The sequence below is a fragment of the Dermacentor variabilis genome, chromosome 4 (assembly GCF_050947875.1).
Source record: "Dermacentor variabilis isolate Ectoservices chromosome 4, ASM5094787v1, whole genome shotgun sequence".
Taxonomy (NCBI): Eukaryota; Metazoa; Arthropoda; class Arachnida; order Ixodida; family Ixodidae; genus Dermacentor; species Dermacentor variabilis.
The window spans coordinates 169,910,965-169,983,053 of record NC_134571.1 but is presented as its reverse complement, the minus strand read 5'-3'; the positions used below and the strand labels follow the sequence as shown (position 1 = coordinate 169,983,053).

General features: G+C 47.2%; 2 protein-coding genes across 2 annotated transcripts; both read left to right on the top strand.

The window, feature by feature from the left end:
* Window positions 1-16,182: 16,182 nt before the first annotated feature.
* LOC142578417 (uncharacterized) lies at window positions 16,183-17,427 on the top strand. Its single transcript, XM_075687805.1, has one exon. It carries the CDS (start codon window positions 16,183-16,185, stop codon window positions 17,425-17,427), a length of 1,245 nt encoding a protein of 414 aa, XP_075543920.1.
* Window positions 17,428-31,049: 13,622 nt separating this feature from the next.
* Window positions 31,050-71,334, top strand: LOC142578416 (high-affinity choline transporter 1-like). Its single transcript, XM_075687804.1, has 9 exons — window positions 31,050-31,242; window positions 33,141-33,248; window positions 36,011-36,166; window positions 56,201-56,349; window positions 56,790-56,939; window positions 57,457-57,586; window positions 58,102-58,319; window positions 60,226-60,914; window positions 71,130-71,334. The coding sequence occupies exons 1-9, from the start codon at window positions 31,050-31,052 to the stop codon at window positions 71,332-71,334; spliced, it is 1,998 nt and encodes a 665-aa protein (XP_075543919.1).
* The last annotated feature ends 755 nt before the right edge of the window (window positions 71,335-72,089 follow it).

The window sequence follows — 72,089 nt, the reverse complement described above, 5'->3', positions numbered from 1 at the left end:
AGCCACAACAGAAGTAGAGTAGCAATGTTTTGTTGTCTTGCCTGTTTACTAATAGCAAGAAACTACGCTTTAGCACTGTAGCATAATCAAAGAATAATAGGTCGATTTTATTGAGCAAGCTTAATCAACCAGCTCTCCAGTAGTCTGGGCCCCACGTCAGAGGGTATCGTCGTATCGTGTCATGACTACAAAAGTGCATGAAGACTACTAGAGGCTGCAGTTTCAGTAGAAGGTAGGGGATAACCCCTAATTCAGGGTAAGCCTTTGCTTTTGACAATAATCGGCCAAATTTAATCACGATTTCCCACTTCTCCGCCGGTGCAGAAAGGCCATCGTCCTTTTAAGATTGACCACATTACAGAAACGTACGTACGTACAGTCCTATACACCGCGGCTGGTCGCGTCGCAATCCCGTGTTTCTCTAGTTTTAAGGCCCGTTCAATACGTATGTAGAACCCAACAATCGGTTTGACCTGGCGCAGTTAGAAGACGATCGTCGTCGTGCTCTTTGCGGACCACAAACGCGTAACACACATTGTGCACTCGATTACATGTAACACTCGATTGTGCAACACGCGCTGTTCCACCTTGCATCGCTTCGTTCGCGGTCGTGCTGTTTGCGCGAACAAACGCGTCACACACGCAACTCGATTGCTCTGCGCACACGAAACACCAAAACGCGATGTTCCACCTTTGTTCATGGTCGTGCTATTTGCGCATGCACATTCGTCACACACGCAACTCAGTTGCTCTTTGTACACACCAAGCGCATCACACACACACAGCTTTGTTTGCGTCGCTTCGTTCGTGGTCGTGCTGCTTGCGTGCACGCGCAATGAACCGCCCACCCTGTGGCTCCGACGAGTTGGCACAAACAATACTACCCGCGCGGGGGGACTACGGCGTTTCAGGAGCTAGGCGCGTTTTTTACACAACTAGGGACCTAGGCTCCCCTAGGGCGAGAAGTTACCTAGATATATAGTTCCCGTTGGTGCCGTGGCGGCGGCGCTGCAGTCGATCGGCTGCACAGGCAAGCGAATGTAAATGCGCGTACCGACGTGGCAGCGGCCCGCTGCTCTACTGCCTTGAGCGCTAGCGTACCTCAGGACCTAAATAAAGGTCTGCCTGTCTGTCTGTCCTCCGCCCATCCCTACGTCCGTCCATCCGTCAATCCGACCGTCCATGGCCCATTTTAACGCGATAGCGTTAAGGAGCTCGTGTCGCAGAAAAGCCGGTGTCGTCGGCGTCGGGTGTCGGCGTCGGCGTCCGCGGCGTTGGCCGTGAGCGATAAATCATGGCAGGCACTTCATAAATAAAAAGCAACTTCCAAGATGGGCTGGGTGGGAATCGAACCAGGGTCTCCGGAGTGTGAGACGGAGACGCTACCACTCAGCCACGAGTTCGATGCTTGAAATCGGTACAAACGCGCTTTTAGTGAACGCGGTGTTGCCTTAAAAACGTGCCGTAGAATGTTATACTGCAGTGTATATCGGTAATTATCAGCACGTAACTTACAGAAGTCGCATTTACACGAATAGCGAAGTACGTTTCCGCTACATTTCTTCTGCGCTTACCACACACGCAGAGCCATCTTGCGGCAAACACAGAAGACCCCTCCTCTCAATGTACGGCGCTGCCCCGACAGGTGGCGCGCCATGCGCGCATTGGGGCTGTGCTGTGCGCGGACCGGTGCCAGGCGCGTTGCGGCCCCGACTCCCTCTCCCCTGGCGACGCTTCGCCATGCTCCCACGCGGGTTGCTGAATCAAGCGCCGTTCCTTTCTTTAGATTACTATCTGTCTATCTCTCTGTCCGTGCCGATCACGACGTTTGGCTGGCGTAGATCGTTTCCCCCTCCGAGACACCGAGTTCTTTGGTTCGTTCCGTTTGCTCAGGCGCACGTTTCGTTGCTGCGCAGAACGCTGCGTTGCTCGACGCTTTCCGTGTGATAGGTGGACGCAAAGTCCGATGCGGGGCGCCTCGTAAGTGATCCCTGCGCCGTAGCGCTTTGTCTTACACCCCTTGGCGGGTCGATGGGAACGCTATCGCGTTCCACTCTTGAAGGCGAAGCTTAAGCGTCCTCCAATTTTTGTTTCCATTCTTCGCATCCAATTAATTGTCTCTGTGTGTCTCACTTTTTTCTGACGACTCCTCGTTGCCTACTTACAGCTTAAATTACCTTTTACATGGTTTCCAACTTTTTTCACGTCTTCCTCCATTCCGTGTCCATGCTTTTCAACAAAAGATAATTGTGCACTTTAGCTGCCAATTTATGTTCATCCATATTCCTGAGTCTTTCTTCAAAACTAACTTGGTCTGTGCTTCTCTGACTTCAAAAGAGGGCCAACCCATGCTACCCTGCGCTGCCTCATTTGTGGTATTACCGTAGGCTCTCAAATCCAACCGGCCTACCGATCTGTGGTTAACTTCTGAGACCGAAAAGATATCTGATTTTAATCACCGGAAGACATTTGAGAACGTTAGCGCTGTCACCATTACTCCTTTCCAGATTCCACGCACCACCTGACAAATGCAGTGGCGCCAAAGTGCTGTATGTTTCATTATTGCTGCATTCCGCTTTCCCTTGAATTTCAGATTATCTTGGCGTGTGCTTGAGTAAGTCTTTCCGACGTTTATGTATACGCCGAGGCATTTATATTGCTTGACGATGGGTATGGTTTGTTATTGAATAGACACAGCGTAATTACTCGTCTCGATCTTCAGTAAGGATCATAATTCCCTATGTGTCTGCGCTAAGCTTATGGCCTAGGTTTCTGGACTCGCTGCGTCATCTGCTAGTACTGCCGAGATGTCTGCACCGAGACGGGAAGCGTGGCAGGCTGGTGCTGGCGAACGGTGACAATTGCTCCCTCGCTAGCCGCACACACTGTGGCGCCTACTTAGAGACCCAAGTTGTCGAGAAGTTCATTGAAAAGCGGCACACGCCCAATGCAATCATGGTGCAGCTCGCTGTAGCAGTGGTGTGAAAGGCGTTCATTGAAAGCGGCACATACCTGATGCACTTTTGGCGTAGACTGCTGATTCGTCGAGTTGCTTTCCTTGACGAACTATTTTGGCGAGGAGTTGATTCCGCTCAGTACCGGATAAATATAAGGGATCTTTTTCGTCATTGTAGTGTGGCACATTCCCAGTAGCGCAATTAGTGCGTCAAACGCACTAGTTTAAGAGAAGCGCGCACCTACTCAAACATGCAGAGAGACCCAAGTTGGCATCAAAGAAGACTAGCACTGACCGAGAGGCACATACTCATTGCCTCTACTCGGCGTGAAAGAGGTTCGTGGAAGAGCGGTACGTATCTACGGCCTATTGCCATATACTCAGTGGCCCAATTTGGTCCGTTGGTTGGTGTGAACCCTGTTCCCTCGGAACAGCAACGTGATGCGCTACCCATTGAACTGGAAAAAAGTTGCAAAAAGGATGCTTCGTAAGCTAGAAATGGCGCAAATATCTGACCTCAGTGGCGAAATATCTGAAAGACACAAATACCTAACCTAGGTATTCCAGCACCAGTTTTTACTTTGTCATGGGTTCTTTCAGCATCTATGTGAGACTAGTTGACTGCTTATGGATAAGGATTACATTGTTTTGCAATGGAACCAAGAACTCAAACTAGCAAGTTTTGAAATGTCTTGTTTAATAACTGTCTACTGTAATGTCACACTGACATACAGATTTTGGCCTTTGGGTACAAGTTTTGAGGAGGGGAAGTTTGGCCCTAATTTTCTTCTCTGGTAATTAGCAGTCTTCTCCGAAATAAATTGTTAATACAATCTTCAAAGAATGCATTACCAGTCCAAACTGATGTAGCGACATTCTTTATTGGCTCTTTAAATCACTGAATCATTACTGAACTCCCAGGTGATCCTTTCAAATACGAGATGCAAGACACACAAGTGAGACAGGTACCGTCAGGCGTGGTGCCAAAGCTTGTTGTCTTTGTGCCTTTAACATCATTTTTTGCATGTTAAAGAAAGTTGTAATACGACTTTGATCTCTGCTGTCACCACAAAGTTCCAGTTTGCATTTACAAGTGTGCTTGTTTTTATCGTGGTAAGCGTGGTAGTGTTGTGTATAAGCTGAGCATTTCGGGCAGTCTGTGTACAGTCGCCGACTAATAATTCAGACCTTATAAATATCGCAAAACAGTACGAACCATCGAATGTCTGAAAAAACAAATTCGGCAAGAAAACATTTATTCACTTGCTAGAGCACTTCAGGCCAAAAAAAAAAACTCTACGATGCATTGTTGAACGGTATTCTGCTTACGTAGAACCAAATCTGCTTGAATTTGGGCAAGCGCCATGTCCTCACTGAAGCACAAAGAAAGCAGGTCCCCATTCGATGGCCCTGCAGCGCATGGTATGCTCTCCTCAGAGTCAGAGTCATCTCCCAAGTGCGCGAGAACTTCATTAACAAATATTTCAACATTACGATTGGCACAGGACACTTTGGGCATTCGCCACACAGCAAAGTTTCCGAAGTTCACTGTGGCTCGAATCGGCACACCGTTTCGCAGATCTTCAACCATCTCATCTCCGCTCATGTCTGGCATAGTTGCCAAGGCTCCTGCATGGCGTAAACAGCGGTGGATTGTGGCTGCCATCAGTTTCTTCCCAGTATTGACACGACAAATCCACACTGACTTTTGTCACTATTGATGCACAGCACCATGTGACGTAGCAGGTGTGATCAGTAAAACACTTTCAGGTTCTTGATAATGTCCTGATCATAAGCTGGGGGATACTCATGGTGTTCGGAGAAAAAATTTGATTTAAGTTGCCTTAAAATTATTCATTTGGCCATGGGAACTGCAGTTGTCAACAAAAAGCAGCTTCTCGCACTTTTGTGCCTTAAACATTTTATCCAGCCTGTGCACATAGCCTTTGAACAACTGTTGTGTAATCCGCGCTTTAGTGGTCGCTTCATACCACACGGGCACATTTCTAATGGCTTTCAAGCATCTTAAGTTTCAGGACTTTCCTATAACCAAAAGCGGTAGCTTTTTAGTTCCGGACATGTTCACACCTAACAGAACAGTGACCCTTTCCTTGATATTCTTCCCACCATGGCGGTGATCTATGGAAACAGCAAACGTATTCTCTGGCAGAAGCTTGTAAAACAGTCCGGTCTCATCACAGTTAAAGACATCATCCAGCAAGTAGCGGCCGAGCAAGGTCTGCAGCTTGTCAGTGCACTAATTTGCGACCAACGTGTTCTCCGCAGCACCACTTTCTCTGCACATTTTCTTGAAGACGAGGTCATATTGCTTCTTAAAGTTGCAGAGCCAGCCGTCACTGAACTTCAAGCTTATGACTCACAGTATACCTTTGCACCTGGGAGTGCCCACACCATCCGGGTTACTCCCCTATTCCTTCACCTTCACTTCCTCCAGGGAGACTGCGCTGACCAGCTCAGACCCGCAGGAGCAGCGATGGCTGGTCCGACGGGCACGTGGAGAGGCGCGAGTCGATGGGGGCCCTGAACTAAGTGCTCCACCCTACGAGGAAGTTACCCGATCTCATTACAAATGAATGTTTTCGCTCTCTCTTTCTCTCTCTTCTGGGCCGTAGGACATTTCTCAGTCGCTCGAAGGGTGTTGCTTGAGGTAGCCCAAGCTAGACTGCTTCGAAATGCCGAATTCCCGGGCTACCTGAACCTGTGATCGGCCGTTCTGTACAAGCTGTACAACAGCAGCTTTCTGTGCCATTGTCATCGTCTTGCACTTGCAGCACTTCATCACCGGTGCTAGCTACGAAAGAGGAGTTGGCACCATGCTCGGCTTCTTGTAGATAGATACAGACGATATTACCTAATGTCAAAGTTACATAAAAACAGCGTAACAATAACGGTGACGGAACGGGAAAACGATGATGATGGCGATTGCAATGACCTACTAACCTCACATAGTAGAGCATGTTTGCGCATCTCCGAGGCTCTAAATTCACAAGACAGTTTCGTGGCAGCCACAATAACAAGAAGTTTGGCATGGACGGAGTCCTAAACATTCAATGGCGAGCCCTAGGTGGTCCAAAATTTCTGTCGTTATGCATGGAATCTGTGGGGAGAACGGTCATGCCGAAAAAAGGTACAAATTACCAAGCATGTCCAAATTTTTGGTCGGCGACTGTAGTTGTGTCATCTTCGCTTGTTGCAGTTTTATTTGTTTGTTTGTTTGGAATGGTGATGAATTTGTCACTATTTCTTTTGTGTCAGATTTCTTGAGTCATTTTCCGTATTCCTTCAATGCATATTTATTTTGTTAAACATTTACACATTTTATTTTGACTGGTTTGCAGCAGTTGTAGTAGGGTGCTTTAGACACGTCTGTAAAGAGTTGCCTTTTCCCCCTACAAAGCAGGCAGTATAATTATATTGATCTACCTTGTGAGAAAACCTTCAGTCGCTCAATAATTTGTATGCTACCATGTATTGTCATCGTTAAAAATGATTTCTCGAGAATGCAAGCTTATTTTTTCTTCCGGTGAAATACTTCTAGTCAATGTCTTCTTGAAGTGATTGCGTCACGGCGCAGTACACCTTGTCTTGTGACAAACTGGTTACTTGTTTTGTCGGTGCTTTTTTCGGTTTGTAAGGATCCGGTGCAGTATTTTAATTAGTTGTGCAGTGTGTAATGGCCCACCACTTGTTTCAAATTTGGAATTTTTTAAGTAAAGGTGTGTGCCTATGAGATTGAAACGTATTTATGGTACGATTGACAGTGTCGCAAAAGGTCACAAATTTTGTGGCAGGAATTCATTAGGAACCTATTTAAGCAACTTTGCAACTTCTGACAATGATACTACATGCAGCAAAAATGTCTTCTATGGCACGTTTTGAGGATGTATATATCAAAGCTAGTGCTCCCGCAGTATTCTAAGCGAATTAGCACTGCATGGCTTAAATTCTGCAGAGGTCATAACTCGTTATTACCGTAAAGCTTAAACAGTTTAATATGGCCAGTGTTGCCAGTTGCTAGTACTTCGCACACAATCCTTAACTTATGGTACGGCCTACAATGTCACCCAATAAAATTGCCTTTGCTTTCTTTGCTGCCTTTTCGCAATATTACCACATTATTGCCTATACTACCAAGATAATTGTGGAGTGTATCCTGCAGTAACCCAGATAACCTTTCTGCAAATACAGGTTATCAGCAAGTATTTTTTTAAATCGGTTGACTGGTTCGTAATGTGCATAGTTTTGTTCTTGTTCGGTAGATCGCTTCTGTCTAGTTTAAGAGACTAAGAATGTTTTGTTGTTTGAAGGGGCCCTGAAACACTCTTTGAACTAAGTAAAACGATGTTGCCGATCTATAGAGAAGGCTCATGTGAACATGTGAGCCAAATATAATTGCTCTGCATGCAGCAAGGAATTTACACTCTCGTGTCAAAAACAGTGAATATTTGCTCAACTCGTGCCTCCGCAATGTCATCGTACAGCATCATCGCATGCAGCGATGCCCATCAGCAGCTGTTGGTTGGTTTCACTCATATTGAGAACATTCTCAGAAATGCTGTAATGGCAAAGCTTTAGTTACATAAATGAAATTCATATATGTCTGTGATGTTAAAAAGAGAAAAATCATTTCATGTTTGCACTGCTGGTCTACACATGACTGTTGCACGTAGCTGCACCTTAGCTCAACAAAATGTGGTCAAAATGAAACTATCAAGTTTACAACTCTTTAGCTCAGCAAAGAAAAATGATATAACAATTCTGAAAACTGCAGCTGGTAATACATCTAAAGAGGACAAAATTGATATATTATACACTCTTGCAATATGTATTTACCAATTTGTGAACAGGACTTTTGCAAAACTCTCGTAAACACTGTAAGAAATCACATTAGCTGTAAATTAATGCACCAAATTTATCTGCTTTGCGTGATCTAATGGATGCAGTTTGCAGATCTATGATCTGTTTTTGTCGATGCAGACCTGGGAACTTGTAAACATTGGCTTTTTTCCACGTTTATCTCTTAGCAAATTTTAGCAATATTCATAGAAGTATTCAGGTCCTGAATCAAAGTTTTGCCTTCTGCAGTCACTAGAATTTAGCTTTCTCTTTCAAATGCAAAACATTTCATTAAAATCGGTCCAAAGGTCATCTCAGAAAAGCATTTCTGCGTTTTACGTGTAATTGAATAGGTGGCATCATAGTTCAGAACCATAAAATCTAGTGAGCTGCAGAATGGATTAGTAATTTTGAATTCTTCTGTGACATTTGTCAATATACAGAATGTGGTCCCCATGCGAGAACTCCCCATAGGAATTTCAAATCTGTGAGCATCAATTTTAACATATTTGGAGAGCACCTGCTGATCGAGCAATTATAGAAAAATATAGCCGATGGAAAACCGTGTAACAGCAATTAAAAAAGTTGTCCCTAAATGACCACCTACAGACACTGAGAGTTAACACCCAAGCCGTCTACCTTCCAATTAGTGTTTTGTTTTACTAAAACCAAAGTTATTTATTAAAGGACTTTGCTAAAATACTTTCCACAAAATATTTAACACTTGCAGCACGGATACAAACAGGAGTTTCAACATGTCTACCACACGCTTTAATTATTGTTAGTTTTACATGTTTTATCTGCTTTTGTTAGACGTCTAGACGTATAATCGCATAACAACTAGCTGTTGATTTAATTGTTTATTTTTACAGCAAAGTCACCGATGCGTAGTTGATTTTTTGTTGAAATCAAGAGTTTGATGAAAACTCGTCTGTTCAGGATTGCTCATAGTCAAGGGTAAAACGGACGCCGACCAAATACATTCAAAGAAAAGAAACCAAGACGTTTTGGCTCTCATACGGGGGCCCTGTTCACAAATCATCTTGTGAATCTTGTCAACAAGGCCCCTGTATGGTAGCCGAAACGTCTTAGTTTCTTTTCTTTTCAGGCCGCCATTCGAATGTGAACCTGGCAACGTTTAACGTTAGAACGTTATCTAGTGAGGCGAGTCTAGCAGTGCTATTAGAGGAATTAGAGGGCAGTAAATGGAATATAATAGGGCTCAGTGAGGTTAGGAGGACAAAAGAAGCATATGCAGTGCTAAAATGTAGGCACGTCTTGTGCTACCGGGCTTTAGCGGAGAGACGAGAACTAGGAGTCGGATTACTGATCAATAAGAATATAAGTGCTAAGATACAGGACTTCTATAGCACTAACGAGAGGGTGGCAGGTCTTGTTGTGAAACTTAATAACAGGTACAAAATAAAGGTTGTACAGGTTTACGCCCCTACATTCAGTCATGATGACCAGGAAGTCGAAAGCTTCTTTGAAGACGTGGAATCAGCGATGGGTAGAGTGAAAACAAATACACTATACTGATGGGCGACTTAAATGCTAAGGTAGGCAAGAAACAGGCTGGAGACAAAGCAGTGGGGGGAATATGGCATGGACACTAGGAATAGCAGGGGAAAGTTATTACTAGAGTTTGTGGAACAGAATAATGTGCGGATAATGAATACCTTCTTCCGCAAGCGGGACAGCCGAAAGTGGACTTGCAGGAGCCCGAACTGCGAGATTGGAAATGAAATAGACTTCATACTCCGCGCTAACCCTGGCATCATACAAGATATGGACGTGCTCAGCAAGGTGCGCTGCAGTGACCATAGGATGGTAAGAACTCGAATTAGCCTAGACCTGAGGAGGGAACGGAAGAAACTGGTACATATAAAGCCGATCAATGCGTTAGCGGTAAGAGGGAAAATAGAGGAATTCCAGATCAAGCTACAGAACAGGTATTCGGCTTCCACTCAGGAAGAGAACCTTAGTGTTTAAGCAATGAAAGACAATGTTACCTGCATCATTAAGGAGTGTGCAATAGAAGTCGGTGGTAACTCCGTTAGACAGGATACCAGTAAGCTATCGCCCGAGACGAAAGATCTGATCAAGGAACGCCAATGTATGAAAGCCTCTAACCCTACAGTTAGAATAGAACTGGCAGAACTTTCCAAGTTAATCAACAAACGTAAGACACAAACATAAGGAAATATAATATGGCCAGAATTGAACATACTCTCAGCAACGGAAGAAGCCTAAAAGCAGTGAAGAGGAAACTAGGAATAGGCAATAATCAGATGTATTGGTTATGAGACAAAGCCGGCAATATCACTACTAATATGGATGAGATAGTTCAAGTGGCTTAGGAGTTCGCTAGAGATTTATACAGTACGAGTGGCACCCACGACGATAATGGAAGAGAGAATAGTCTAGAGGAATTCGAAATCCTGCAAGTAACGCCGGAAGTAGTAAAGAAGTCCTTGAGAGCTATGCGAAGGGGGAAGGCCGCTGGGGAGGATCAGGCAACAGCAGGTTTGTTCAAGGATGGTGGGCAGATTGTTCTACAGCAACTGGCCTCCCTGTATACGCATGCCTCATGACCTCGAGCGTACCGTAATCTTGGAAGAACGCTAACATTATCCTAATCCATAAGAAAGGGGACACCAAGGACTTGAAAATTATAGACCGATCTGCTTACCGTCAGTTGCCTACAAACTATTTTCTAAGGTAATCGCATATAGAATAAGGAACACCTTAGACTTCTGTCAAGCAAAGGACCAGGCAGGATTCCGTACAGGCTACTCAACAATAGACCATATTTACACAATCAATCAGGTGATAGAGAAATGTGCGGAATATAACCAACCCTTATATATAGCTTTCATTGATTACGAGAAAGCGTTTGATCCTGCCGAAACCTCAGCACTCATGGAGGCATTACGGAATCAGGGTGTAGACGAGCCGTATGTAAAAATACTGATAGATATCTAAAGCGGCTCCACAACCACCGTAGTCCTCCATAAAGAAAGCAACAAAATCCCAATAAAGGAAGGCGTCAGGCAGGGAGATACGATCTCTCCAATGCTATTCACAGCGGGTTTACAGGAGGTATTCACAGACCTGGATTGGGAAGAATTGGGGATAAGAGTTAATGGGCAATACCACAGTAACTTGCGATTCGCTGCTGATATTGCCTTGCTTAGTAACTCAGGGGACCAATTGCAATGCATGCTCACTGACCCGGAGAGGCAAAGTAGAAAAGTGGGACTCAAAATCAATCTGCAGAAAACTAAAGTAATGTTTAGCAGTCTCGGAAGAGAACAACAGTTTACGATAGGTAGCGAGGCACTGGAAGTGGTAAGGGAATACATCTACTTAAGGCAGGTAGTGACCGTGGATACCATTCATGAGTTGGAAGTAATGAGAAGAATAAAAATGGGCTGGGGTGCGTTTGGCAGACATTCTCAGTTCATGAACAGCAGGTTGCTATTATCTCTCACGAGAAAAGTGTATAACAGCTGTGTCTTACCGTGTGTCTTACTCACGTACGGGTTAGGAACCTGGAGGCTTACGAGAAGGGTTCTACTTAAGTTGAGGACGACGCAATGAGCTATGGAAAGAAGAATGATAGGTGTAACGTTAAGGCATAAGAAAACAGCAGATTGTGCGAGGGAATAAACTCGAGTTAATGACATCTTAGTTGGAATCAAGAAAGAGAAATGGGCATGAGCAGGACTTGTAATCAGGAGGGAAGATAACCGATGGTCAGTAAAGGTTACGGACTGGATTCCAAGGGATGGGAAGCGTAGCAGGGAGCGGCAGACGGTTAGGTGGGCGCATGAGATTAAGAAGTTTGCAGGGACAACATGGCCACAATTAGTACATGACCGGGGCAGTTGGAGAAGTATGGAAGAGTCCTTTGCCCTGAAGTGGGCATAACCAGGCTGATGATGATGAATTAAGTACGAGCGGTGCCTTTAACTGCACATGTATATGCTGGAAAGATACGGACAATTATGCCGCTTGTCTAGGGTTCCTCTTGCTCATCGAAATCGCTTAAATTAAGCTGTCTCTTCAGCCGCCACAACAATGTATATGTGACATCTGCTTGTATTGCTGCGCTCTGCTATAACTCGGAGAGCGGCATCGGAAGTGGCGAAGTTGTGAGACGTGTGGTGCACAGGAAAGCTGAGAACTGACGAAATGCTTTATCGAGGCATCGGACATCGTTAATAGTGATCAGAAATCTTCAGGTCCCTTTGCTCTGCCTATGCGAGAAACCCCTCTCACCACACTCGACCTGTGGTTCCCGAGCTCCTTCACTGTGTAGTGCAAGTTTTGGAACTCGCTCGCACCCATGGATTCTGCAGCAGCAACGCACAGCTAGCACCTCGATCGACATACAGTGGCTGACACCTCGGAATGAGTTTAAAATTGTAATGGAGGCTAGTTAGTTTACCGATTGAGTGACACGCCCCAATTTCAAGCAGCAAAAATAGTTAACTGAAGAAATAAAACAGACGGAAGACGCTGGTTCCCAAACGGCCTATGCGGTGAACAAAGCGAGTTGACTTTTCCCAGGGATTGGTAGTGACGAATAAAAGGACAGGATTATTTGGCAACGGTGCCGCCATTGTCTGTTAATCGGGCTTCACCTACAGCAATCGCACATTTGCTATATGCACTGGCATGTTGCACTTCCCCTCGCGGCGCTCAATCTGGCTCAATCTCGAGTTTCGCACTTGCCGTTTCGGTGCATGGCGAGAGTGCCACGTGGACCAAAGTTGTGAACACTGCGTTTAAGCGCTGCGTGCTGCTTCTACCGCAGCGCGGAGGGAAGAACTCCATTCATGCGTCACGCCAGGCACGGACGGTGCTATACTCGCCAGCAACTTTTCTTGGCTATGAAGGGAAGGCTACCGAAACTAAGCGCGCCTCTTTCTCCACTGCTAGAAGTAGTCCCACAATTTTGTTTTCTTTTTCTTACGTGGGAAATAGAAAACTATATTTTTTTTGTTTTTTACCGTACCTAACTTTAAACAATACGTAACATTCACCAGTCAGCTTTTGGTATTTTATTGTATTTTTAGTTTGCTCTCCCGAGTTTTCGCGCACCTGAGACCGTCTCATGTTTTGCACATTCATCAAATGCAAAATGCTGACCGTGTTTCCTGGTGAGTGTTCGTCGCTTAATTAAGCGACGAATACTCCCCTGACAGGCTGTTGACCAGCTTTAGCAACAAAAGAGTGTTGAAGCACACAGAAAACGTTTTTCCAGCGTCTGTGCTGGAAATCGCAGCCATCGGTATGTACAAATGAGTGACCGAGCTAACTGTACCGACGCCAGCATCGGTTGCACATTGAATTCCTAACCGACGCCATACAGCCCCTTCGGAGCTCCGACGCAGGCTGCAATGTTCGCTGTTCAGAACTTGGTACATATTAGATGTGAATAAACATTGATTCACGCTAATTTATTTGTATTTGCCTTCACTAAAGTGCTAGTGCAAGGTTACCGAAGCCAGTGCCGAGCGTGCTCGTACTACATTGTGTGCGAATACAGCCATGCGCAGAAGCTCCACCCCCGTAGCTTTCGCTTCATAGCCAAGACAAGTTGTCCACGAGTATAGCACAACTGGATCACTGTTCAGCTTCTTTGTTATATACACCCCTTCCGTGGTTATACAGAAGCCACTTGGATCACCCAAACCAAAGCTCTTTAGTGTAGCGTCAGCGACGCTGTGATGGTCAGAATCTGAATTCTGCTTGGGTCAAGTAACTCTGAACTCCTTCTGTGTCTTTAGCCCGCCCTGCCATTAACGTCGCCTAAGTTTGGGCAGCCAATTTTTTAAAGCTTCCTAAACATAAATGTCCGGGTATAAGTGCACACCTAGCCTTGTTTAATCAGCTCTTTCTTTCTCACGAGCATTCAATTGAAAATAACATTGGCTCACTGATGTAGTTAGGCCATAGCTGGTTGTACTTGAATAAGGGGGTACCAGCGAAACACTCAGGACGCGTGCACAAGTAAAATGCGTTAGACACGGACGGACGCTGAACTTTCAACTGTACTTTATTTTTTTATTTAAACTAGTTGTAAAACTAGTACTTTTTAGCCTAAGAATTCACTGATTCTAGTTCTTCACAGCGCACTGCTTGTGCAATCTCATATTTTAGGTTTTCAAGGGAATGCACGGCACCATCTCTCTGTATCGCTCTGATTCACCGAAGTCAATATCGTTATGCCAAGCATGCACGCAATGGAACATGGTCCAAGACATTGCTGGCACAGGCAGCTTTAGTGGACTGCGCCAAAGTGTTGATGATGGACCAGCTTTGTATGATGTACATGTTGTTTACATGCTCAGGCGTGCATCAAGAAGGTTGCGTGGGTCAGAGGTTCGCAGTTTACGTGGAAAGTTGAACTTACTTCTGTCTGACGCTTCTTTTTCAGAGAACAAGAAGATCATTCGTCATGCCGAGGTCGTCATACCGTCGTCTTGCTGCGGTATCCACACACATGACCGCACGTACACATATTAGTCACCTTGTACGAACACGTTAGTCCACCTTGTAACGTTTTTACAGAACCCCGAACAATGCTACATAACAAGCTACCTGGAAAATGCTTTGCATAACATGGATTTACACAATGTGTAATTTTCACCTCAAACATCTTTCAGTGCGCTCAGCATATAGGGTGTTGCACGTTTAATACTACATGTAATTAAAGCATGTCATGCTATCATCGCTTATCTATTCGCAACCGAACTACATGCCTGCCTTACATTGGTATTTTTGGGTAGAGGAAAGAAGCCATTGCTCGTTCATGCATGGGTCGCATGCACAGAAGGCACCGTTGTCGTGCCACTCATGATGCAATCGGAGATAAATTTACTTTCTCGCTCGGCATTCAGAGAGGCATAGCCCAGCAGTAAATTTGTCGATCCTAGTGGGAGTGCTCGTGTTCGACTGCTAGTACTCGCTCAACCATAGTATAGCATATATATGTCGTCTATCGAACTGAAACCTGTACTTATCAGGAATTGTGAGGCTTACAAGGGTGCAATATTTTGCCGAAATACGACTGTTCCTCGCCTATGGTGTCACCGCGTTCGACATGTAGGATCTAGAAATTACGTGATGAGACTCGGAAAAGCAAGACGGATGGATGCCAATTTGCTCCCACAACCTTTGACCATGGCGGGATCGCTAAGCATAGGGAGTGAGCACGATTGCAAGATTAGACCATAGGGCCCCAACTATCTGTATTGTAAGTTAAGCATGTAAGCTTTGTAATGAGTGAATAAATAATGCTTGCGCTTTTCCTTACGTCATTGTTCTACCCTAGTGTCGACGCACCCAAAGCACCATGCACAAGACGCTTCACGTCGTACTCCATGCGACTGCGTCCCCTGTACAGCCTACGATTATGTGCGCGTGTGTGCGTCAAGCATTCTTGTGCGACACGAGCTTATGCATCACAACAGGAGCAAGAAGGCGGCGATGACTTCATTATGTTGGAAATAACACGAGTGATCTTTCTCACTACGGCAAAGAAGCATTAGAACCTGTTTAATTACTAATAAGGCCTACACTCTAAGAAGCATTCCGGGGAAAACGGGAGTAACTGCGCAGTTAGTCCCAAAAAGGGCGCTTTCGTCCCTCAAGGGAGTAACTGCATGGATGTGCGTGCCGTGTGCACATTTCGGAGAGTAAGTGATTAGTCCCTGGTCGGAAAGAGACCAACGGGAGGACGAACGGCAACAGTTACTCCCCATGCGCTCCGCTGTTTTCGTCCGTGTCGTGCAGTGATGCGGCGAAAACTGTATTGTCTATAAATCGCGAATAGTTCGAAGTTCGTGCACTGTCTATTAAACTGCATGCAAAGCAGCACTTTGCCTCTTCGTGAGAAAATTGCGTGAAATTTAAAGTTGGAATGTGAAGAGCCATGGCCTTCGTGCGCGCACCATAAGTGAGCGATACACATTAAACGCGCAAGTAATTGATTAACTGCCAGATTTTGCTGGTCAGTAACGCCTAAGTTCTTTCCGTTCCTAGGAGATTACGAACTTAACTGAAGCGATGCGTAGCTCAAACGGGACACACTTAGCGACAGAGCAATTGTCCGTCTCTGTCGTCTTAGGTGCCCCGTTTGAGCTCGCTACACGTTTACATCGCGTAGTGCCTCAGCTTAAAGCACCCTAAGAATACTCACGCAGATTTCTTTTCACACTTGCTTATGGTTGCAAGTACACTACACGTTACATTCTCCCCGCACATCATACAAAATATGTCGAGTCGCTTTTACATTGCCGCACCTGCGTTCCGATGCTTAACCTGTGTCAATTTCTTACCCCGTCAACCAATCTTTCATGTTCTCCGCTCCAAAGGATTTATCGGCCCCTGGCCGAGGTGCTGCTCAACCTTCAGTCAGCAGCAATGACTACCGTGTTGTGATACCTCGTCTTCCTACCGGTAAGCTGGGTGTGGACCCCGTTTTCCTGCATGCTGACTTAAGTGGTCGACCGTGCAGAGCCCAAGACTTCAGAGACGCCCTTCGGAACATCATTGACCTGAAGGAAATAAGTTCCATCGGTCAATTTCAGATGTCGCACGTGTGGATGGTGACGTGCAAATCATCACTTACAAAATCAAAGCTAGTCGCGTGCGGAGAATTATCCGTAAAAAATAGACGCTGCTTCGTTATTGACCCCGAGCCCACGGAAGTAAAAATGAAGCTTTTATGGCTTCCTGAGCGTTTGGAAGACGATTACATTCGAGATGCGCTCCAGGCTTACGGGAAAGTGAAGTCCATATCAGCAGAAAGCTGGAGAGTATCAGAAATGGAGCAAATGCGTACCCTCAATCGTGATGTGGTGTTGACTCTTGCCGATGGAGTCGGCGTGGGCGACGTTCCACATCTGCTACACGTTTGTGGAGTGCAGAGCCTTGTATTGATTCCAGGACGGCCCCCGCTTTGTCTCCGCTGTAACAAGGTTGGGCACATTCGTCAAAACTGCAGAACCCCACGTTGTGAAGCCTGCCGACGCTTTGGCCACACAGATGAAGAATGTGTTGTGACATACGCCGACAAGTTACGACACAGGACAAGGCCTCCGGAAGAAAGCGGGCAGGAACACATAATGGATGTTACTGAGGTTCTCGATGCGACGGGAGACGTTCCCTCTTCCGCAGATACCAGCTGTGCCAGTAAGGCCCCTCTACATGTTAAAGAGAATGACATCGCAGAACTGCCCGTGGAAAAGACAAGTAGCGAAGAGAAAGAAGCGCTCGCTACCACGCAGCCAGTTGCCGCCCAACCAGCGAATGAGACAGCCACTGATGACTCATCTGGTACACCGAAGCATCTCAACACGTGCGCTATGCTGGCAGAGGACAAACGAAGTAGCGCGGATAAGTCAATTCCGAAGCGCCGTGAGACTAACAGATCAGAATCAAGCACGGACAGCGTGACGGCCAGTACCACAAGAAAAGCACGCCGCCGCAAAACATCGACACATTCACGAAAGTGCCGGCGATCACGGTCCAGGAGGCCTGGTGAGAGTTCGGAGGGAGCCTCACCGTTACCCTCTAGGACCGACCGCATAGAGAATTAAGTCTAAATAGTGAGTAGTCACCATGGCCCTGTCCCAGCGACTTCTCTTCGCAACTTTGAACGTGCGAGGCCTTAGGTCTTTGCAGAAACAGGCGCAGCTTCGCCGGCTTTTGTCTAGGAAGCGCCTCGACTTCGTCGCCGTGCAGGAGATTAAGATTGAGAGTGATGACGAGACAGAAAGGGCTTTGCGACCTTTTCTTTCTGAATGTAATGTCTGCGTTTCACACGCTCTTGGTTTATCCGCGGGCTGTTTCCTGTTTCTCAGAAAGAGCCTATTTTGTTCAGCACTTAGTTACCATGTAAACACTGAAGGTCGATATATATGTTGTGATTTTGTGTTGCAGGGTGTGCCATGGCGATTAGTCAACGTCTATGCATTCAATGACGCTGCAAAACGAATTGTCTTATTTGATACTGTGCGTAGTCTAATGGACTGTGATCGTTGCATTGTGTTAATGGGAGATTTCAATTGTGTATGTGATCCGTGCGATCGAAGTGGCATTAACACTCAGCGGGACAGGAGTGGTGAAGTTTTATCTAACCTAATAGAAAATGCAGGGCTCATTGATATAGGAGTGTCGGGACAGGGAGCTCGCTCTTATGCACGAATTCAAGGACGCTCTTACGCCCGCCTTGATCGGATTTATGTTTCTTCATCACTCCTCTCCCGAGAACTGCCCTGCATTACTATCCCAGTTTCGTTCTCTGATCACAGCATGGTTATTGCAAAGATTGGTGAGAAATCTGTAACCAATTTCCGACCACAGTGGGCACTCTGGAAGCTTAACTCTGAGCTCCTAAATGATCAGGAATTTATTAATCGCGTGCTCATGACCCTGAAAAATTCTCTTTCTACAGACTTGCCGTTATTTGCAGCTTGGGAACTCTTTAAACAAGAGGTTCGTACAGTGGCTATAGAAATTGGATCGCTGAAAGCATTCTATAGAAAGAATGAACAAACAATACTTCTTAAGAGCCTACACAACCTTTATCAGATGGAATGCGAAATGCCAGGCACTTACATTGTTGACATAGAAAATCTTAAATGTGAGTTGCGAAAGTATGATGCACTGCGTTACAGAGGTGCGCGAGTTCGATCTCGAAATAGGCGTGCTCTGCAGTCTGAGCAACCAACACGTCAAGCTTTACTTGACGAGTGACGTCACGCTGTTTCCAAAGTAATTCCGGAAATATACTCCGAAGGTAGTCTTCTAACAAATACGAATGACATAATTTCTAAGTTCGAAACTTACTACAGTGCGTTGTTTAGTGCTCGGCCCAATGATCACGATGCAAAAGTTTTAGAGAGTTTTGTGTCTCTTGTAAAACCTTTACAGGATGATGACTGTGCATTCATTAGCGATACCCTTACGATACAAGAAATTGAGCCAGCTATTGATCAGCTGCCTATGTCAAAAACACCCGGCCCTGATGGACTTTCCTGTGAATTTTACAAAGCTTTGAAACCAATGATCAGCCCGATATTATTGGACATTTTTATTACAAGTTTAGAGGTAGACGCCCTTCCGCAATCTTTTTGCAAACCCCACACAGTTTTAATTCCAAAAAGTTCAGATAAGGAGAAACTGCGTTCTGTTGAAAGCTATCGACCAACCACATTGTCAAACGTGGATTATAAAATTTTTGCAAAAGTTTTATCGAATAGATTGCAATTTGCGATGTCAATTCTCATTGGTTCCCATCAGATGTGTGGAATTAGGGGCCGATCCATTCAAACCAACATACATATCGCCCGTACACTCCTTCAATACTGTTACTGTTCCACTGAACAGCTTGCAATGCTCCAGGTAGACCTTGCTAAAGCTTTTGATCGTGTCAGTCACTCCTATTTATTTACACTTCTGGAGCATGCCAATGTGGCTCCGTTGTGCTTAAAGGCGTTAAGCTTTGCTATACGTGTTGTACTACTCGTTTAGTTATTAATGGCCAACTCTCTAAACCCGTTTCCATTTTCTCTTCGGTAAAACAAGGATGCCCTATGTCCCCATTACTATTCGCCCTTTATCTGGAACCGCTATGCTTAAGCGTAATTCAGTCGAGTTACATCCATGGCTTCAATATACTGGGTAATGAAGTAAACGTCTTAGCTTATGCAGATGATTTAGCGTTCTTCTGCACGGATAAGTCTAGTGTTGAAAAAGTAGTATCAACAATAGAGGAATTTGGCAGCGTATCAGGAGTACGAATGAACTCCGCAAAAAGCTTAGGCTTATGGTTTGGCTCATGGTGCTGTACACCAGAACAGTTTGCAGGCGTTAATTGGACCGGTGTCCCGCCAAAGTATCTCGGCGTGCCACTAGACGCATATAAATTAAGCGCACACTATTGGAAAGAACAAGTTTTGGCCCTGCAAAGTTACGCCCAGACATTCGTTCCACACCGACTTTCTATTTTTGGGAAAGCCGAGGCCTGCAATAAGTTCTTGGCAACAAAAATTTACCATGAATTGCAAGTTATACATTGTGCCAGGCTCTACATCCAACGCTTTCACCGAATCTTTGCAACCTTCGTATGGTCTTCAACTTTTGAGCCCATGAGGCGAGACAATATTTGCAGGCCCGTTAGTGAAGGTGGGCTGGGTTTAGTACATCTTTATGTGCGGCAAATAGTGTCTCGTTTCTTCTTTTTTCGCGATACATCACATCCTATACTTCGGTCATTCATGCAAGTCACACTTGTTAATGCGTTACCCGACTTAATCGTTTCTTCGAATTTTTCTTCGCGTTTATGCTTGTGGGGATTCATGCAAGAAGTTTACTTGGCGATTCGTTTCCTGACAGTTCGGTTTTCCACTGAATACTTGTACTGTGTCGCGTAAAACGTTATACAAAGATCTATTGTCCATGCTTTTTCCGCCTCCATTTTACCGATCACTATACATTCAATGGCCAGGTCACGATGTTCTAAAGCGAGTTCGTAAAATGTATATATGCCCTTGCTGCAAAACATTCTTTTATAAACTTCATAGTGAAACCTCACCGGTTAAAACATGGCTACAGAAAAAGGGTATATTTGTCTCTTCTGTTAATTGTCGCCTTTGTGACGTACCAGAGACGATTGAACATTGTTTTATTAGCTGCACCGACGCCATACTATTTTGGTATGTCCTCCAACGAACTTTAAAAAAAGACTTTGACATCAACGCTCATACTGTGCGATACCTGCTGCCGACCGCCGATAATAGTGCACCTTTCGATATGTTTTTTCTCACCGGAAAGCACAGTTTCTGGAAAACGCGAATGATGGACCGAAACGCCGAAACGGTTGTACCTACAAGGGTGAATTTCATCCAAATGACCCTACACCTAAAGCAGGTTTATGATGGACTTGATACCCAGCCGGACTGGTACCCCATTTTGGTGAGGTGCCTATCCTTACCACCCTTCTAAAGTGAAACCACATTTCTACCCACAGTATGAACGATGCCTTTTCTCTGAGTGACTATCATTGTGCTCTCCATTCTCTGACTATGCACAACTGGTGAATATCGGGTTGTTGCTACTGTAATAAATACCATGAAAGAAAGAAAAAAAAATCTGCCGTGGTGCAGTGGTTAGAGTAGCTGAGCGGGGAGCGCGAGGACCTGGGGCACCTTTTTTTCTTTTTTTTTCAGCTCAGTAATCTTCTTTATTAGGGTATAAATGCCTAATTTCATTATTTCCACCTTTGCGGACCATCGGAAATAATGACCGTTACTCCCTTTAGGAGCTTCGGAAAAGAGCAACTGTTAGTCCTCGGAGGAGTAACGGCATGGGGAGTAACAGTTCATACCCTCGCACTTACCCCCCAAAGGGAGGAATGGTCGTGGCAGATCAGTCAGATAAAGGTATTGAGGTTACTCCCTTAAAGGAGTAACCTCAATACCCCTTTTCCTCCTTTTCTTCTTAGAGTGCCCGAAAGCGGTGCAATGCAACAGAGTGTCTCAAAATGTTAAAGGAACCACGAGAGAAGAATGTGAGAAACTGTGGTGCTCTCGCTTTTATAGGCAACTTGTTGGTATGTGCCGTGACGCATGGCACAAGTAGTGGCAACATTGATTGACAGTTGAATGCTTTAGTCGAGTGACAAGGGAAACTGGCACATGCACACGTGCCATAGGTCCGGGCTACCACCGCGGGCTACCTCCGGGCTTCCCGGGCTACCGCGCGCGCCCTCCCAGGGCGCTGTCTTTTGTTTTTTGAAAGGCTTTTTGAAAACCATATGCAACGCCGTCAGAGTCCGTGCTGTGCTGTGTTTTCGCGGCATACCTCGCGTACGAAGGTCAATTCGTACGAATTCGTCAATTCGCATACTGTACGAAGGTCAATTCGCTCGCGGCAGCTGCCGCGATTCCTCACTCCAGCGTTTCGACAGCGAGTTTCCACTGTCATCGAATGAGACGTGTTCACGTTGGCTTATCAGCGCGTGACACAATGCTTGTTAATTTATGTAGTGCGCCTATATGTTTACATGTTTGTACGACCGATAAAACTACCCTCCTTACTTCGTATAGCTGTCCACTAATTTGCTATCGCAATCGATGCTTCGCCTTCCAGGCGAAACTATGACTTTTTTCGTTGGCAGCACCGGCAGCGTATAGAAACGTATAGAAACCGAAACCACAGATTTAAATCGCTCTTTTGCTACATCCTTCTTTGCTAAACAGGTTGAAGTTCTAGGCTTTTCATTCTAAGGGCTGAGAAGACCGAATACAGAGGTATTGAAAGTGAGATAAGTACAAAACCTTTAGTAAATATTTTGCTTTTCAGCCGACACATAAAAAAAAATTGAGCACCTATCTAAAGGCGTGAATGTTCAGGGTTTATGTTTCGTCCTCCACGATTATGCACGCAGAACCTTGCTTGTTTTTTACTTCGTAGTGGCATTTCTTTTCTTTTTTGCTATGTTTCAGTTCTTATGCGATAGTTTTTCCATTGAGGAAAGAGTCGGTGAATTTGGCTAGAATTGCTAAGCCAGCACCAATTAAAGCACGTGACTCTTTAGATATGTTAACCTTGCTTGCTCTTGTTCTGAATGAGATTGTATTCATATAATATGCTTTATTTAAAAAAACAAGAAACAGACCTCTTTTATAACCAAATGCTACTAGTTCAGTATTTAAGCTCTCAACCAATCAGCGTATGTTATAACGAGCATTCCCGACTGTACAATAAATGAAATCACTTTTCCTGAATATTAATCACCATTTTCTTGTAACTTTCCTTTTAAAATTTCTTTTAACGTCCTTTTTTCCTGAAAAAATAACGGAAATAACTTTTTTTTTGTAGTGGGTGAAACATTTTTTCAGCTGAGACATGTTATGACGCCGCCGCGTAGAAAACAAATTTGCTGAATTTGTTAACTCGTCATTACCAGGTTAAATGAAAGAAATGCGGATTAGTAGAAACGCAGGCACTGCTCGGTTGCCAATTATTTCCAGGGGAAAATAAAAGCGTTCTTTTTTAACCTACACGTCAAAACTGTTTTACAGTTGAGTGCAGCTATCGATGTCAATAGCATTCGATTTCTCATGAATGTTGCAAAGGAACAGCATGATGCAGCAGAGATGCAGAAATATTTTTTACATGTAGACATGTAGAAAAAACACCTTCGAATGAAACGGAATGATGCAAAAATGTCCAACCTTCATCTTAAACACATCGCGGCCAGAAATCTCTATATCTCGCTACAAGGTGCATCTCTCGCGTTGATGCCCTTTTGAGACATATCGCCGATTCTACCTGCAACCACAGTTCCCGCGACCCTCGAGCCGTGTTTCCGACGTTCCGAAACCACTACATGTTTCTGCTCGCTGCGCCATGTTGCGCTTTTGAAGGAGAGGTTTCGGAATCCCACGTTGACTGGTGACGACAACTATTGCAGACGCACGGACAGCAGGGTTGGCATTGTTTCTTTTGTGTTACTTCACTGCTCCCCTACTTGACATGATTCTATACCTGAGACAGGGAAAAGAATTAAACAACACAACACGAAATCTCAAATAAAGTTAGATTTACATTTAAGAAAAGAGACCTGTATCTCTATTTAAATGGCACATCGATCACGGCGGCGCGCCCACGTCTCGGCGCACACCTCTAGTTCTGGGGAAACAGCCACCGCAGCTTATATAGTCACAGAACACCTTTATGGCTTAATGCTTATGGCTCTGCACTGCTCAACATGAGGTCCTGGGTACGATCCTGGCCTCGGCGGCCGCATTTCGATGGACGCAAATTGCCAAAACGCTCGTGTACTTAGATTTTAGGGCACATTAAAGAACCGCAAGTGGTCAAAATTAATCCGGAATCCTCCACACATGCCGTGCAACATAATGACATCTTCATATTGGCACGTAATATCCCGGAATTTAAGTACTATTTCGTAAATTAGAAGATGTAGAAATGCTTAAGATTAGGTTACACACTTACGCCACTTCAAAATGACGTTTTGCAGCACATTACCTTTGAAAGGGCATGTTCTTTGCACGTCCCCTCTTCCGAAGCCTTCAGAATATAAAGTAAATAAGGGTTGTAGATCACATGACACTGTTGAATTGAGACTGAAGCTACGTTTAGTACGCAGGCACAACTACGAGGGGGTCCTTATAAGTATTGAGACTTAGCCAAAAAAAAAATATAGAGCTAGATATCACGGTGTATCGGCTAATTAAACCATATTGAATGTTCAAAAATTAGCTACCTATATTTTCGGCTCATCATTCTCTCATTATCTCCAAAGTGAACATGGCAGCATGTCCAGAAAAGTGCTGAAGAACATAAGACCATAATCAAGTTCCTGTTTCTCCAATATGTGCCGAAATTTGTGCCGCTATGGTCCTTCATGTGCTGCCAATAAACGTTGCATTGTCAATGTCAAAATCAACAATTTCGGTGTTGAAAGTAATAACGAGTGGAAGACCGAAAATCAGCCAAAAGTATTGCAATATCTGGGAATACCACGTGAGTTGGAGCCGTTATCCAGAACTGAAAAAAAAATGTTGCAGCAAAGTGGATCCCAATACTTTTGACAATTGAGCAAAAGAGCAAATGCGCAGACAAATCGGCGGCTGTACAGGACGTTTTTAGAAAATGATAGTCTGGTTTTCTGAACAATCTGGTAACTGGGGAAGAGATAAGGACGTACTGTTATGTTGGTCGGTTGGTGGTAAATAAGAAAGTCTTCGTTCCTATTTTTTTGAGCTGCAAAATAAGGTACACATACAGGTGTAATTACAAATATACGTACTATTCTGCATACCCTACACTATTTTTCCACATAGTCCCCACACCGGTCCAATCGCAACGCTAAATTTGAGAAGCCCTTGTCGTCAGTCAGCGACGCACGCGGCCTCCCCAAATGATCATTGTCACACAAGTGTTCACGGCCTTTTGCGAACTCGCAACACCTCAGTCTTCTCGGTGCGAGACACTTTTCTCCATACGTGGGCTGCATTTCCCTGTGGATTTGAATGGACCTTCGTGCCTTGCTCCATAGAAAACGCACCACACTTCGTTGCTCGTACGCCGTGGACGTGTGAAGAACCACCGCCATCTTCGATGGATGGATCTTGGATGAATGCCATGAGGGTCCTTTTTGGAACGGGGCGGTGGGTTGCGTCACCAAGTTCATGCTATTGTACTGCCTAATGTACTACTTAGGTTAAGTAAGAAAAAGAAACAAAACACGCACGATGAATTCCCATAACCAAATTTTCTGACCCCTATTGTGAACTTTGTTTTTGCACGTCTCCGTTTTTTGTTCTTTCCCTACTTCAAAGCACATGTGAGGACCCCAGAGGGCATCAGCAAAGGCGTAATCTACAACATCCCGCCAGGCACGAGCGAAGAAGAACTACTACAGGGGCTACGAGTATCCGCAAGATACACGGTTCTCGCAGCACGCATGCTGGGAAGATCGTCAACAGCACTCATCTACTTCGACGGACCACACGCCCCATACAACATCATATACAAATGCTGTGACTACCGCTGCAAACCATACAGGAAATCTGTGCAATACTGCAGAGCCTGCGGAGAACTAGGGCACCGGCAAGATATCTGCCCGAAACCCCTTATCAACTTCTGCTACATGTGCGGGATGGAAAATCAACCGTACACGCAACCGTACACGCAACCCACAAAAGCGAGTTACGTATGCAGACGCTGCAGAAGGAAACACACGAGCACAAGAACCCACGGAAACCGAACGAGACCTGCGAGCACAACTCCAAAATCAGCAAGCTCTCATTGACAAGCTCATACAAAGGTGCAAAGAACAAAACACCGCCAATCAAGCCTCGAAACCTCAAGGAATGCCAAACATCCCACCGCCCCTTACGGAAGAAAGACCCAAGGAAATCGTAACAATGGAGGTGCGGAAGCAGATACAGGAGGCCATGGCCACTTTTGCAAAGGAGATAACACAACAGCTCCTGCAACACATCACCGCTCAGCTGGCCCCTATCCATGCTACCCTCCAAGACCTCAGCAACTTCATGTCCTATGCCAAGCAGAACCACGTAACGAAAGCCACAGTAGAAAAGCTACTCAACAACACCGACACGGCTCGCAAGAAAGCACGTAAAGACCTCCACAATGCAGCCAGACCGGAATCCATGGCCCGGGGCGAAGAGAACGATATCGAACAAGATGGCGAGTAATACCAAGAAGAGATTACCATAACTCCCAATGAAGCTGTGGCAATGGAACTGTCGCTCTATCCGAACCAAAAGAACAAACCTCCAAGAAGTGACCAAACTGGAACAACCAGATATCATCGCTATCCAAGAAACTTATTACACCAATCTGCGCATACAGGGATATGATACACACACCGGATCTCACAGAACAGCCATCCTGACGAAGAAAAATCTGACCACGCAGGATCACACAATTCAGGGAACAACTGTGGAACACACCCTAGTCGAAGTGCTACCTGAGAAGAAGACACACCAAAGACTATACGTACTATGTACTATGCTTATATAGCCCACCCAGGGATCCGTTATCCGACTTTGTAAACTTCATTACGCAAGCCAGAAAACTATCTAAAGGACATAAACTCGTAATAATGGGGGATTTTAATGCCCCCCACACAGCATGGGGTTACCAGCACACGACCAAGAAAGGAGCGCGAGTGCACGATTCGGCGCAACAAAATCACCTCACCCTCTGGAATGATCCTAAACTACCGACCCGAATAGGCAACAGTGTGTCCAGGGACACAAATCCCGACCTCACCTTTACAGTAGGAATATCCAAGGCGGAATGGACCCGACTGGAAGAAAATCTCGGCAGCGACCACCACATCCTTCAGCTTGAAATCCTGCACCATAAGAAGCCGAGTAGAACAGGAACGGCAAAGCTGACGGATTGGAAGGCCTTCCGAGAAGACGACATAGAAGAAAACATCGAAAACATCGAAGAGTGGCTCACCAAAGTGGTCAAGACGGCGGAGAAGCATACTAAAGTCATCCAACTCACGATGGACACGCCGGCCGTAGACTCTCACCTCCTACATCTTTGGGATGCCAGAAGAGGACTACTGAGGCGGTGGAAAAAGATGAAACTTAACCGCAAACTGCAAAGACGGATCGCTCACATAACAAAGCAAGCAGAAGAATACGGAGATCAGCTCACCAGGCAGAATTGGCATAAACTGTGCGACCAACTTCAAGGCACACTCAACACGAAGAAGACCTGGCATATACTGCGAGCCCTTCTAGCTACCACCAGAACCAAGACCCAGCAAAGACATGACCTCAAGAAAATCATTAACTCCCATCCAGGAACAGACAAACAAATTCTGGAAGAAATCAAGCGTAAACTTGTCGGAGACAATGCCCCCAAGGTTACCGATCCCCTACCGTACAAAGGCGAACCAAACCTCACCCTCGATAGCCCTTTCACGCTTCCTGAACTCCATGCCGCCCTTGCCAAATTGACCCGTAACACATCGCCAGGAAATGACAAGGTGACCAACAAGATCCTACGAAACCTCCCAGACAAGGCCCTAAATGGACTCCTCGACTACATGAATAACTGCTGGGAAAAAGGTGTGCTCCCAGCAGAATGGAAGCACGCAAAAGTAATTATGATCCCAAAACACAACAAGCCACTGCAAATCAGCAACCTACGACCAATCTCCCTTACTTCCTGCGCTGGAAAGCTGCTCGAACACATGGTTCACGATCGCCTCACCACATACCTCGAAGACTCAGGACTCATGCCCGACACAATGTTTGGCTTCCGACAGCTCCTCTCAGCACAAGATATACTACTACAGCTCAAGGAAGACCTCTTGGACCACCTAGAACGCCACAAGAAGTTCTCTATTTTAACAATAGATGTAAAAGGAGCCTTCGATAATGTGAAGCATGAAGCAATCCTCCAAAATCTCCAAGATACAAACTGCGGAATCCGGACCTACCAATACGTACACGACTTTCTCAAAGATCGCACGGCTACGGTGGGTATAGGCAACATCCGAAGCGACAAGTTCGAAATGCCCAACAAAGGAACTCCACAAGGGTCAGTCATTTCACCTTTGCTGTTCAATCTCGCAATGATTAAACTCCCACAACGACTTGATGGCATCGAAGATTTAAGCCATGCAATATACGCCGACGATATAACGTTATGGACAAAAGCGTCCACAACCGGCCAACAGCAATCTACTCTCCAAGAGGCAATCGATCAGATAGAACAGTACCTCTCAAAATGCGGTCTCCAGTGCGCCCCCGAAAAATCAGAGCTACTTATACTCAAGGCAAGGACCCGGGGAAGACCACCAGCCTACGTCGCTCCAGATCCCAACGTTAGACTCAATGGAATCGATATCCCTCAAGTTGGCTCCCTCCGCGTCCTTGGCCTCACAATACATAAAGACGGTTCTGGGGCAGCTACACTTCCGAAGCTTCAGAAGACCCTAACACAAGTAACCCATCTCATTCGGCGTATAACCACCCAAAGAAGAGGACTTAAAGAGCAAGAAACCGTCCAAATAATCCAAGCACTCCTTATAAGCCGGATCACATATGGCACCCCGTATCTACTCCTCAAGAAAGCTGAAATTGAAAAACTCAACATCATCATCAGAAAAGCAATCAAGAGCGCACTAGGACTCCCCAGTACGACCTCAACCACGACACTCCTCAAACTTGGCCTCCATAACACCTGGGAGGAAATGAGCGAAGCGCACAGAGCCAGCCAGCTGGAACGCCTTAAGCTGACTCAAACAGGAAGAGCAGTACTTCGCAAGCTCGCATACAGCGAAAACTTCATAGCAGACTCAGACGCGAAAGCTCGATTGCCGCCACTTCTTCGTGACTCTATCTCAGTCGCTCCAATACCTCGCAACATGCATGCAACATACCACAAAGACAGAAGACAAGCAAGAGTTAGGGCGCTTAGCAAGAAATACTCAGAGAACCCCAACACGAGATATACAGATGCGGCAAAATACCCAGGTAGAAGAGCATACGCAATTACCGTGACCAACAATCAAGGGAAGGAGCTAATCGCTGCCACCATACCGGCCAGAAATCCAGAAACGGCGGAGGAAGTGGCCATCGTCCTCGGCATCGCCACATGCAAAGACACAGCAATCATCTTGAGCGACTCGCAAACAGCATGTAGAAACTTACGAAAAGGCCGAATTTCTGCCGCAGCAGTGAAGATTCTCAAAGAAATAACAAGACGCCAAGAACTACCCGACACCTACGTCGCATGGACCCCAGGCCACGAACACCTGGCAGGAAACGATGCAGCACATGCTGTCGCCCGAGAGCATACCAGCCGGGATTTCCTGCCGCACGGTCTCCGGAAAGCGACGAGGGTGGAGGACATTCCCATCAACTACGCCGTAATATTGCAACATTACCGACTGGAAAGAAGACAATATCCTCCACCTCATCCAAAATTAGGCAAGGAAGAAGCCACCGCCCTCCGCAGACTACAAACAAATACGTATGTACATGGAATTATCATGCACCGAATGCACCCCACCAAATTCTCATACCTATGCCGGTATTGTGACGTACCAGACACGCTCCCACACATGGTGTTGGTGTGCCCGCACCGCGAGAAAAACAGTGAAGATGATGCCTCAGAACCGCTACAAGCGATCGAAGAAACGTGGGAGGCAATGTTAAAGGCACAGAGCCTGGAAGATCAGCGAAGTCTGGTGGACCGGGCCCGGGCTGCAGCATTAGCCAACGGCTTTCTGGACTAAGAGAGCCGCCCACCTAGGGCGAAGAAAGGACACTTTCTCGCTGTTTCTTACAATAAACGTTCATTCCTCCTCCTCCTCCTCCTACTTCCACCAATTTTTCAATCGCCTCTTACTGATCTGTATTGCGGACATATCTACTTTCCCCCTGCTCTCGCTGAAGCCAAGGGCTTCAAGGAGTCCAGTGGTGTCTAAATCGAGCACTGGGCAGCTACCTCCACACTCTGATAAAACATGCTCCATCGTTTCTCTAGCTTTACCGCAACAAGCACATACTTATTCTTCATTCACATATCTCGTCTTATAGCTGTGCGTTCTAAGGCATCGTGATCTCGCTTCGAAAAGTAATGAGCTTCCCTTTGAGTTATCATAAATTGTTTCTTTTCTGATTTTGTTTTTTCCTCTTAAGTAGTTACTCATGGCAGGTTTATTTTCCATTGCCGCCACCCATGAGATTATTTCGGCATCTCTGACTTTATGTATAACGTTATTTGTTGCTGTGCTGCCCACCCTACAATCCGCATGCTTGCTGGTAAGCTTTCTAGTTCTTTTCCTCCTCTGTGAATCAAAGTTTTTCCTGTACAGATACCTCAACACTCTCCCAGCCCATTTACTTTCTTCCATATTCCTCAGTCGTTCTTCATACTAAATTTTACTGCGAGCTTCCCTCACTTCAAAAGTAGTCCAACTCGTATCACCCTGCACAACTTCATTTGTAGTCTTCGCGTGAGCGCCCAATTCGATGCGACCCACTGATCTTTGGCTCACATGGAGTCCTGATTGTACCCCTGATTTCAAACAAAACCGCATTTCCGCACTTCAACAACTGACAGCAGCGCCGTGCCGCGGCACTACCGGCAGATAAGGCGTGCCCGGCCCAAGAAAGGTCCACCGCTGGGAATGGATATATGTTGACTTCGCATTTACAGTCCTACTTTGACTAAAAAAATAAGGGCAAACTTTCTATTTCGCCCTCGTATAACGCTTACACTCAGTATTGGGAGTGACGAAGGATCGAGTAGGCTTAGAAGTATAATTACTCAAGTCTAAAAAGAAGAAACACTGATGGAAACGTTTCATAATATCAAAAGAAATAGGTACCACAACGTAGCGTTTTAAGAATTTAGCGAGGAAATTATTTTTCGCTTTCCATGGCTCCTGGGAATGCGCTGCGCTTGAAACTGACTCAAGGACAAAGAGAACAAGGCGTCACACGAGGCACGAGCTCTGCGCTAAAGCACGCTAGAGGACGAAGACGACGGCGAGGAGCAGAGCGCAGCGTCCGCCATAATTATTTTTGACCGTCGAGCTCGCAGGTCACGCACTCAGCCGCTCCTCCACCGGTGCCCCTGCCTGTCCCCGAGAGACTGTCCCTCCATGTGAAACCGAAGCGAGATGGCGATCAACATACCGGGCCTGGTGGCCATCGTATTCTTCTACTTCATCATCCTGGTGGTGGGCATCTGGGCCGGCCGCAAGAACGATGCACCGCGTCGAAGCAATTTATCAATAAGCATGGGCGAACAATCCAACATCATGCTCGCCGGCAGAAACATCGGGCTGTTCATCGGCGTCTTTACTATGACCGGTAAGCGCCGCTGAGATGCCAGTAAATTTTGATCGTGCGTCGATTTCAGTGTCTCCGTCTGCTGGCGCCTACGAGACACGCGCAAGAGCCCCAAGTCTATAATTACGATAATTGTTGGAGGTACGCGTCAAGCACTGCATTAAGGATGCGCCAAGAAGTGTGTGTTTCTGAAAACACTTCCCAACAAAGCGCTTCTCTATAGCGATGCCGTGGTAGAACTTCAATGACGTGACCTGTGTGAGCGCTGAAGTTCTGATTGGCTGGCCTGGGGTATGCGTCAGAAGGAGACAGGCACCACTTGCCAATCAGCACGTCAGCAGCGAAAAAAAGGACATGTCCACTAGGCAGACACATACCCCACGGGCGCAATCTTCTAACGGTTCGGAGAATGAACCGTTTGCTTGCCCTCGCATGTCTGGTCAGCAAAAGCGCCATTCTGACCAATCACACGACTTAAATGGCCCGCTTTCCGGGCCATTTTAATATTGCACCCCTAACATTAAGAACGAAAGAGCAGGTATGGCACACCTGGCGACGGTGTTAAGAAATCAGTCCTGGCCTGGGCGCTCGGATTAGCGATGGTAGTATTGCTCATACGCTTACCTTTTCTTCCTCGCGTAAAAGGAACCATGTCGTCAATAGCAACATTGAGACGGCTGCGATGTCAGTTCCTCACAGGGGCAATTTCAGAGCACCCGGTACCCTGAAAGTAAACTTGATGACATTAAATATTGTGTCAAGTGTACAAAAGAAGTGACAGATGAACTCCCGTTAGAATTCCATGTGTGCACTGAAGGCCAAAAGAGGAAGGAACAATTTTCCTGCCACTCTGTGATTCCAGGTAGCATTATTATGACATCCACAGCTGTTGGCACTTCTCCAATTCCTTCGAATTTTTTTAGAAATGCTTTACCTAACAATGCATATGCATAGTCAGTTTAATTGCTAAGGCGCAATGACTTTTCTTCTCTTGGCGCTTTGCTGGTGACATTAATTGGTGCTCTCAGCTAGTGTCTTAGTTTTCAGAGCTGGCCTCAGAAGCCCATTAAAGTGTCTTCCTTTTTTCAACCACTCATATGTACTATAAACAAGGACTGTCATTGGCATGTAGGGATAAGTATTGAACTGTGGCTGGCACTGCCGGATACGGCGGTGCTGCGAATGGTACTCGATGGAACGATCCGATAAATAATGTTACTGTGCTTAGACGTAGTGATCACTGTCTACTACCAGGACGCGTATCCACAAGGCAAATGCTTCTTATAGGCTAGTGATTTCTCAGAACAGGCGCTGGCCAATCTAGATGGCCACCGCGCCTGGAAATGCGCCAGTCTAATTCCTATATGGGAAACGAGAAGATTTGATAATTTAGGCTCGCGTACCGCGGGGCCCAACCTATATTCACCACTGAAGTGGCTCACTTGCGATAGAAATGGACGCTCGAGGCGCACTCCTGCCGTCGCGCCGCCGCCGCCGTCGTGCAGTCTGTCCATGCTGTGTAGGCGCAGCTATAAGTGCACTACAGCATTCCTGCGGAGCATGCTGCTGTGGGCATGCACTGGTCCGAGCGGAACAGACAGTAAAAGTCAGGCTAACGTTAGGGTGGTGTTCCATTCTGCCCCAGCAGCAGTTGTCGTGCGTGCTACGTCTTGCTAACACATAGCACCCGCGTCACGTAGTGCGTACAGTGTCCGAGCAGTTAAAGCACAACGCTTGGTATCGCTGTCAATGCATCGCCCTTCGGGTGGAACGGAAATTTTAATGGCGTTATTCCGTATCGCGAGAAAAAGGTGCCGCGGTGATAAGCTTCTAAAGTGGTATGCGGTATAATGTAAGCCTACACCTGCAGTGTTGGCATGCCATGGATTATGTCAGTTGAGCCTTTCTCGTCTCTTTAGCGACCTGGGTTGGCGGCGGTTATATCAATGGTACCGCTGAAGTGGTCTACCTCAGCGGGCTCGCCTGGTGCCAGGCTCCCTTCGGATACGCCGTCAGCCTGCTCATCGGTGAGTTAAGCTGATCGGGTAGTTCGGTTTGCAGTAGGGCGAAATCGGGGACCTCATCGTCACGTCAGTTTGAAGCTTAGTGAATGAATAGTGACACAAGTACGTTGTTCGCAAAATATCAAATGCAAAATGTATTTTTGTTCACTACTGTAGGTATTCACATAAAATCACATGTGTACAAATGCAGAAATATAATCACGAGCGCATGTACACACATAAAGAAACACTTAACACGCACGCACACGATCGGACGTGCACTTGTCGCATATTTTAATAATAATAAAAATACTTTTCTATGCAACACTACCGACATCTACAAGGAGATACAAAGAAGCAGGGAAAGACCTGTCACCGCGGCCCTGAACTTTTTGTGGTTGCCATTAGCGGCGAGAATTTGGAGTGGCGCCCTCTCGCGAGTGACGTCACGGCGAGGACGCCGCTCGCTCCGGCTCACTCGGCGGCCGCGCGGGCTCGTTGCCTTCGTGTATGCTTGGGGTGTGGGTGGCTCGAGCCACAGTTATTGAAGGGTATGTCGGCTTCTTTCTGCTGCCGTGCCTGAAACACTGTTCCTTCTTCAAAAGCGCGCGAATCGAGAAAGGTTGCGGCTTGGATATCGCAAACTATGTGGCATTGAAGGGCTCTACTGGTTTCGCAATGCATATATGCGCCGTGTCTGTCCATAAGTTTTGCGTAAGAAAAGAATGTCTGCAAATTCAATACGCGAAGTTGTGGACGATGCTTCGCTAAATACGTAACATTCCCTTAGTACTTAGCTTTGAGAGACATTTTACATAGAAGAAAAATCTTGGTATGTGGTGTCGACGTGTTGTCTGTGTTAGAAAGACATTGCCCTGCGACGCTCTCATCATGACTCTTATTACTCTGGTGAGTTGTTCTAGTCAAAAATGGGCACTTTATTTTAATGCGTAAAAGAAAGTGTTAGGCGCGCATTTCGTATGAAAAATTTGCTACTACTTTCACCGCTATCTGACACAAGCCCCCATAAAACGAATTTCTCATGGCTGCTAACCCGACAGCGTGTTATGTAGATTACTTACATAGTTAATTCATATATACCATAGTAGCAATCACTTGAAAAAAATGTTTCGTGGTTAAGGTCGAGAGCCAATCAATAGCAAGCGATGAAATGTTTTATGGAGGCCCTCAGTAGCCTTTATCGACAATATGGCGCAGACCTTGAACAACGTTAGCAACCGACTGTACTTATGGCGAGGCACGCATTGTTCGCGAAAGCCGTCAGTGTCGTACAAGTTGGAATTGAAACCATGAAGCAGTTTTTTACAGCGCCAATTGCAATGCCCAAACTATGCTCGAATTCTGCAGCACAGCTTAGGCTGCCTAGAAAAGGAAAATTCAAGCACCATCTGCTTCACCATGTCTCGATCCAGCGTCGTTTAACTCTACAATCGGAGAACGATTCGCCTCATCAGTATATAAAAGAGAACCTCGCAAACCTTCGTAAGGAAGGCACAACAAGGCTTACATATTTCACTTGATTTTTGACCCTCCACCGGGGAATTGTATCTTCAATGTGTCCCATACTACTAATGAAATACGGTTCGGCTTCTTTCTGGCTGCGGCCTTGCAGTCCAAAAGTCATATTTCACTAAAAAAATTGGGCCGAGCGGCCTATGTCAGATCGCCAAACATATTCGTCATGTATATTCCTCAAGCAACAAACACCAGTAAATTGCTCAAGTAAATTGAACGTGTAGCACGGTAAAAGGAGCATATATTGGTACATTCCTTTTCTTATTCTGCAAACATCTGTAAGCCTCAATTAGCTTTATTTTAAATTAAAGCCATTAAACACTTGAAGAACCGCCTAATCTTGAGAAGTATTTGAAGAAGCAAGTTGGGCTGGTATAATGTAAACTGCAGTGTTAAGTCTCAGTGTTACGGCCGAGCGTTTCTGTGAAGAAATGCAAAAATTCGATATTCTACCATGAACTACTCATCGTAAGCAGACCTGTGGTAGCAGATTAAAATATAGTTGCAATGCTTAAACTATACTCGAGTACTGCAGTTGTAGAAGTCTTATATAGCCAGCGTTTGTGACATCTTTGTTGCACCGCTGCTCGTATGGTATCATAACTGGATTCTTATATGCTATGGTTTTGCAGTTCTCAATCCGCGCATGAAAAAGCCGCACTGGGCTGGTCAGCGCTCCTTCGGCTGGCACTGTAGCGTTGCCTTTGATAACTGTATTGTCGTCTAAGAAATAAGCTCTTTGAATAAATTTTCCCTAACGAAGACGTCGTAAAGATATATTTGAGACGACCGCCATAGGTATACAAGCAGAGGGAACGAGAGTGAACAAACGAAAACACTGCAGAAAGCGCCCGGACACCCCCCGAACTGTCGACAAGCCCGAGTACTTGCCCTGACGTCATACGAGCGGCGCTCTCGTCGCCCCTGTAGTTCGTTCTCGGGGCTAATACTAGAAACTCAAACAAGAAGCTTGGCGGAGGTCACGTGGTGGCTCCTCACTTCCTTGCGTATTTACCGTGACACAGTACATTCTAAATATGAATAAATGTATGGATTTTTATGCCTCAAAGATCAGTTACGGCCAAAGAAATCTAGAGCCTCGATTTGCTTGCTGCGCAGAATCGGTGCATATATTATAGGGTTCAAAATTCGAACACGACAGCTTTCCCGAGTAACCCATATGCAAGTACAAGCACCAACATGGCGCTAGAAGCGCGTTACGTTTCAGGTGCTCCTTATGCTCTGCGCAGGTGGATACCTGTTCGCGGTCAAGATGAGGAAGGCCGGCTACAAGACAATGCTGGACCCTTTCCAGCAGCACTTCGGCGCCCGCATGGGCTGCTTGCTCTTCCTGCCGGCCCTTTGCGGCGAAGTGTTCTGGTCGGCCGCCATCCTCGCCGCCCTCGGTAAGATGGCGCCGGTCAGTGATGTCACGGCGCTCTTTGCAGATGCTTGCGTAGACTAGTTACAACTTGCTCGGTTTGCCATCATTGTAAGGGAAATTTATTTGGTACTGGCGTGGGAAATTTTGGCTGTATTCCAATACTCGCTGAAGACGGCTAAGTAGACGTCTAAGTGGACAGCGGCCATCTTAAGTCCCCTTCCACTTTTCACGGAGATGTCAAAGTAGGCAGCTTCGCGAAAACAGTATCGAAGTCAAAAATGAGGCAGGCTACTTTTCTGTCGAAACAATATGGCGGCTGAGCAGGACGCTTGGAAAGCCGACAGGAAGGTTGTCCGTGCACAAGAAACCGTAGACACGCTACATCCTACGCCCCTAAAGGGACACTAAAAGTTAATATTAAGTCAACGTGGACTGTTTAAATACCATCCCGGAAACCTTGAGACGCTTGTTTCATGTGAAGAAGAGACTTATTTGAAGTGAAAATGCGTTCTGAAGCGTCCGCGTACCTCTAGCGCAGTTCAAATCGCGCGCCCTCCGATCGAGGAGTGCTGACGTCATGGTGTCATAGTGACGTTGCTCCGTCGGTGAGTAAAACGGCGCCCACAGACGGCGCTACGGCTTTTCTGCGTAAAACGCAAACGCGCAGCCAGAAACAGAGCTAAGAGGGAGCCCACAGCCGCGCGAAAACGGAACTATGGTGGCTAGCAGACGGGAAAGCGCGCGACGATAAGCTGGTTCTTTATTTTATGACGCCAACTTTGACGCTCGTTGCAATGGACGACCCTGACAACGACACATTGGCTCGCGATGCTGGGCTTGACTTCAGCGATTTAAGCAATGATGAACGTGACCTACTGCGGAGGGCTCGCGCTGCCGGCGTCGTTGCGTACTACTACGACGGGAACTGTATGTCATGGCTGTACATATTCGCACATTTGTAGCTTTTGCTTTGTGAAAACCAAATGCCGCCCTCACCGCCCCGTCTTCGACCTGCAGTTGTTCTTGCGCTTCGGAGAATGCAGGCAACACCGACGGAACAGCGCTACGGGAAAGCAGTGCTTTGAAAGGCACTCCACACGACTTCAGTAAGTCGGCGTTGAACTCGTAATCCACTGGACGAAAGTGCAGCGAGCGCACTTTGCGATTTTTCGGCTCTTTGCCAACGCGCTGTGGCAGAGGTACGGCACTTAACCAATTCGATCGGAGAGGTTCACTCGTTGGCACACAGTGATAAGCAACGTTGGATTCGCCGCTGCAACTGCCCTTGGCCAAGTTCCGCGGACCGTTCGCGCATCCCACGACATCACGTGGACGTGGCATTCTCGCTGCTTGTTCCAAATGCAAATTTCGCGAGCCAGCAGAACCAGCGCAGGACGACGCGATTACGAGACAACTGAAACTTCAAAGCGCGCGCGACGCAGAGTCGAGCGTGCAGAGTCGAGCGAAAACGAAACCTTTCGACCACTCATACTACTGAAGGGTAACGTCAAAATGTTATTTTTTCTTAGAATTGAACAGAAGTAGACAAGTAGCATGTTTTCCCGACTTATAACCTAATGAAATGATCTTTTTATTACTAGTAGTTGAGTACTAGTGACATAAATTATGATGAGGAGCGCCTTCGTCATCGGGCTAGTACGGGAATGTCGCTGGGGGGTATCAAATCGTGTCGTGCATTTACCTCAATTTCTCGGTTACTAAAGCTCTGTTCGCGATTATATTGACGCCTTAGAAGTTCTACAGCATTGCTTTATCCCTTTAACTTGACTTAATAGTAACCTTTAGTGTCCCCTTAATGTAAGCTACATTGTGTTTTTCGTTGGTTTGCAGGCGTAAATACTTAAATACAGAAATAATGGATGCGTTTCTCAACTTGTTCTTGTCGCCGCGAGGTGACGTCACGTCGCAGAAGCGTCTTCCGTGCGTCTTCCAGACGGCTAGAAACTCGTTCGATTAAATGGCCTCAAAGCTTTCTCGGCTGTCTCCTTAGCTGCCTACGTAGACTGTCTCCGATGCTGGTCATAATTGGAACACACGATAAATCTCACTAAGTATACTAACAACGAAGGGACGGAACGAACGGAAGCTACGTTCGAAGCACTTTAGATCGAGGCAGACTCCGATGCCACTTGTTCAGATACACGTAAAATGTAGAAATGCTTTTATGAGACTACGCCTGGGCCAATCTGAGTGAGATTTGTTCCACTTGATAGAAGAAAGGTGTCACGCATACGTTAACGCCTGGTACGCTTGCTTCAGCGGGCGGAAGGAACACATGAACACGAGGTGCAATACACACGTAACATTCATTCAATCGGCTATTTTAGTAACAGGAACAGACGGTCAGATTCAACACTTATCACACACGGAATGCGTCCACCCTTGCTCAGCTTTCCGCTCACACTACCGCGTTTACAAACGTCTGTGCGGCGATCGTCTATTCGCTGTAGTAGTGGCGCTTACAGTACCGGTTTGGTTCGACGCGAGTATCGGCGTCCCCCCGGTCTGTGGTCCGTCGATGCGATCTGGTAGTCGTCAGTCGTTGTTAGTGTCCGGCGTCCCCGATGCCCCAGCCGACCTGACGAAGGCACGGTCGCTGCGGGTCTGTCGCACTCCGGCAGAGCGCGGCTCGTGCCGGCTGGCGCTCCCGGTGCTCGCCGGCCCAGCGTAGTTCTCCGGACGGGACAGTGACTGGCTGTAGCCAGCCTCCGCGCTTCCACGGTCAGCGGCAGCAACGCTGACGTGTCCTAGCAGGTAGGTCCGGGCCAGCGGTCGTTCCAGGGACGTCGGACATCTGCTCGCCGAGCCTGGTACTCGGGCGGGACGTCGATGTGTCGCCTAAGATCTGGGGCAGGACCCAGACAGGCGATCTCCGGCCGTCTTCTCTTGGAACGCTGCGCCCGGTCACCACGTCCTTCTCTGCGCGTGCCCCTTCTCCAAGATGGCGGCTCCACGCGCCCGCTCCACTCCTTCTTCCTCGTCCTCTTTCTTCGTTAACGCTTGTCACTCCTGACAATGGCCCCCTTGTTTTCCGAGTTTTCGCTCCGCGAAAACTTCCTTCACTGCTCGTCACCACTTGGGTTTAAGACACTGCACTTCCACTTCACCACACCACATATAACTTCACTGCGCCACTTCTTCACCCATCACTGCATTTCACCGCGCTTCACTGTACTACACCACATGTAACTTCGCTTCGTCGTTTCTTCATTCACACATCACTACACTTCACCGCACTCCACTACACCCACGCGCACATCACGTACATTTCTGTCAAATCTTAACGCTACGTCAGTGTCAACGACAGCACCATTCACAATGCATTCTCTTCCACGAGTGTTTTTAGGAAGACTTCTCAGAAGCTCTAAACACTATATGCATGCGCCGCAAGGTGTTCCCGAGTATACGAACATATTCACACAGTACACACGTAAACGAACATATTCCGAAAAGTCAGTGATGTCCTTCGTGTCACGTTTACTCACTAAATCCGCGTACTCCTGCCTACCGGTTGTTGTTTGACATCGATAGAGCCAGACAGGAAGCTGTGCACTAGTCCTGACTCTCGACGCTGGCGTCTCATCGCGACATTGCCTCGAGTAGAATGATTTAGATGAAACCAGGAGTTGGGGCGGGACCCAGCCCTGCATGCCCGGGGCTTGTCAAAGTGGTCGGACACAGCGATGATGCGTCCATTGCTCTTCAATTCTTGAGTCCGTCTTTTCTCAAATACGCTCTGTTTAGACATCATGCTTGTTATCTTCGCTTTCTGAGGCGTAATTTCTGTTCCTGGGATGTCTACTTGGTAGGTACTTCCAGCAACCAACTCTGTGATGACCATTCCGGAGTCCTTTTGAAATGGTTGCTCAATAATAGGCGTAGTCCCTAGAGGTACCTTTGATATCAACCTTTTTGGTGTGTTTCTCTGACATATCTCGCAAGATCTCACAAACCGTTTCGTGTCACTTTGCATGCACGGCCAAAAGAATTGTTCTGATACTCGGCTGGTCGTCTTCCTTACTCCTTGATGGCCAGCCATTATAGTGTCATGCGCTAACTCGAGGACTGATCTTCGTAAACTCGCTGGCACTACTAGCTGTCGTGTTTCTCTTCCATCGTGGGTTCTGGCTATCCGGAACAGTAATTCTCCAACCTTCTCAAACTTATGTACGACCCGGCTCTTCTTATTCTGAATCCATTTCCCTAACATTTCAAAATAATGTCGCAACGTACTATCCGCTTCTTGCCTTTTCTTCATTTCTGTCGCGGTTATATCGATGCCGGTGCCTGAAGTCTTCTTTATACCGACATCTTTCCTATCCTGGTTCCTTGTGCTTTTCTCTACTGACAAAATGTTAGCTTCTCCGGTATATGGATCCGAGCTTCTTTCGTTATCTCTGCCCCCGGCTTTGGTGGATTCATGCTCCGTCCTACTTGTAATCTGGATACTGGGAAAACTCCAGAGGGGATCTGGATCATCCACTCTTCTAACTCCTGGCACATTCCCAAGAATGACGTCGTAAAGCGGTTCTTTGACGCACCGGGCTTCTATCCAACCGCAATAATAAGGCGTCAAAAGCAACACACGAGCCATAGGCATTCGCCTTACTGTACCATCCGCCAATCTAACTGGTGCTTCTGTACCGGTGATATCTCTGTCCGACACCATGGATCGCCTTACCATAACAATGTTGGACCCGGTGTCTCTGAGTACTGACACTTTTCGTCCTTGCAGGACTCCCACTACTACTGGCATCGAGGTTTCCGGGTCTTCTGACCTCGGAACTGTCATGACAGCGCCTGCCTTGTCGCTGTACTCCGGCTCCATTTGTGTCCTGTCACCTTCGATGTGACTTTTGGTCGCAACAACACAGGCAGTCTTATTTTCTGAATTACCTCGGCAGGTTTGTATTGTATGTCCATGCCGTCCGCATCCCTCGCACTTCAACGTCGAACTGCGAGTCCGACCCAAGGGACAATTCACAGCCCGATGCCCTATCCTGTCACACATAAAACATTTGATTGTACTTCGAGTCTGTTCTCTCTCATCTGGCGTCTTTTTATCTTCCTTCCCCTTTCCCAAATTCTTTTGGCCTTGGGCTTCTAAATAGCGGTCGGCGTGTTCAGATAGTTCCGCCACCGTCCTCAAGTTGCGTTCTTTCAGGAATATTGCCACGCCCTGATGACATGATCCTAGGAACTGTTCTGCAATCATCTTGTCCCTCAAGTCTTCAAACGTCTTCTCTATGTTAGCCATCTCCAACCAACGATCAAAGTAGTTGGAGATTCGTGCGGCGAATTGCTGACCCGTTTCATTTTCTTGTGGCTTGGAGTTTCGGAATTTATCCCTGAAACCTTCGGCCGTTAGTCTGAAGCGTTGTAGGAGAGCCTTCTTCACCTTGTCATAATCTAGTGCGTCAGTCGCTGCCATCCGACTGTACACGGCCAACGCTTCCCCCACGAGACACATACTCAACCCCGTCGCCCAGTCACTCCTCTGCCAGCCTTGTCCAGTTGCTATTCGCTCGAAACGTTGTATATAGGCATCTAGATCATCTCGCCTTTCGTCAAAGGGGGCGATAAGCTTTTGGGGACACACTGTCGCCATTCTCTGAGGTAGCACGTATGAGCTATTTCCTACCTCTTCTCCACTATTACTCATGCGCAGCTGCAATTTCTTTTCTGTAAGCTCTTTTTCCAAAATCAAATTCCTATACGCACGCTCGTCCGCATCTTTCGCTCTCTCCTCAGCGGCCTTGGCTCTCTCCTCAGCGGCCTTGGCTCTCTCCTCAGCGGCCTTGGCTCTCTCCTCATCTTCCTTCGCAGCCTCTCGCGCCTCTGCGCGTTCTTCTCTTAATCGCTTCTGTTCCTCGTGATACAGTGCTATTATGGCCTCAGCCGACATGCCCGCGGCACTCCCTGCCGTCATCAAACGTTCAAGGTCCATTCCGCTGCTCACGACACACCGAGGCACGTGACAAAGTTAAAGGGATCCTGGCAGGCTCGCCAATGTTGTCACGCATACGTTAACGCCTGGTACGCTTGCTTCAGCGGGCGGAAGGAACACATGAACACGAGGTGCAATACACACGTAACATTCATTCAATCGGCTATTTTAGTAACAGGAACAGACGGTCAGATTCAACACTTATCACACACGGAATGCGTCCACCCTTGCTCAGCTTTCCGCTCACACTACCGCGTTTACAAACGTCTGTGCGGCGATCGTCTATTCGCTGTAGTAGTGGCGCTTACAGTACCGGTTTGGTTCGACGCGAGTATCGGCGTCCCCCCGGTCTGTGGTCCGTCGATGCGATCTGGTAGTCGTCAGTCGTTGTTAGTGTCCGGCGTCCCCGATGCCCCAGCCGACCTGACGAAGGCACGGTCGCTGCGGGTCTGTCGCACTCCGGCAGAGCGCGGCTCGTGCCGGCTGGCGCTCCCGGTGCTCGCCGGCCCAGCGTAGTTCTCCGGACGGGACAGTGACTGGCTGTAGCCAGCCTCCGCGCTTCCACGGTCAGCGGCAGCAACGCTGACGTGTCCTAGCAGGTAGGTCCGGGCCAGCGGTCGTTCCAGGGACGTCGGACATCTGCTCGCCGAGCCTGGTACTCGGGCGGGACGTCGATGTGTCGCCTAAGATCTGGGGCAGGACCCAGACAGGCGATCTCCGGCCGTCTTCTCTTGGAACGCTGCGCCCGGTCACCACGTCCTTCTCTGCGCGTGCCCCTTCTCCAAGATGGCGGCTCCACGCGCCCGCTCCACTCCTTCTTCCTCGTCCTCTTTCTTCGTTAACGCTTGTCACTCCTGACAAAAGGTAAACTCTAATGACTCTAGCCAGCAAAGTCTTGATTTAGGGCCTGGAATAAAGAAACGAAAATTGAGTCAATCTAGCATACGCTAAAGAGGATGAAGGCGAAAGCCGGCGCGCTCACGAGACATTCATTAAATTACTTGACATTCGCATACGAATGCATTGTTACTTCCTATTATATTTCTCCCACCAAAGGTCGTGGGTTCGAGTGCCCTAATTGTGCCTTACTTCGCCTTAACGCCAAAAGTCGCTGGTTCGACCCCTACCAATGGTCGTCGGTACGACCACCAATAATGGCAGCATCAATTTTAGTGTCATTGAATTTTGGTCCCACCAAAGATCGAGGGTTCAACTCCAACTAAAGGCCGTGGTTGCGAGTGCCTTAGTTAACTTTGCCTTAAGAAATACTAAAGTTAGTGGGTTCGGGTCACACCAGTCGTCGTGAGTGGCACCATCAATGTTGGTGACATTGGATTTTGGTGCCGTAACGCCGCACGGTCAGTTTTGTCGATAACGATAGAGAATGCATTTTTCGACCCATAGGCCTTTTAATGCTTTCGCCTTAATAGAAGTACCAAGTTTACAAAACCGCAACTCCGTACCAAAAACGGATATCATAGTTCTGTATACAGCATCCGTTATCGCATCTAAACAAATTTGATAGACGAGGGCGAATCAGAAAGTCCTTGCCACCCCCTCCCCTTACCACCCTACCATTTGTTTTTAGCCATGTTACTGCTGTAAATGCGAAGTCAACATATCCATTCCCAGCGGGCAGGGGCGTAGCCAGGGGTGGGGGGGCTTATGGGGCTTCACCCCCCCCCCGAAATTTTTTCGTGCTCTCCATGCGCCGCCGGCCAAAACAACCCACGGTGCCGGAACTCATGCTCGATTTTTTCTAGAATGTCCTTTTTCACGCTCGAAAAAACAAAAAAAAAAACATTTTAGCGCGAACATTGCGAAATCGGACTGCATTTCGCGGCAACGCCCATGCACCGGGAGTCACATATCGTAACGCAAGGAGCTCCATCCGAGCACAAATTTCCAAAGGCGTGGCGGGCGGGCTTGTCGCGGCATCTCGCTGAGGCCGCGGAATCGGGAGCGCTTGGATCTCAATTCTGACACTTTATGGGTATATAGTTCTAATAAACGCTTGACTCGAAAGGTGCATTGACATTTCTAAAGTCGTACTTTATATTTTCAATTCCGGAACATTGTGGGCTTAATGTTGTTAGAAATATTTGACGCCAAAGGAGTATTGACTTTTCTAAAATCTTAGATCTTAACATACAACGATACAAGCCAAATCAACACACTTTCAGAGAAGTTGACAAAACACGCAGCGAGATACGATGAGACTAAGCATTGTGGTGGTTCATTTGTGCCGTCATGTCGCATTAAAAAAATTAAAAATAAATTATGTGGTTTTACGTGCCAAGACAACTTTCTGATTATGAGGCACATTGTAGTGGGGGACTCTGGAAATTTCGACCACCTGGGGTACTTTAACGTGCACCTAAATAAAGATACACCGGTGTTTTCGCATTTCGCCCCCATCGAAATGCGGCCGCCGTGGCCGGGATTCGATCCCACGACATGTTTTTTCACCTACGCCAAAGCATCCATGTCAAGACATTAGAGCCAGTCAGGGTAACTACGTTCTTATTTATTTCTTCTACTTTGTCTTTTATTCGTGAGGACACATTGAGCCTCTTAATTTTTTTTATTCTCGCAACCCTACACGCGGGCTGGCAGAGCCAGCCAGAGCGCATGCGTTTTTCTTGTGTTGCTCCGAAAGCACCGCGCGGCGTACTTCGGTGCGCGTGTGGTTTTCTCTGGCAGAGTGAATTTTGACCTGGCAGAGTTTGGACGCCTTCTGGCTAGCAGACCAGAAAAAGAAACAATGGTCGCTCACCGCCATCACTGTGAAGACTTGACGGATTACACTGTGTTCGCTCGAGCGCAACGTCATCTGAAAGTCTTGTCACGCCGTTGTAAAATACCGAGCACTATGCGTATGGTTCTCGGTGGACCAAGCGTCTCACGTTTTCTTCGATATTCATTCGGTAGCCACATTAGGTGCCCAAAGTAGGCATTGGATTGTTGCCAACATACTCTCCTTCGCTTTTTTTTTTTCATTTCTGTGTCCCCGCCCCACAAAAGAAAAGAAGAGATACATTGTTGCGGCGCAGAGAATTGTCGCATGGTGACAGTTTGTTACTTCTTTTGCGGAAAGTAATCGGCCACGGCACGCTTTGGTTGCCGGATACTATTATTATATTATTGTGACAGCAATTATACGAAGACTCCAGGCGCATTCCTGCTGTCGCCGTCGCCCTCATGCTTCGTATGAAATCTGAGGGCAATAACGTCGTGACCGCGCGCAGCATGCTGTATGTGCGAGTGAAAGAGGAGGGGGGGGGGGGTGGAATGGGTGAGCCGACGATGGTGGCTCACTCTTGCACGCGCAAAGGAGAAAAGCGGGGAGCAAGCGCGCCGCCTTCCGTCGCACGCGATACATCGCATGGAGTGGATGAAGTGGGGGCGGGATCTAGGATTCTGTGAATCTGTGATTGCGCTACATGTTTATTTAGCTTGTTTGACGCAGTATCTACAGTGACTTTTTCTTAGATACGTAGATTTATTGGAAACTTATACGTATATTTAAATATCTTGTGAGGTCGCGGGTTCGAATCCCGGCCACGGCGGCCGCATTTCGATGGGGGCGAAATGCGAAAACACCCGTGTGCTCAGATTTAGGTGCACGTTAAAGAACCCCAGGTGGTCGAAATTTCCGGAGTCCTCCACTACGGCGTGCCTCATAATCAGAAAGTGGTTTTGGCACGTAAAACCCCAAATATTATTATTATTATTAAATATCTTGTTGCGAGGTATTGTGTATACGTGCAGTGATCTTTCTTTCCAGTGACACTTTTTTGCCTTTTATATATTGACACGTGTACTTATCTTTATCGGGCGACCACGTTTCGCCGCCCAACAAATGTTATCGCACATCGCGGGACGCGCCTGCATGTATGCGAAGTTTCTGGAAAGTTATCGTTGCTTCTATCCGCTGTCTGTTGTCGCCGAACCTTGTATTATTTGATTTCATCGCGTGACGCGAATGGTGTAGAACTTTGTGGAAGGCACGCGGGTCCGAACGATTAGTCTGGAACATTCGACGACTGCTCTATAAAAGCCGACGCGCTTGACCCGCTGATCAGATTTTCGACGATCGCCGACCGTGTTCGCCGCTATCGTTGTGTTATAAGTGTAGCCTGTTTTTGTGGGCACACGTTCGCCCAATAAATGTTAGTTTTGTCTTTCACAGTATTACTACTGTGTTCTTCGTCACCACGACGTGACAATATCAAGCATTTGTATATTCCATGGAATCTTCGCATTTCTAATGAACGAGGGCGAGTTAAATGAAAATGAGCCTACCCACCCCGCGCAATAATGGTTCGGTTCATTATCTGCGAAGCATGCGCATAGCACACAGGCATCTTTCATTTACAAAAGTGACACACAGATTTGAGGGTAAATGTTCGGTAATGCTCTCATACACTGGATTGAACATGGTTGCGTGACGTAATGGACACTTCGGAAGTTGAACAGCGGAATGACGTGAATGTTTTCAGAGCTGAAGGTGTTTCCCAAAAGTAAATTATCCGCCGTAGGGCTGCAGTGTACGTTGAACATTGCATTTCATTGGCCACTGTGAAGCATTGGAGCAAACGGTTGAAAAAGGATGTGAAAGTTGAAAAGACGATCCAATACCGGACCAAAGCCATCGTGCAATCACCCCCAACACAAGTGCAAAAGTTGATGAGCTGATGAGACAAGAACGGAGGATAAACATCGATGAACTGGCAGAGCGTGTGAACATGAGTAGCGGTTCGGTTCACACCATAATTCATGAACATCTAGGTCATCGGCTCTTGTGTGCGCAATGGATGCCCAAGATTTTGAACCACCGCCAGAAGAAGGTTGTGCGCTGCATTGACTCAGCTGACCCGGTATCACAATGAGGGTGACGCCTTCTTGTCTGCAATTGTGATCGGGGACGGACCATGTTGCCACTACTACGAGCCTGAAAGACGACGGCAAAGCTTACAGTGGAAACATTCGAATTCACCGCCCCCAAAGAAAGCAAAGGCCGTCATTTCCGCCGGAAAGGTGTTGTTGACTTCTTTTTTCGATCGTCAGGGGCTATTACTGATAGAATTTTCTAAAGCCGGAGAGACTATCAATCGTTTCGGAATATTGTGAAACGCCGGATCGGGTGCGCGGGGCAATCAAGAACGAACGACGTGGAAAATTGACGAATGGGGTCATCCTGTTCCACGACCTGGCTATGGTGTTGGGCTGCTGAGCACGAGGTCGCGGAATCGAATCCCGGCAACGGCGGCCGCATTTCGATGGGGGCGAAATGCGAAAACACCCGTGTACTTAGATTTAGTTGCACGTTAAGGAACCCCCGGTGGTCGAACTTTCCGGAGTGCTCCACTACGGCGTGCCTCATAATCAGAAAGTGGTTTTGACAATAAAAACCTCATAATTTAATTTTTAATTTTTCCACAATGCCCGTCCCCTCGTCGCTGATGTGGTTAATACAAAACTGGCAAATTTCAAGTGGGAAACGCTGCAACATCCGCCATACAGCTAAGACCTGTCGCCTTGCGACTTCCACATTTTGGGGCAAATGCAAAAAACAGCTTAAGGGAAACAGATTCGCGTCGGACGATGACGTGAAAGAGTCAGTTGCAGATTTGTTGAAGCAGCAACCTAACGAGTTTTATGAGACGGGAATCACCCGACTCATTAGTCAATGGGATAAATGTCTAAATGCTCATGAAGACTATTTTTAAATTAAATACCCCGTTTGTCCTATATTTGCATTGGCTCACTTTCATTTGACTCGCCCTCGTATATTTTGCAGAACGTCTTTATATAGGTACTCTCTGTCGGGACAATAATTTCGGTGCATTTACTCACGATACACGACCGGTGACAGCTGCTCCTGCGTAATACATTGGAATAAATGACAGCGTCATTGAGATTTTCACTGGCCGTTGCATATGTACAAATATGTAAACAAGGTTGTTGAATGACAAAGTTTCATTAACATATTTGTCCTCAACTTGTTCATTTCATGGCCTTTACATTTTTCATATCAGTGGCATGCACTGCTTTGCTTGTTTCGAACTGATATAGTTAGAAGGTTCGTGTGATATTTTCTTTACTTATTAAATAGACAAAAACATGGAAGCATTGATATCAGTTATTTTGAGCACAATTTCTGGCACATGCGAGTATATCTTTTTATTTAAAAGTACATATATTACTTGTTTTGACAGTGCGTAGCGTTCAAGAATTCGTTTGCAGCATCTTTGGCAATGACAATGCAGTTATTATTCATGTATTTGATCTCTCGACAAATTGTTTAAGAGGAAGCTTTAGCTCTGGCACAACTCCGACGCGGTCTATTCAAATAAATGTAAAACCCAGAAATGCTTTTCTGAGATAACCCCTGGATCACTTTTAATGAACTTTGTTGAATTTGAGAGAGTTAACTTCTAGTATCTGTCGGAAGCAAAAGTTCGATTTAGGGCCTGAATTTTGTTTAAAATATTTTGAAAAATTTGAAAGTGCGAAAAAATAGACGCACTTCGCTTACAAACTAAAAGCTCTTCATCAAAAACAGATATCGCGGTTCTTCAATTGGCACCTATTATAAGAGTCAATGCGGATAAATTCGGTATGTCTATTTGTATCTTACGTGAATTAGTTACGTGGTGCACAAGGGTTCTGCAAAAGCCGTATTTCGATAATGCTAAATTGTTTGAGATTTATTTGTAACATATCAATTTTATTCGCTGTAGATGTACTATTACATGCGACTCACAGAATTGTGATATTTTTCATTTTTGAGTTACAGAGTTTTAAACATGATAGTTTAGTTTCCCCAAAATTTGAGATTTTAGCCATTTTTTAATGAAAAGTTGACAACCTAAATAAAAAAATTTGAAACCAGAAGACAGTAGAATTAAAGTTTTTCTTTCAAATGCAACAAACCTGATCAAATTTTGAGCAGTTGTTGCCGAGAAAAACTGATTCAGCTTCTACATGTATTCAGATAGGGGCAACCTCTTGAGGAGGAATCCAAGCTGCAACGTGAGACGCCCCCCACCCCCCCCCCCCCCGCGAACGAAATTTCTGGCTACGCCACTGCCAGCGGGGGACCTTTCTTAAAGCGACCCGGCCTTATCTGCTGACAGGTCGGTGGCGCGGCGCTGCTGTCAGTTGTTGTAGATGGCGGCTGTGCTTCACACCTCCACGGCGTACGAGCAGCGAAGTGTGATTTGTTTTCTATGGAGCAAGGATCCACAGGGCAGTGCAACCCACGGATAGGGAAAAGTGTCTCGCTTTGAGAAGTGTGAGGTGGAGGCGTTGTGAGTTAGGTCCGGGAAGACTTGCATGACAATGAAAGTTCGGGGAAGCCGCCTGCGCCGCTGACTGACGACAGGGGCATTTATAATTTAGTGCTGCGATGGGACAAATGGTCTGAACCAGTGTGGGAACTATGTGAAAAAAAGTGTAACGTACGTTTAATAGCACGCATATTTGTAATGATCTGCGTGTACGTTATTTTAGCTAATAACAAATAGGGGCAAATACTTTCTTATTCACACTAGTATGTATTTGCAGCTTAACGCGAATAGGTACAATGTTATTCAATGGTCTCGCAGGAAAATTATTGCTCAGTTTTTGTATTGAGTATGAAGTTTCTAGCTAAACGTATTCGAGAACACTTTACGTCAGGCAGCAAACGTCATTTGTTGGTTTAGAATAGGAACGCAGGACGAGGAAGATGTCTGTCACGCGACTCGCTTTCCTTTAAAGGGCCTCTCGCCATGCCCCATAGCAAATTTTGGTTATGCGCTGGAACTAGTTACATGTCCTCCAAGGAACCTCCTCCCGCAATTTTTTTTTTTCAAATCGGCTCATCAATAGCCGAGATAGAAATATTTCAGTGTCGCGAACCCATGATTTCAACAGGGGAGCTCCACCACCAAGCGAGGCACTCTCTCCACTTGCCCCGTCTAACCTCCGCAAGCGAAATTCCTTTCCTGCGTTCTCCCATACCGTACCTCGAGAATCGCGTGACATATACGTCACGGGCCCCGCCATCACTTTTTTCTGCTAGCCTTGTTTGCCTTTCTATCTTTCTTTCTTGCTTTCGTTCTTTCTTTCTTTCTTTCTTTCTTTCTTTCTTTCTTTCCTTCTCTTTTATTTTTCGCGGCGCTGCGCACTTCTGCTGACGGCGTTGCGCGGGAGCTGTTGTGATTGTCTCGTTTCGCGCAGCGCACGATTTTGCGCGCTATGCACGAGGACACATGGCTAGCGGCATGATTCAGTGCTACACGAATAGTGAAGCAGAACACGTGGATCACACAGCGTGATCACGCGCTGGAACACGGTAGAAAATGCCATAGTTTCGGTATCTGCGCGCGTGGCTGCACGACCGTAGGAACAAGCAGACGAAGCGAACATGCAGACATCCCGTTTGTGTATTTTATTATTTCTCTAAACTTCAATTCCTCAATTCAAGCAACAGATCACACAAGTAACAGATTTGCCTTGAATAATTCTCGAAGTCACGTGTCACCGCGAGCGACGTCACGTAGGCGCAGGGACACGAGTACGTCACCGTCCGGCTTGCAGCGTGGTCGCCGCGAGAGAAAAGGAAAGCGGCGTTGGGATTGAAACTTCGGACCATTCCGCGGCACGTAGCGATGTAAATCTTTGCAAAGACAATCGTTAGCGCCTATTTTATGCCCTGCATTTCTTAGCTCAAAATGGCCAAACCTGGCGAGGGGCCCGGTGAGATGAGAGAGGCCGACACAAGATCTCCCGCTGCAGTGGTGTCACTCATGTTATGTAAACCAAATTAAATGTACACCTATTTGTCGTATATCAGGAGGGATTCTATAAAAATCACTGAAGCAATCTGCAGGGGCCTTGAGGTGAAGCCGACTTCCAGATTTCTGCCTGCTGTTTCCATCCTATGGCTGAAAAACTTGCCGCAAACCATTGTTAAATTCCGTTGAGTAATGCTTGTTCTCGATGCGCTTTGACATTTCGATAGAACATAAACTTTTTTGCGCGTATTGGCCCTGGACCACATTTATCGAAGTCGTGAAACGCATTCAAAGTTAAAGTAGCCTATTTCAGAAATATTTTGCCGAAAAATGTACTTCACTTCGTTCAGCAGAAACAAAGTTTTTGACATTCAAACGTCCCCTGCGCAGTGCTCCCGCTCCTTCTTCGATGTATTGCACTGCGAAGGCTACGGTGGAGTGGAGCGGGCCCAGAACGCTCTGGCTACTGAGCATCACCGTGGCGCACAGTTCAAATTTAATTTAGGATGTTCACGTAGGCGCCACTACTTCCGGTTTTAGAACCCACGAGTTGCCAAAGGTAGGGTGCCTGAGTAGTCTGATCCCGTGGCGTTCGCGGTGTTTACGCTACGTAGAAGACCGCAGCTGTGCCCGTAGATTCAACAGTAGTGCGTATGTGCAGTGTTTGCTTTGTGCACGACAGGGCTTGAGCGCGCGCTCGCGTCCATACGGGATGCGGACCGGCTTTGTGCTGCACCAGCTTGACCGACGGATAGTTGCTGCATCCAACTTGCGCATCTTGAAGCGCTATTAATTGTTCAATACGAAGTGAAGTCTGCAAAGGCGTCTAACCAGGCGCGGCAAGGAATGAGCGCGCCTCTGATCTGACCTTAAGTTTCGCGTGGTTCGAGGCTAGAGGGTTGTTCGAAAGTAGTCGAAATTAGCGAGACCCAATGACTACAACATCGATATAAGCAGGGTGGCCAAAGGTTTATTTCCTATGCGGGCGACCACGGCCGATCGTGAGCAGACGATAGCCGGCTTCTTCCGGAAGTACGTAGTTATTATTGAAATTCGAAAGCAACAGATTTTCACTTACTTGAACCTGTTTATTAAAGTGCGTCAATAAATATATACGATAACAGTATGAAGAAGTGCGTTGATCCAAATGCTCTTCTTGATTGATGTCAGCCATACAGTTTCTCACTATATTACCTAGAGGGAAATTTGGCGCTGCTGCTCTGTGGTATGGATGGGAATGCCGGTGTATTGTGACTTCGGCTTGGCATCGTCCTCGGAGAGCCAGTACTCCTCGAAGACGCGCCTGGCAAGCACCGTTCCTTTTGTCTCAATGATTCATTTTCTACTAAAACAGCATGTAAAAAGCTGTTTTAGCGTTATTGTTACAGAAAAACGTTTTGTTTAACTATGAGAACTTGTTATTGCATATATAATTATATTAAACGTAAGAAGTATCCGCGGGCCGCTAAAGTTGGAGTTCTTCCCGCGTTCTCCCGTACCGGAGACGGAGGACCGCGTCACCTACACGTCACTGACCCCCGCGTTCTTTTTCTTTCTCCTGTTTTTGCTGCGCGTCGTACTTCCGGTTACAGTCCTTCGCCCGTGCCCACGAGCTGTTGCGTTTGCGCTTGTTTCGTTCCGCTCTGTGCATGAGCTTCCAAGCTGTGCGCGATACACCTGCGTTGCTGCCTGGCCGCTGCTGTGAACTGGATCCGTCAGTGTGCGCACATTTGGAGAGGCTGGCCCGGTTCACGGATCTTTACCGCGAGACACCGCGTCATTGTACCGCTGGCACCTGACTGGCGGTATCATAAGTCAGTGCCACATAAACACTGAGGCAGACGCTAGCAGATCACAGAGCATGACCGTGCACTGGAACATATAGAAAACGGCATACTTTCGTTCCCTATGCGCGCGACTGCACGACGTGGGAACAACAAGCAGACGAAACAAAAGTGCATCTCGTTTTCTAAGGTACGACGAAACAGAACTGCACCTCTCTTGCTAGTTTACGAAGTAAAAAAAACAAAACAAAAAACACGCAGACATTCGGTTCGTATGTTTTATTATTTGCCTAAGCTTTAATACATCTATTTAAGCAACAGGTCAAATAAATACTTGCTGTTGCATTTACTAATTCTCAAAGTCACGCGTCACTGTGAGTGACGTCACAGCAGTGCCAACTACGTAGTTCACTTGTGCAAATGACGTCGACTGGGAGCGCGGCACCCGCGAGGACAAGCGAGCACGACTTTTGGTTCGAAATTTCAGCCGTTTTCGTGAGGCGTAGCGGTGTAATACTTTGCAGGCACGATTGTAATCGCGCATTGTATGCACCGCTCTTGCCAGCTCATAATGGCCAGAACTGGTGAGAATTGGTCTGCAAAGGAACCCTGAAGAGAAAAATGATTTCTTCTGTATTTAAGTAAATCACCCTTCTAAAATGCCAAAATCACCACTCGTACCACGATAAGACGCTTGGTGAGCCAGAAAAGTGCAATAACAAAACACGGGTGCTGACGCCCCCTTGAAGTTCGCGCACCAGTTCACTGTGATATCATGGATTTTGACACCGTTTTCTATCTTGTCTAGGGCATAGTTAATTCTACATTGTGTTCTCATGGAGCCAGAGATTGAACATGGCGAGTTTCGGAAACCTCTGCTGAGCAAAAGTGGCCTGAATATGAAAAAAAACACTTTCGTGTCGACACAGTGACGTACCGCCTTTCGGAATTCGGCTCAAAATTCAAAAACTTCGACCTTCACTATTTTCTTGTAATAATCAACCTATTATTTCGAAATGAACGGCAACAATGTCTTCAAAAACGTTCTTTCCGTCTAAACTGACTTATTGTTTTAATGTCCTTTGAGCTTTGTACAGCCCCTAGAATATTGCATTCAACACCGTAGCTTTTGCGTGAATCGTGTTCTTATAAGGGAAATGTCTAGAAGTTTGAAAGGTTTCCATGAACACCTACCTGTTCGTCAAATATTGCAGTGGTTGTCGAGAAAACAGATTTCTTTTTCTATTTATTTAAACAGGAGCCCCCGATTCCTGTTGAAGCGCAGTGCAATCCTCTGCCCACATATTTGCAATACGCGGCACCTATATAAGGGTCTGGATGCTCAGACCTTTCGTCGTTCACCAGAAGACTTGCAGTTAACGAATAATGTGTAATTAATTAGTCGTAAGCTGTTACATTTGTTGATAATATTGGAATTAAACGATTGCATATATTACTCGGTTACGCTCACTGCAATTCTGTTAATATTTTTCAATAAGCAATTACATGTAAATAGTTACTTTACTGACGAGATAAGCTCTAACACGTGACGCAGCTTTAGGAACCTGAATTTGGTGGCAACTGCAGCACACAACGCCCGAGATTGTGCCGCGCAGCAGCCTCGCGGATGCGCATGCTAAGACGGGCAAGTGCGGGAGCTCAGCATCTTTTTCGCGTTAACGCTCCACCAGGCATTGTCCGTCGAATCGAACCGGAGCTGGCATGTCTCGATAGCGACTACCACTTGGGACGTTAATGCCAGGAAATCGCCTACGGACCATTTGTACAGCTTCTCATAGGTCCAACCGGGGGCGTCTCCTTGAAAGACCAGCAACTATGAAACAATGAAGCGCCTACACTTCACACAGAGACCCAGCTGCTGAGTAATGACAGCCTTGTGCGCAAGATGTCCGCACGTTAGAGCACCGACCCAGCGTGCACATTTGAGCGACTATTCATGATCACAGGTGATTCCGATGTTATAATAAGTTCAAACGGAAGTAACTTAAGCAAATTGATTTATTTGAGTATTTCCGTAATTATTTTCGTCGGGCACTTATTGGTCAGAGTAATCAACTAAATTTCTGAATGAAGTACTTGTATTCAGTTACCATTTTCTGTTACGTGTAAAAGTCTGCCCACAATAGCGTATGCTTTACGAATTGCGCACAAACGTATAACGTATATATACATTGAGAGGATGACAAAACGCAGAACACAGTGCTCCTCACAGGTATACCGGCAGGAATACAAGCACTGCGTTAATTTTTGAGAAGAATTGTGGCGTAGCGAAAACCAGGCATGACAGAACCGACATGAATCATGCGCACACGTTCAACTAATTTATTTCCAGGAGAAAACAGGCTAGATAGAGCACATGCGCATAAGCATAGCCAAAAGCGAAATCTGAAAAAAAGAATATATTCGTTACTGCGGATCACAATAGATTGTTCACTTATACATGTGTGCCCGCCCTCCCCTCCTATTTTTTGGGTGAAATATGCCTCAGCCGACTCGGGTGCTATTGCGTCACAACTTCGTTTTAGAGTTCGAGTCGCTGATAGCGCGGGTTCACAGCCGGCGCCCAAGGTACACAATTTGTTTATATTCGTTTTTTTTCTTTTGGAAACAAATGTATTGCAAGTATATGCGCCTTGCACATGTCAGTTCTGTCATCCCTGGTCTGTTGCTGCGCCGCAATTCTGGTGCATGTATGTGTATATATATATATATATATATATATATATATATATATATATATATATATATATATATATATATACACGAAAAGGAAGAGGGTTAGCCGAGGGGCCCGAGTTTTATTGGTCATATCATAAGAAGCCAAGAAACACGTACACCAAGAACAACGTTGGGGAAATCTTGAAGCACGAATAAGGTCTCGGTCTCAGTGTTTACTGGCTTCTTATGATATGACTACATACATATATATATATATATATATATAAACACCCACAACTAGTCCAACAATGTGTTTTATTGAGTCCTCTTAAAGGCGTGACGCTTTAAGCTCGAGGCATCTGTTTCTATCGCTTCTCCTGGCGGTTGGCGTTACCGTCCACTTATGCCATCGGCGCTTCTGCCTACTATTGCGACATGTTCCACAAATCATCGTTTACTCGGACACACTCGTTCACGATATTGAAGACACTGCCTTCCTTCGCCAGTAGCCTCCACTTTTCCGTGTCTGGTTTCTGGGTTTCTAGCATTTTTCGCTGACCGATCCCGAAGACAGTGCAATCTGAAAACGCGGGCCAGTGCCGAAAGTAGTGTAGTCTAAATTGGGGCGTTTGCGCAGGTATCTAGAATAAAACTAAGTGCAGTAAAAAAAATTAAGCACTCCTACTAACCTCCTACTCACCTCACGTGAGCGCTGAAGCTGTAAGCGCCGTGCGCAGTGACTGTGCCCATTGTTACCCCCAAACTTGCTCAGGAAGACATTGTCTTTGATGGACTTCCAACTGGGTGGTTGAATCGCATTCCAATTATTCACTGCGTAGGCGCCACCGTAGAGGTCATCATGGACTTTGAGCGCACAGAGTCGGTGGTCGCGTCGGCGTGCATCGCCCTTTTCTACACGTTCACGGGCGGCCTCTACTCTGTCGCCTACACGGACGTCATCCAGCTTCTGGCCATCTTCTTTGGCCTGGTATGCGGTCCTTTGGTTGTCTTTCCTGCTCAACATTCTCCATAAGTGCTACTGTGTGTGACGAAAGTAAGAGTGATCTGCATAATCTAGGACCTCGTAAGGTCCACGATAAGGTCCTAGACCATGCCTTAAGGCACGGCGTTCTGGAATTGTTTTCTGACTAACGTGCCTTCAGAAGCCTAAATTTAAGGAGGGAGCTGGTTAACGTTTCGATAGGTGGACCTATACTAGTCGAAGGTGGCCTTGTCAAGCTCGGAGGGCTGACAAGGCACCTATGACAAAGATAAGTCCACTTACTGGAACATTGGCCAGCCTTCCCGAGGCGCTTTTTCCCTGTTTATGTAACTTCAGCACCACAGTCTTCAGTAGTGTAATTGTGCTTTTCTATATTGGTCACATGGCACATGGCTGATGGCGCGTCCTTGCCCTTCGTCGCTCAGTGGCTGTCGGTGCCCTTCGCCATGTTCCACGAGGCAGTGGGCCCGATCTCGTACCCGAGGAACGACTTTGTGGGTAGCGTCGAGTGGAAGGACTTCGGCAACTACTGGGACTCCATGCTCCTCCTCATGATGGGCGGCGTGCCCTGGCAGGTTGGTGGACCATGTGTCCCGAACCGACTTATCACCGCTCGTGTAGCCACCTCCTTTACGCCGGTTCCAGGCTAGTGCATGTACTACTCTCCTGCGACAATAGGAACACAAATACCCTCTCGCATTCAGCGGAAAATATTGTTGCTGCGTGTACTATTCGCCGCGCGTTTTCCAATGGTGCATGGACCTGCGAACCTGAGGCTAATGGCTTTTCTGTAGCGTTCGGGAAAGTCGCCTATCTTTGCAGTGCGTGCTCGAAAAATACTGCGGTAATAGAAGGGGACTCAGTGACACATAGAAGCTGTGCTAGAGACGTGGACAGGTACAAAAACCTGTTATATCTGGCAATGTCCTGCATGTCTAAGGAACGGTCGAGTGAAGTCCTCGCCTGCTCTAGCGCTGCTTGTGCAACGTGACAATTCACCGACTAACCCAAGTTTCCCTGCTAAAAGCGGCCCGCCGCCTCTCTCCTTACTACCTGTCGCTCTGTAACACACTCAACGCGCTGCGCGCGCAGGTCTACTTCCAGCGGGTTCTCTCGAGCCGCACGGCCGAGGGCGCCGAGCTGCTGTCGTACATGGCGGCGTTCGGCTGCCTGTTCATGGCCATCCCACCCGTCGTCATCGGCGCCGTCGCCAAGGCAGCCAGTGAGTGCTGCAGTGCTACGCAGGGGAAAGCAGAGTGCGCGGCCAGTGCCAGCGACTTGTAATTGCCAGAATCACGGAGCAGAAAAGACCCCAAGTGCACTGCACTACAGAATTGGGTCTCATCAACCAGCCCGCCCGGTGCAGTATCAAATACGCTTCAGCTGTCAAGGAAAGCTTGCATGGAGAGGGCATTCTTAACCGATGGACATAGCCTGAAAGGATATGTCGCTCGGTGGCCTACGTGACAGGAAACGCGTGACGATCACAACGAACGGCACGTACCGCGCGTGGGAGAAATAGCAGGCCCCATTGTGCGGGGTTATCGCGGCGGCCGTTTCAACTTCGTCCTTTGCGACGTTACATGAACCTGCCATGCTCAGATGGAATTCGAGACGTTATGCATAGGGCGCAGAGAACGGTATTTTCCGTTCCTGATCGTTTCTTGCCCCATGCATGGCTCGCTTTCACCTACGCGTATTCGCACCGCCAACTCTTTTCTGTGCCCTTGCGTGCAGACTTTACGAAAGCGGGCTACACGAAGGCCGTTCCACTGACGGGCGAGGCGACGTCGCTGACGTTGCCGCTGGTCCTGCAGTACCTGACGCCCGGCTTCGTCTCCGCCATGGGGCTGGGCGCCGTCTCCGCGGCGGTGATGTCGTCTTCGGACTCGTCCATTCTCAGCGCGGCCTCCATGTTCGCCTGGAATATCTACAAACTCGGCATCAGGCAGAACGTGCGTGCTCCGCCCGGTCCCTTTGTTCTTTTTTTTTTCTACTTGGCTAGCAGGGGTGCGCTAGCGTGGAGCTTCGTTCTGTAGCCAGTAGTGCAGAACGTCACAGGGCACTGTGGATTTCCTGCGGTGGGTAATCATCACAGAAGGCACAGTGTGCACACACGGGCAGCTGCCACTACGGTTCGCTCAATCTGAAAAAGTTGGAGCAGAGAACGTGCATTTCAGATGAATGGGCATTGGCACAATAATCACGTAATACTGACGCAGCGGATTATGATACGTAGAGGCGGAGACTATACTTACTTCTTACAGGAATCGGTACGTACCGTTTGAAATGAGAGAATTCTTTCCAAAGGGGTTATCGCTCCTTATTATAAGATAAAGGATTGACCTTGGCCGATATTTCCGGATAAAGAAGCCCTATCAGCGAGGAGACCGCGACGTCTGACGTGAAGCAGCGACTCAGTCGTGGTGCCACCGTGTTTGCGTGAGGATAACCGAGAATACTAGTATTGTTTTATTTATTAATTTCGTAATTTCAAAATACTTGTTTCAAAGAAGACATAAATACAGAAAGAGGTCTCATAGTCAAAAGATGTAATGTGCGAGACCCCTTGGTAATGCTTACGTCAAAGATAAAAATTCATCCCATCCATGATTCACCTATACTCCTTAATGCGAAATACAAAAGCAGCTCTATATGCATTTTCATTTTGCGATATATTGGCTGGCGCGGACAATCTGTCTCGTGCGGCACGTTGAAAATGGAGTGAAGCGTCACGCAACTGCGTCGCTACTCGGGAGATTCCGAGAGGCAGCGTGTGGGTGACGCGTGGGCGCAGTTCACAACAGCCGTGGCAGACATGCCTCCGCTCATGCAACGCGTTGTTTCCATATATAGTATCGTGCGACGCGATCACCGCATGCCATCGGTGAACAGACGAGGGCCCACTCCTCTGGCGCCATCGTGTAGCGGTCGTCGAAAGCCTTACGCGGCACTGCGCTTTTCTTCTCACGCTGCGCTCAGCGTTCGCTTTCATTTTTCTCTGTCCCTTTCACTCGGTTGCGCCGAGGGACAATGCGGACGCTCGCCGCAGGAATGGGCGCCTAAGCGCTGCCCTCTAAAATAACTATACAATGAACAGCATCATGCTATTAAGAACATCATGCGCTCATGCAGTGTAGAGCAGCTGTAACATCATGCACTGTAGAGCAGCTTTCTGTATATACAACGTTACGAACAATCAGCATTATGAAAAATACTATATTCATTCTACAAGCCCAAACATACATAAGAACGTTGCAAATAAATAGAATAATGAAAAGTTAACAGTCTATTTAGCCCATGTAAACGCAAATTCCTTTTAAACGAATAAACAGAACCCTCTTTTATAGCATCCGGCAATGAATTACACATTGGAACAAGTCAAATACGTGCTGTGAGCTCGCCGTAATTAGTCGTGGGCGTAAGTAATAACTGGTTATTTTACGTAACAAGAAGCGTCGATGGAACATGACGAAATTAACTAGGATGTAGCAAAGGAAATGAAAGCTTTCCGGACACGTACTTAAACATAAAAATTCCACTATATCTTTACAGATTCTGCATTGTTAAAATGTTATGCGTAAAATGTAACGAAGGAGTCTGAGACATAAAACCGCTAAAAATTATAGGTATTGCTTGATTCTGAACGTGTTGAACTGAGGATAAGTGAGTAACGTACGTGTTGTCCCATGATGGGAAGCAACAGGTTATATGACTAAGGGAGCGCTATGTTTTTCCTTCTTTTTCGATTTATTCTGCAGTATAAGTATACGTGTTCTTTGGAATCTCAATATTCCCTTCCAGCGTGATGCAATTCTTGTCGTTACAGTGTCCGTTCAATTGGCATTCCGTACTTCGCAGGCCACGGAGAAGGAGGTGATCGGCGTGATGCGCGTGTCCATTGTGCTGGTGGGCGCGCTGGCCACCTTCATGGCGCTCACGGCCGACTCCATCTACGGCCTGTGGTACCTCTCCTCGGACCTGGTCTACGTGATCCTCTTCCCGCAGCTCGTGTGCGTGGTCTACCTCAAGGAGCACGTCAACACGTACGGCTCCTTCGCCGCCTACGTGGTCGGCTGCTTCCTGCGCGCGGGCGGCGGCGAGTCCATTCTCAAGATACCACCCTTCATCAAGTACCCATTTTACGACTACGAGGAGGGCGTGCAGCGCTTCCCGTTCCGCACCTTCTCCATGGTCATCAGCTTCCTCACCCTGGTGGCGGTGTCCGGCATCACCTCGTGGCTCTTCGCTGGTGGACGCGCGCCCCTCGACTGGGACGTGTTCGGCTGCTTTCAGCCAGACGCCAAGGTGCTCGACAAGCCGCCCTTGGTTGAGGGCGCGGAATTGAAGGCGCCTTCCGCTGTGGGCCCACCGCCCGCTGCGCCCGAACCTGCGCTCACGCCGGCCACGGCGGAGACGTCTGCGATTCCGGGCGGTAGTGTGTCAGCGTCGACTACGCCTCATGGCGCCGCGGGGATCACGCCTCACAGCACCTCGGAATACAAGCTGTCGCCAGTCGAGAAGATTCCCAGCCGCATATCGCAGCACTCGTAAGTGAGCCGGCGAAGAGTCTTGTTTTTTTCCTTTATTTTAGAGCGCAGCTCTTAGTAGACGCCTGTTCCTGCGGCGAGCGTCGGCGTGACCGAACGAACGAGCTCCGCGAATAATGAAAGCGAACGCGGAGTGTAGTGGGAGATGCACGAAATGCGATAGCGCAGGAGGAGTGTGCCGCGGAACCATGACTGAGGCGCAAAGCGGAGGAGGACAGGAGGGATACGGCCTGTGCATGCGCTAAGTTGCCGACGGCCCGGGCAGCCTCAGCCGCGTGGGCAACCTCATCTGCGCTTCGGAGGGGGCAGGGTGCCGTGGGGTGGGGACGGCTAAACTCGTCCGAGGCGTCATATGCTGAGGTCAGTCTGCGGTATGTGGCATGAGGACCACTGCTCCTGCAAGGGACGATGCCGAGCGGCTGCGAGTGAGGCTTGGTGTCACGCTTCCTTGGAAGTTGTCGCCGCTGACACTGAAGGCACGCCTTCCCAGCGACGAAGAGCCACTGTTGTCCTTGGTGGAACGAAACCGTGAGCATAAAAGCGTAGTGTCGCGCAAGACGGCCTGTGCGGCGACGATGGCTATATGCGATATGGCGCCAGAGTAGCACGCGCCGTCTGTAGGGAAACAAAGCATGGCATGAGCGAACGTCTGTCAGCGGCGGCTGCTTGGAATCCCTCCCACGCGCTGTCCCCACGAGCTGGCTCTCGGGATCTCGGGGTTAGTGAGGCAGTGGCGCCAAACTTCTCACCGTTTAAAACGTGCCACACGAGACTGATTGCCTGCGCCAGCCAATATATCGCAAAATGAAGCGAGTATCGTTATCATCGGTGATTTTTTTTTTTGCGCATACATGAACCATTAACGCTGAGTGCACTGTAGTGGGTTTCGTCTCCCAAGATCAAAGTGTGCGCTCACTGACGGGACGTATGGACACACAAACGATCGACTACGATCAACCTTGATGCGCGCGCAGATATCCGGACGGTTCGAAAACATCTCGATCAGTCTAGGCGTCCCTCCGCAACCCAGCGCTCTGGAATAGTGGTCATATTGTTCTTGTATATGGCTCACGTTTACAAGGACTCTATTCGCCTCGTTGCCTTGTACGGCTGATATCTACAGGGACACCGTTGCAGCTCAATTCTCCGCGTTGTTGATGGCGTACTTCGGTTTATCTTGGGCATAATGTCCGAAATAAACCGCTGCTCTTCAGAGCTGCGTCGGAAAGAGAGGCGCAAGTCTTGCATATGCACAGGGACATTATTCGCAATAACTGAAGGTAAAAACTCCCGATTTCAATATTATCCGGATTCGTAGACTCCTTTTCCCAGAAATATGAACCCGGTGCATAACCTGGAAAGACGAAAGGCAAGGGCCAAAGCTCTCCTGCAAGAGATTGAACACGACATAGAACATGCGGCCTTTGTAGATGCTGCATGGGTCAGAGGAAAGAAAGCCTTTACGGCAGTAATAGTAGATGCAGATGGTCTCACTCGGGATGGTATAACAATCATGACTAAAGACACGACAGTCGCAGAACAAGTAGCGATAGCATTGGCTTTAAGGAATAATAAGTGGACGAAGATTTACAGTGACTCTAAGATGGCTATTAGGCACTTTACCAATGGCTTTGTAACCAAAAGGGCTGCCCAGCTGATCGGTGAGTTCGACAGCCAAGAGACAGCCAAGAGCCAAGTAAGCCAGACAGAGGGACAGATAAGTGGGATATGTACAGGGGGGTTTAACCTTAAAAGGAAAGCATAAAAACAAAGCATGGAAAAAGATGCAAATCTCCACATAAGCGAGCAAGACATAGGGGCAAAAAGTTGCTACGTGCACTGTGGTGTTACCTTTGCAACAAACATGAAAACAAAGCATGAAGAAAGATGCAAACTACAAAATAAGCCAGCAAGTCAGTGGTAAAAAAGCAGCTATTTACGGAGTGGTGTAAGATTTAAAGCAAGGTACTCTACGACGAGTTCACGCCAGCCACAGTCTTGCTGCCATAACCGTCGTCTGAATCATCAGGCTCGTTCAGCCATCGGAGGTAGATACGCAGTCGCCTGACAACAAAACGGCACATCAGTTTTCTCATAACGCTTGGGTGGTCAGCGCATTCACTAGGTGGCAGAGAAACTGATCGCTCAATAAGGCTCGTCAATGTATTGATTGGGTGATCCACATGACGAACATCATTTTCCTGTGAAAATTTCTTACACATTCACAGGAAGAAACAAAGCGCAGTACCGTATGGCTTACATACACCAAATTTCTAGAACCTTGATTGTACTCCTTGAGCTGCACAAGAGCATGCTTATCGGACGCGTCATCAGCAATCAGGGTCTCAGTACAGATGGAGCATGGTTTGTTAGTAGATACAAAAAGACTTCACCAAATACCCTGCCAAGAGAGCAATGATGTCATTTTCTACAAGAGACAATGGCTCGCCCTCTGTGCATTCATCATCGTACGAGGGTTCTTGAAATTCTTTCTGCACTTCTTGAATCTCTGCAGAAAAGAAATCCACTAAGTAGTTGCTGTCGTCAGCTTCATAACCAGAGTTCTTAGGTACCTTGAGGAACTGGCTAACTGACACAATTCTGAGCGCATTTTTGACATCATATGCACTGGGCACAGGAGAAATCATCCTGATGACCGAAAACAAGTTCTCCAGGCAATCTTGGGCCAATCGTCCTGTCAAGAAGAATGCATAGCCACATTTCTTTAGCAGAAATTTATGCAGTTGAAGCACTACAGCAGTGGACATTAGCACCCCTGCCTGGCATGGCCTCCAGACCTTTTTGATGCCAATGCCTAAGCTCTCAATGACTTCAACAGCGAGTTTCAGCATTGCAATAGCCTCTTCATATTTGCTTTCATACAGCAACAACAGGGTGCCGTGCAGTCATGATTGTGTACCACTTGAAGATTACTTCACAAAACCAGGCTGTTGTTTCAGCATCGGGCGGCAGCTTCATACGCTCTACAAAGTACCTTATAGCTGCAGGTGCTTCCCGGAATAACTGAACAGCTACCCTTACCTTCATCTTTGTGAAGTGGCCGTTGGAAATGTGCACGGTACTCAGGTTAGGTGTCACCTTCAGTTGTTCTGAGTCCATCTTTAGGACTGCTTCTATGTACTCAATCGACACGTCACTGCTGCGTAAATTGTACTTTGCCACTATTTCTTCACTAAGTTTCATGGGATCTTTTCGCACGAGGTGCCCTCTAATATTTTTTAGTACATGTGAAGGATCCGGCATAAAAAACAATGACATAGAATTGTCACATGGGTGGGGAACAGTGCATCTAGTGACAGAGTAGCGGGAGCTTGACCGCCACAACCGCCACATAGCACGGTTGGAGCTCCCCATGTCGCATGTCACGCACAGCACACGCAAAGAAATGTCTGCAGAAAGGTTGATTAAATGGACGACAAAGTCTCTCAGCTTCTCTCCATTGACAAAAGCACCTGTGTAGTGATAAGCAATCACCTGCTTCCAGCGGGTATTTAGGCCCCCAACCATACAGACGAGTACATGGTTTGCTGCTCGGTCGGTTTCAGGGAGTGTCACCTTGCCAAGGAAGCCGTCACCACTGCGGTCTAGCTCGACACCCTTGCGAATCTCCATTTCATCGAGAAATATGACGCAGTCTTTTTCAATGTTTGACATTGCGGCCACTTTCACTTTCATCATATTTACTATATCAAACAAAACACCGGGCTTAATGGACAGGTGCTGCAGTCGTCTACAAAGTGTTCTTCGTGAGGGAAGAGGATTGCCCTGTTCTAAAAGTAAGTCATAGCCTGCAGAGCCACAAGCAAATTTGAGTTGTAGCGCTTTCTTTATGGTTTCTGCACTCTATGCACTACCTTTCCGGCTATTTCTCTTCAAAGCAGCCTTCTGGTCCTCGCTCAAGAAATCCAGATTTTTGGTGAGCGTTGAGAGGTCTTATTCTAACCGCTTTGTTTTCCTGGCAGCAGTCTTTAACTTCTTTTTTGATGTCGACAAGTTTTCTTGCAAATCAGTGTTTTTCTTTTTCGCATCTTGCAGAGCCTTTCGTAGCTCACATACAGAGAGCGAGGAAATATCTTCATTGCTCTCATGCTCGACTGCATTTTCTTCGAAAGAAGAGGTACTATCTCGACTCAGTTCTGCGGAGTCTTCTTGGTCAGCGTCTGTAGCAAGTGTTGAGGAGGACTTGGTGCCTTCCTCGCCAGCAGGTCCACATTCGGCAGTCTGTCTCATAGGGTGTTTCCTTCGTTTAGGTTGAAAAATAAAAGACATGTCTCAATGCTTATTGACATAACTGCAAATCGCGGAAATAATACGCTCCACTACAATTATTACTCACGTCTAAAGTCGAACAGCGTGGGCAGAGCTGTAGACTTTAACAGGCGGCGTCCATCCTGCCGATTTTTCTCAAACTGGTCCTCTTCAAAGTGGAGCTAAAAAAATAAATAAAACACCAAATGTTATTATTCACGTTTGTTTGGGCTGATGCAAAAATACTTGTAAAAAATAACCAGTTATTTAAGGTGCTTAACAGAAAATGTTCATAAAAAATGTTGCTGTATTGCCGAACCTCGCACGTTTCCAAACAACGCGCAGGCTACGACGGACGCCGAGCCAGAAAGCTCAGGAAAAATTTGACCCATAATGTGCGTTAGCTGCACGTTTACATGAGTACATCCTGCTTAAGTATTTAGCTCCGTCACGGAATAGCAACCACGATCGGGAACGAACATGCAGCGATAAGGTCTGCTTACGAACAGCGTAGTGCAAATATGCCCGCGATCATAACATCGGCTACGTCGCTTTCGAATAGCACAGATGCAATCATATACCAATAAAAAAAAATCTTGTATGCACTTTGACATGAGAGCCGCAATTATCTATTGAGATCTCAAAGAAAACCGCAGGGCTTCGAGTGGCACCAGAACAACAGCCGCACTCTCCAGATGAAGCAGTGTGTGCCTTCAGTAGCAAATAACGAGCACTTAACTTTTGGTTCGTCTATTTTCGCTTAACGTAAAAGTAACTCTGGTGTCTAAACAATAGCGACGCGAACTTTGCAAAGGAGACGCCAGTGCTTTCTGTGAAAATATAAAACAGGTGTGCGACGTTACGATTTTTTGCTAGCGTTAAATATTCCGCGAATCAAAATCACCCTCGTCCGACTCTATAATCAGGGCACTACTCGCGTAGAAAAGCTAAGTTCAAAACGAAAAACACGCTCGCGCCCTTACGTATGCGCGTACCTATACGCTGCCTACGCAACAGCGGCGCACACGAGTTTGCTTTAATTGCAAAATACGGATCAATAAGACTTCACTGTTTTGCAACTCACCTCGCAGATATATGAGCTGTCAGTTGCGTTCCACCGATCCCGCTTTACTTGAGCTTCCCATTTCTTTCTTCGCTCCGAGTCCCGGGGGAAGCGAAAACAACGCAGGCCTTTACGTGTTGACCCGGAGCACATTGGCACGCAACAGCCCGTCATGATGGCTCAGTGGACTTGACAAGCTTGTCAGTCATACAGTCGAACACTGTTAAACAAGTTGAACCACCAGCGAGTGCCTCGAATAAAGCAAGCTCCGCTGTTAGCACCGATCAACTGCGACCACTCTGACCGCCCGCCGTGATTCAATATGACGTCGCAGCGAGAAAAAGGCGGCGTGGGGGTGGTCAAAGAATGGCACCACCCTGAACGGTGGCGCTGGCATCGAGGCACCCTAGCTTACTTTTCTTCCGGCGTTATGCTGACAAAGATGCGCGTGTGCCTTCCGGGCCCGCATCTAACGTTATAGTATCACGCAATGGTGATGCAGAAGGCAGGAAGCGATATACCTGGCCAATGGCGATACCGAGATTTGATATCCGGTCAAGAGTGTGGTGTCAGGAGAGAGCAACTGAGAAGGGAAGAAATACCCTTTCGCAGGTATATTGTGTTTAAGGAACATTAAAAACAAAACAAGGTAAATTATGCCCTCCCACAATAACGGAAAAGCTGTGCTGAAAGGCACGTCCGACGTCTCTCTTCAGCTTCTTTAACAGGTACGTTAGACGGGCCCGGCACTGTTTTTACAGAAGTACGTCCGACGTAGTTTTCGTTTGTGTTTTTTTATTTTTTGCAGGCTTCACGTTAAGGTACGTCGGCCATAATCACGCTGGACAGTTAAATAAATAGGTCCCTCGCGTCAGCGTTCATTCTGTGCGCGTTGCTATGCAGCCCGCGCTGATCAGCATGCTCGTCGTAGCGGCAACAAGGGCCGCATCTGGTTCCAGAACGGAGATGTGCGCTTTCGCAGAGAGAGAGAAACGCATTCCATTCGGCCTGTGTTCTTCGACGCAATATTATGTAAACGTGTGCTTCAAGCAAATCGTAAGAGACGTCATAGTTACTCATACGTTTCAAATTTCGACTGCGTCAGTTTCAACACACTTTGATGCTGTTTCATCTACTGATTGTGCTCTATAGAAGGGGTTCTGCGCAATCGCGATGAAGAATATAGATTCAATAGCTCGCTTCGATGATACTGATTGTCAACGTGGCTGAGGGCTTGCTTTTATACCGAAACATGCAATGACTGTTTGGGTTCAATACGGTGTAACATAATTCGGTTTTAAACAAAATGGGCTCCAATTCATGTAGCGAAGGTGGTTGGCCAGCGAAGCTGTGTGGTGTCACTTGATCCTATAGACCAATTAGACGGAGCCTATTACTGGGTGCTGCCGAGCCTGAGCGCGAAGCCGTCGTGCACATTGACGTTGTTGTTCCTTTCGTCGTTCATCCTGTTCGCGCTGCTCTTCAGGAGTCCTAACTGTGCGTAGCTCGCTTTGGGCAGGAACCACTGCGGCCTGCCTATGGCCTGAGCACGACGCCGTATACTGCATGCTGACGTCTGTTTCTGTCGTCGCTGTGTAATGCCACGTGGTGGAGACGTTGAAGAACACAGTAGCAACACAACACAGCACTAGCACTAGCACAACACTAACACAACACTAGCATAAGCTGGAGTTGCCGCGAAGCGGCAACTCCAGCTTATGCGATGACATCTCTACCGGGAAACGCCATGCGCGAAGACGAGTGGGGCGAGCTTTCTGGTTCTTTTTTTGTTTCCCCCGCACGGCTGGCTGTTCTGTTATAGCCTTGCGGTAAACTGCTCTGGGTATCTTGGTCGCATATCATTCACAAATATTCTTTTTCTTTCGTTTTCTTTACTCCAGTATTGCTTCACCTGGCGAAAGCCTCTTCCCCCCATGCATCTTGCAAGACAAGATGACAGGAAGCAATGCGTCCTCACCACTCACTGCCAGACAGTCACACCCATCGTCAGGTCACGCGATTGAGTAATTTTACGCCGTTATTACGTGCGCTACAGAGCACATTTAAAAACACCAGCATAACGTAGTGCAGAAACGGAGCAGTAAATGCACTTATATGCGTGACGCGGCGGTGCGGCAGTGAGGGCGTGCTGATCGCTGTTATTTGCCATTAAGAGATGTAAGTGGCAAAATAATTTTCGCCACGCTGGAGAAACTCCGCAAAATAAGGGATATTTTTTAATATTTACAAAACAACAAAGTAGGTGCCACAGGAATTCGAACCCCGGCTCACTACATGGGAGTCAGTGACGCTACCGCTGGAACTTGCCGAACCATTTTTTTGAATTGTGCTGCTATAGCAATTATAAGGACCCTCAAGGCAAATTGCCGGCGATGGCGACGGCGTCGCCGTAATCCGTATAAAGTCCAACTTCGGGTAGATTGCGGCGACACGCTTTGCTGTAGATGCGAGAGAAAGCTTGAGAAGGTGAGCCGCGAAGGCTAGTGGCTCGATGCGGCGGCGGCTTCTCGCGCGCGCTATAGGGAAGAAGCAGCGAGGGTTCGCCCCGTCTTCTCATGAGTGCAGGGGGGGGGGGGGGAGGAGCTGGGAGATGTGCGCGCGCTAGAAAGGGGGGGGGGGGCGGTGGCAGGTTAGCGCGCATCTCCTCTTCTACACCGTCGCTGCGGTGGCTGGGCGTGGTCGCCCGCGCCCTATCTTAGAGGCAGCCTGCATGCGGTGGGTTCGAAGGCTAGGGGATCCGAGATAGGCGATGGCCTTGTGTACGCTGTGTTCTCGCGTGGCAGTTCACAGTGAAGAGAGATGAAGTACGAAGGTGAATTCGCTCGCCGCTGCTGCCGCGCTATTCGTCACGCCAGCATTCGGACAGCGAGTGTCTGTGGTCATCGAGAGAGATATGTTCGTATTTGCCTGTGCACGTGTCACAACGTGCACAATTAGTAAGCGAATGTTTACAGCAGTTTATGCAGCTTATAAAACTACCAACCTTACTTTGCATAGCTGTCCAATTTTCTGTCGGAATCAGTACTTCGCCTTTCGGTCGAAACTGCGAGTTTTGTTTATTAACCACAGACTCAAGATTGGTTGGGCCTTTGCCGCATTACTTTTGGTAATTTTGGCGTTTTAAAAGACCGGTTATTATGCAGTTTACATGCATTGCTCTAGCTTTTTATGCTTTACCATATTTAACACCTAGAGCCACTTCTTGATGACTTTTTCTCGTTATTAACCCTGCACCGCACAATAGCACATATTGCTGTGGAAAGGTGCTAGGAGTCGTAGATTTTCTCGCTTGTGTGCGAAGGATTTCAGATAGCATATTTTATGACGGGAAAGTCAGCCTGTGTGAGAAGGAGCTTCGCATCTTTCTAACGACTGTACTGTGAAGGTAGCGCGAAGGTCCGACGTAACCTTAGACACTTCGTAACCGAAAAGTTACTCCAACCTCACCACGAATAAAGGATCTGTAAGCCGAAAAAAGCGCGAGGATGAAAGGCTGGTGGCGACGCCTTCTTGAAGTCTCCGCGCAATCTCCCGCCGTAACTTCACAGATCGACGGCGCCTTCTCGGGCTCAATTTCTTATCGGCAAAAGTGGAGTGCATTGTATTATAAATGAGGCAAAAACTACAATTGGCAAGTTTTGGGAGCCTTTACTGAGCCACGACGGCCAAATATAAAAAATTAACTTTAATATCCATGACGTCAGACTGACACATCGGCGCTGGGTTATCGACACGAACAAAAAAAAATGGAACGGCACTTCCACCTTAATTTTCTCTCCGAATGATCAATGATCAACATATTGCGCGAAATAACTAAAATAGAGTTTTGAAATAGCTTATCGGGTCGTAACTTGATTTAGTGTTTTCCTTCTAGTGTCATTTTTAAACCCTGTTCGCGAGCACCTCACCTATGGGGCAGTTGTGCGTCAAAGTATGGAAAGAAAAGTTTGGGGTGATTGAGGAGTTGCACCGGATTTGACGAAGCGGTTGAAAAAGTATGAGCCGGTTTTCATTTCTTTAGATTTCCGCCAATATCTCGTTTGGTTCTTTTGCACAACTTTCCTTTGCGCCTCTCTTGAGTATAGCTTGTTTCTCTTTGACGTACGACTTGCTTCAATTTGCCTTCCGAGTACTGAATGCTGGGCGTGTTGATATTCCATAATCAAGAAAGAATGGCGCGACCACACGTTGACGAGAAAGAAAGAAAAAAATGAGCGGCGCTCGTTCGTGTTTTTCTTTCTCATCCCTGTGTGTTTGCGCCATCCTTTCATGAGTATTCAGTTTGTGTGTACCTGAGCTTTCGTGTTTCTCTTGTAATCGATAACTATTCTTGTGGAGTTATTCATGCTCTTGCATACAGTCTCCATTTTCTCTCAGGAACCAACGTGCGATGCTTGAAGATCGAAGAAACTATCGAACATTTGTTGTGCCCTTGCTCTGAGCACGACATTTTTGATGAGGCCTCTTTCTCGTGACAGCTTTAATCTAGCTAAACTCCGTAGAATCTTGGTTTCAGCTAGTCCCTGCAGCTGTCATATTTCCTGCAATGAAAGCCGTCAAAATAGACGTGAACAAAGACGTCGAGTAGTACCTCTCTTTCTCCGCGTCTACTTTGCGCCTTTGATTTCCTGAAACAAGACTCCGTACCATTTCCTGATACCAAAATACTGCGACAGCGGCCACAGCCGTCGATGGCGTGAAATATTCGTACAAATGTGCAGATCAAGTGCAACTGCCTGAGTGACTGGTTAAGTAGTCCTCGTGTGCCTATTCCGCTGTGCGCGCTCGCTGCCTCGACTCGCGTTGCTTTTTGTCTCCCCTCCTTGCCAATTGAGCGTCTCCGCAATGGGTGTGTCTTGCAGAGCTGAAATTACGTCCAAGAGTCACGGTGCACCAGCGAAGGCCGACGTCAGCAAGGACGCGAGCGATACGTCGACCAGCAAGCGCAAGCGCAAGAAGCACCGCCGCTCCAGCCACGAGTCAAGCAAGTCGGCGCAAAGCGTCACCCCGCAGCCGGCGCAACCGTCAGCCGCGCACGAGACCACAACCGAGGCGGGGCGCCACTGAGCTGCCCTGGTGCCGCCGCATTCGCAGCGAACGCCACGTTGGTCGTGGCTGGCTCACGGCCGGTGGCAATGATAAAGATAAAATGTGCTCGTCTCTTGGGAACTAGTTCGACTTGGGTATTTATGCACGCAGCCGGTCCTCTATAACTCTTAACCACGCAATGTAGTACGCTTCCAGCGCTGTAGAGGTAAAGGTCCAAGAGGATGCACGCAAGTAGCTGCAAGATATGCGCAGCCGTAGCAGGTTCCATAGAGGTGTCCGAAGTCAACCGATGCGTACACGAAAACGACCCATGGTGAGGCCGCATGTCCACAAAGTTAGTTTGTGCGGGGTAACGAGGCGCTGTCGCTGCTGGCCGGTAGTGTTCCTGTTTGCAAGCGTCAGTGATGCTTCTTTGTCTGGACACGCAGAATATGCTAATGGTTCTGGGTTGACGAGGCGGGACGGACAGAAATTCGCTGCTTACCTTTTCGGGGCGCAGTTATCGGGTGTGAACACTTTAGCACATGGGCTGAGAACGACGGATATGCGCGGAAGGAGGCGCGGCTGCTAGAATTTTCATTTGCACAATTTTACGGTGCAACCGTAGCAAAGAAAGGCGCAATGGCTCATGAACTAAGGAGGTGTAAGTGGAACAAAACGAGTGTGAAATTAAGCTTTGTTGCGTGATAACGTGCCCTCACTTACTTTGTTTTAGAAGTTATCAATTCATGTTTCAGTGATATACAACAATAATAATCTAAATATTCTAGTGC

Excerpts from the sequence above, each read along its gene's own strand:
- LOC142578417 (XM_075687805.1), top strand. The coding sequence starts at position 16,183 with ATGTTCTCCGCTCCAAAGGATTTATCGGCCCCTGGCCGAGGTGCTGCT.
- LOC142578416 (XM_075687804.1), top strand. The coding sequence starts at position 31,050 with ATGGCGATCAACATACCGGGCCTGGTGGCCATCGTATTCTTCTACTTC. Across the intron at positions 56,350-56,789 it reads TGGCCATCTTCTTTGGCCTG|TGGCTGTCGGTGCCCTTCGC; the intron begins GTATGCGGTCCT and ends TTCGTCGCTCAG. Across the intron at positions 60,915-71,129 it reads AGCCGCATATCGCAGCACTC|AGCTGAAATTACGTCCAAGA; the intron begins GTAAGTGAGCCG and ends TGTGTCTTGCAG.